Source organism: Alosa pseudoharengus, unplaced genomic scaffold, assembly GCF_046254945.1.
Source record: "Alosa pseudoharengus isolate Yale_2024_CS ecotype anadromous, Long Island Sound unplaced genomic scaffold, YU_APseudo_1.1 YU_APseudo_1.1_scf_1, whole genome shotgun sequence".
In the NCBI taxonomy this organism is placed as follows: Eukaryota; Metazoa; Chordata; class Actinopteri; order Clupeiformes; family Clupeidae; genus Alosa; species Alosa pseudoharengus.
Window position 1 is genome coordinate 16,847,869 of NW_027468564.1, and position 67,315 is coordinate 16,915,183.

Here is a 67,315-nt window from a genome sequence, read left to right on the forward strand (position 1 = left end):
ATTAAACATTAGGCCTAGGCCTACAATCTTCTATTTCTTGAATTTACTCTTGGGGATCAATAAAGTATCTATCTATCTATCTATCTATCTATCTATCTACAACTAGGCTCCATCCATCCATCTTAATATTATACATACATACATATACATAGCCTAAACACGCACGTTAAACATTATGATGCTCTGGACCTTTGCTTGAGGAAATTTTCCGTAACTGGACCTCGCTGAAGATTAATTGAATACCCCTGCTCTAGGGTAATAAACCAGTCCAACCACAGCTCCAATAGTGTGAGTGAATGTGCTAATCGTACTGCTATCTGACCTATGAGATCACAATGAAAGCCTCTAGGATTATAAACCAGTCCAATCATGTAGGCTTGTTACTGTAATTGGGTCTGTTATTTGAAGTTTTACAGTTTTTTAACTTTTTTGTCTTTCTCATGAATTAACAGACAAACCATAATGTCCATCAGTCTTGTTTCTTCAGAAATATGTATACCGTTTCTGAGAACCATATATGAGCCAAAATAAATATGTATACCGTTTTGAAGAACTCAAAGGAGTCTCACCATATATGAACCGAAAGCAAAAGTGGATACTGGGGTATATTAAGTGTTGGTTAAGTTATTTTAAACTGATATTCAATATTCATAAGCACTCATATGAACCAAAACCAAAAGTGGATACTGAGATATATTAAGTGTTGGTTAAGTTCTTTTAGATTGATATTGTTAATACCGCTTGGCTCCAGGCAGACTCAACATAGGGGAGACCACACTTTAGCGTAACGTTTTAAATGATTTATTAACATAAAAGTAGAAAATGTCAGTTTAGGTACAAAAGTAAAATGTGGTGCAATGTGTTTCTAGGGGTTAGTGAATAAACAAAACATAAAGCGACAGAGAGACAGAAGGAGGCGAGATCCCCAGAAGGGGGGAGTGGGAGTGATTACTAGGGCCCCATTGGGTCCTCAAGGGCCCCATTACATATTATTTTCACATTAGGTCGCGGGCCGGAATTGGAATTAGTTTGAGACCCCTGTCCTACAACAAATGAAAAGCTACTGGACCGATGGACATTATGGTTTGTCTGTTTATTGTATGATAGCCTACAACAAATGAAAAGATACAGGACCGATGGACATTATGGTTTGTCTGTTTATTGTATGATAGCCTACAACAAAATGAAAAGCTACTGGACCGATACAGGGGCGTCAGACTGGGGGGGAATGATTACTAGAGCCCCATGGGGGATAAGAGGGCCCTTGGGAAATCTGGAATATATTTTATATTTAAATTGTCATTTCCAAATGAAATGGCACAATGAATGTACGACAAGATGTAAAGTTTATTTCTAAAGTATATTTGCTGAATTTGAACTTGTATATACAAAATAGTGAAGACTGTCTAAGGCCATACTCACCCACAAGCGCAACATGGTTTAGTCCGCCTGTAGGATGATAGATAGGCTATGCACTTTTTGTTGCTGTCAAATTGCTGTTATAAATTGCAGGTCGTTTGCACCCATCGGCCACGGTACTGAGTTGCTCTGATGAGAATGGCTCTTGTACATAGTCTACATAGTACATAGACTACATGCACATAGTCTACATAGTACATAGACTACATGCACATAGTCTACATAGTACATAGACTACATGCACATAGTACATAGACTACATGCACATAGTCTCTGCTGTGATGAGAATGGCCCTTGTACATAGTCTACATAGTACATAGACTACATGCACATAGTCTACATAGTACATAAACTACATGCACACAGTCTACATAGTACATAGACTACATGCACATAGTCTACATAGTACATAGACTACATGCACATAGTCTACATAGTACATAGACTACATGCACATAGTCTCTGCATACGGTCACATAGTCTGTGCATACGGTCACATAGTCTCTGCATACGGTCACATAGTCTCTGCATGTAGTCACGTAGCTGTAAGTCAGATGAGTAAGAGGAATAGTGACAAGATATACAAGGGTCTTTTTCAATCAAGGCGTACATCCCCAAACGCCCACTGCGGTCTTCTGATGAGCATATGTTATGTCGACCAGTCATAAACACTAGGTCTAATTCAAGAGTCTTTTCCTCAGTGGTTCCATGTTGGTGGAATGAGTTGCCCAGTGCTCTCCGTTCCTGTGGTAGTTTTGGGTCGTTTACTAGGTGTCTAAAGATATTGTTTTATTTCCATTAGGCTGTTGATTAATTTGACATTATTGTTTATCATTGATATTCTCCTTAATATAATCTTATCATGTCATTGTTTTTTATATTATTGACTGAATGGACATTATTGTTTATTATTGTTTTTTCCCTTTTTCATTGCTTATTTTATTAGGCTATTGATTGAATTGACATTGTTGTTTATTATTGCTATTCTCCTTATTATAGTTTGACCAACATTCTAATCTGTTCCCTGTTAAATTTTAAATATTATGTTGGTTTTGTATTTGTGTGTCGCTTTGGACAAGGGCAAAATCCCATAACCATAACCCACAAACACACACACACACACACAAATAGGAACGTTGTGTTTTATGGCGGCTTTCATTTTGTGCATGCGGTCACATAGTCTCTGCATGTAGTCACGTAGCTGTAAGTTAAGATGAGTTAGAGGAATAGTGACAAGATATACAAGGGTCTCTTTCACACCCACAAACACACACACACCCACACACACATACACAAATTGGAAGGCTGTGGTTTTATGATTGCTTTCAGTTTGTGCATACATAGTCTATGCATGTAGTCACGTAGCTTTGACCGATAGTTTATTGCCCCCTCCTGTCAAGGGTTGTCAGCTTTGGGTGAATTTTAATGTTTCCACCCTTAGTCAATGTCATGCTGAGGTGAGTTGAACTGGTGTCACCTTTACATTATTCAAAAATGCTACAGTTGCTCAGGAGTTACTCTATTGATGTTGTCTATGTGAAGAGATCAAGCGCCCAATAGACTTGCTTAAAATTGTGTTAGGGAAACAATGTTGAAAACCAGTGTAGGTTTTTGTAGGCTGTATTGTAATATGGCATAATCAATTAATGTAATATATTTTAAGTCTCACTTCATCAATTGTCCTTTGACCCCATAGGGCATATACTCAAAACTATGTAACACCACCACAGTATCATCAATGTAACATATTGTGTCATCTGTGTACACAATGTGTGTATGTTACAGGTTGATTATTAGAGAATGTTTGGGTATAGGGGATGTTCTCTCTTTTATGCACCTTTCTGTGTGATTTTGGCACATAAGTCTCTAATAATACAAAATGTGAAATTGTATACGTACATATTTTGTTTTTCTCATAATATTTTCACATTCTTACGAACATTAGTTTAAAAGAACTTAACCGACACTTAATATACCCCAGTATCCCCTTTTTGCTTTCGGCTCATATATGAGTTCTTATGAACATTAGTTTAAAAGACCTTAACCGACACTTAATATACCCCACTATCCCCTTTTTGCTTTCGGCTCATATATGAGTTCTTATGAACATTAGTTTAAAAGAACTTAACCGACACTTAATATACCCCACTATCCCCTTTTTGCTTTCGGCTCATATATGGTGAGACTCTTTTGAGTTCTTATTAATATCAGTTTAAAATAACTAAACCGATACTTAATATATTTTCAGTATCCCCTTTTGCTTTCCAAATGAGATGACATAATGAATGTAAGACGTGTCTTTGTCAGCTAAGAAAAAAACAACAAAAAAACATCAACAAAAACAACAAAAAGAAAAAAAATACTAACATTGTCTCGTCTTGTGTCGTCATCTCACTCCTGATCTGTGCCTTGCCGTGGCAAGTGAGCTTTTGAACTAAACAGGTGTCTACTTGTGTTTGTGTGTCATCTGAATAATATATATGTGCCCCATACATGGAATCAGAGTGCCTACTGTATGTAGTAAATGGAAAATCTCTACAGGAAAAGGCGCCTACCGCTACATGCATTTGGTTTGTTTCTGCCATTTATTAGTAATGATTTACACAGTTTGTTTACTACTTAGTATTTACCTGAGCATTCAGTATTGTGCAATATAGCATACAGAAGGTGAGGGACATTTTGGGGGGAAAGAAGTGGTGTATTTTATCATCAAACATGCGACTTTTCATGAAAATTCTATAATCCAAGATGGCCGCCACCATATGACGTCATAATATGCAAATTAGATATAAACATTTAATCCCTACATAAACTTTGGGTCATCCTTAATATTTCTCTAATTTACAGAAAGTCTCCATCTCTTATCACTTTTAAGATATAGCCTTTTGAAATGAAGATGTCAAAATCGAACGTTTCGGAAAAAAAACCTCTGGCGCCTAAAGGGTTAAGTTCCTTGTGTTTGGTCTATTTGCAAGTGTTATGTTGATTTGCAAGTGTTGTCATAAATTGCAGGTCGTTTGCACCCGTCGACCACTGTACGATGAGAATGGCCCTTGTAAGTTGCTGTGATGAGAATGGCCCTTGTAAGTTGCTCTGATGAGAATGATACACTTTTGATACATGCTTTCATTTTGTGCATGTGGTCACATAGTCTCTGCATGTAGTCACGTAGCTGTAAGTTAGATGAGTTAGAGGAATAGTCACAAGATATACAAGGGTCTCTTTCACACCCACAAACACACACACCCACACAAATTGGAGGGCTGTGGTTTTATGATTGCTTTCAGTTTGTGCATACTGTCACATAGTCTGTGCATGTAGTCACATTAGGGATGCACGATATATCGGCGGCCGATATATTATTGGCCGATAAGTGAAAAAATTAAAATATTATTATCGGTCCGATAACAGAATTATGGCCGATAATTTGCGCCGATATTTTTTAAAGTCCTAATTTAGGCCTACGTAAGGTCCGTCTGGCTACACTTACTTGAGCTTGGTTGGCTATACTTTTTCCTCAATATAATGTCAGCGGTGTGAATGTATTTCACCACTCTAACAAAATCTGTGGATATGCGTTCATTTGGGAATCTGTGCATCTCAAAATCCTCTCGTGAATTATCCGCCATTTAACCTTACCAGAGCAGAGTCTTCTTGTGCTGATGTGTTTGCACTTTACCGCGCTGGTCGGGAAAACAAATAAACAAACTCGTTAGTGGGACGAGTACATAAGTAGGCCTAGTTCTAAGTTGTGTTTTAGTATTATATTTGCATTACTTTAGCTTGGGTTTTGTATTATTACCTAGAAATATGCTAACCATTCCTGCTTCAGTTCCAGACAGGTCATCATAATAAGTTATTAAAACCTTCGGGGCTAACCCCTTTCATTTCTGCTGCAGCAGAGTAGACGGACATAAGATACAGTCTGAGGAGTTGCAGCTTTATTCAGTTACCCGCAGTTGAAACTAAACCTAAGTTTCCCTCACAAACTCTGATTTGGTCGCTATACTGTAGCTTATTCCCAGCTGAGCCGTTTATGAGTGTTTAGTCCTAAATGAAAACGATTCATACTCTCTAGCCACTCACTCGCAATTCACTGACGTCAGGTTCACTTAAAGGAGCCACACATACTGTAGGGCTAGGCTACTGTTATGTTGACTGCTGTACTATTGAGGACTATTATGAGTTCTGTCCATCATTTGGTGGTAGGTAAAATTACTGCAATAAAATTATGCTTATTAAATGCTTTCCCCAAATCACTTTTCACAATTTTTTTTCAAGAGTAATATTATCGGTTATCGTATCGGTATCGGCCACAACAAACCAATAAATATCGGTTATCGTTATCGGCCCTAAAATTCCATATCGGTGCATCTCTAAGTCACATAGCTTTGACCGATAGTTTATTGCCCCCTCCTGTCAAGGGTTGTCAGCTTTGGGTGAGTTTTAATGTTTCCACCCTTAGTCAATGTCATGCTGAGGTGAGTTGAACTGGTGTCACCTTTACATTATTCAAAAATGCTACAGTTGCTCAGGAGTTACTCTATTGATGTTGTCTATGTGAAGAGATCAAGCGCCCAATAGACTTGCTTAAAATTGTGTTAGGGAAACAATGTTGAAAACCAGTGTAGGTTTTTGTAGGCTGTATTGTAATATGGCATAATCAATTAATGTAATATATTTTAAGTCTCACTTCATCAATTGTCCTTTGACCCCATAGGGCATATACTCAAAACTATGTAACACCACCACAGTATCATCAATGTAACATATTGTGTCATCTGTGTACACAATGCATGTATGTTACAGGTTGATTATTAGAGAATGTTTGGGCAAAGGGGATGTTCTCTCTTTTATGCACCTTTCTGTGTGATTTTGGCACATATTCTCTAATACAGGGATGCCAGGCTGAAATTGGACAGGGGGCCAGATTTCTTTCAAGTGAGACCTCCGGGGGCCGGATTATACTTTCGGACTGAAAATGCCAAACACTGACTCAACACATGGATAGGTAGGCTATTTGAAATTATTCACGAAGGCCTACACATCAAAAAGAAATTCCATTGGCATCAAAATAGCCTCCCAATGAGCCCTACAATTCCAAAAAAGCAGGAGACAGTTACCCTTTACCCTCCTATCCACGCAAGTAGCCTACATCTATACATTAGAAATGCAACAAAATAGACTAGGTGCCAACAAAACACATCTCCTATAAATAACACCTATAAATATAATACAAGTAACCTATAAATAAGTGTTACTTGTATTATATTTATTGAAGGCTTGCACATGAAAACACATCAATGCATAATTAGGCCAATTAAAAGAAGGCCTGCCAAGTAGGCCTAAACGAGTCACAGAAAGTAAGCGCCAGAATAAAGTAGTCCAACAATAGGCCATGTGATTGAATATCCAGTAGGAATTAGTCAAACAAAAAGACATCTTTTAACTTTCACCAGCTTGCCCCTACATAACATCATTCAGATGTCCGTGCGTCAGGCGATTTCGCACTTTCGATTTATTCATATTCTTCATGGAAAAGGCCTGCTCACATAAATATGTTGCCCCAAAACATACATCTACAAAAGTATTTTACCTGCAAAGGCCGTGAGCATTGGGTACTGTGGTGGCAAGGATTGATCAAATGATTCGATTGCAACAGATAGTAGGCTAATCCTTCAACGGTGCACAGTGCAGTTTTATCAGTTCCATTTGGATCGCCTCTGGGACCTCGGAAGCGTCAATCGTGAATGGAGAGCAAAAAAGCGCAGTGTCCTTTTCCAGTTCAGCAAAAAACGTGAATCGATTGTCAAACTCATGCCTGAGTCCAGAAAGCAAGTTTGCGTAGCCTACTTGTCCATACTCGATTAACAGGCTGAGATTTTAGACAGGGGAAGTGGGCTGCATTGCGCTTGGAGAGCTGCGTCTTCCATAATGCCAGTTTACTTTGAAAAGCACGAACACTATCATAATACTTTGTAACGAGTTTGATAACATTTTAATAGCGACTAGTCTACCGTCAGCACGCTGCTACAGCTGAGGCGAGCAGCAGCAACAGACCAACTGACGGATTCCACCGTAAATTAAATAAAAATAAAATTAAAAATATATTCTCCCCTTATCACCCGCGGGCCGGATGTGACATACAGTCGGGCAGGGTCCGGCCTGCGGGCCTTAACCCTGGCATCACTGCTCTAATAATACAAAATGTGAAATTTTATACGTACATTTTTTTCTTTTTCTCATAATATTTTCAAATTCTTATGAATATCAGTTTAAAATAACTTAACCAACACTTAATATATCCCAGTATCCTTAATATATCCAGCAGCCTTCGACACAGATCATAGGATCCTGCTGGCTTGGCTCGAGCATCATGTGGGCATCAAAGACTCAGCCCTGGAGTTCTTCCGATAGAGTCTCCTAGCTGGACAGAGAAGCTCCTATCTCCTCTCCTGCCCCCCTCACCTGCGGGGTCCCTCAAGGCTCAATTTTGGGTCCCATCCTCTTTTTACTGTACATTTTACCCCTAGGGGATATCCTGGCAAAACACAACATCTCCTTCCACTGCTTTGCAGATGACGTCCAGCTGTATATCCCTCTTAAGGCTGATGGGCAGGCTGCACTCCATCTACTGCGTGACTGTCTTGCTGACATCAAGTCACGGATAGGTGCAAACTTCCTCAACCTTAACGAGAGCAAGACTGAGTTAATTGTCTTTGGCAAGACCTCTCCGGCCTTCTCCACCAATGCCCTGGGCCCCATTGCCTCTAACATCAGGCCCTCTGTCAGAAATCTGGGTGTGATTTTTGAAAACAAATTCAATTTCGAACAGCAGGTCAGTGCAGTAGTTAGGAAGAGCTTTTTCCACCTCAGAACCCTAGCTAAGACCAAAGCCTACCTGCCCCAGAGCGATCTTGAGAGTCATCCATGCCTTCATCACTTCACAACTGGACTACTGTAATGCTCTCTACACTGGCATTGATCAATCCCAGCTCCGCCGCCTGCAGTTGGTTCAGAACTCAGACGCCCGACTCCTCACCTGCACTAAAAAACGTGAACATATCACCCCAGTTCTGGCTTCACTCCACTGGCTCCCCATCCGCTACCGCATCAATTTCAAACTCCTCTTGACTGTATACAAATCTCTCCATGGTCTGGCCCCCACCTACCTGTCTGATCTTCAACACCACCATTCCCCTTCCAGAGCACTACAGTCAGCAGACAAACTGCGGCTGGAAGAACCCAGGGCCAGGCTGAAAACTAGGGGGGACAGAGCCTTTTCAGTGGCGGCTTCTGGACTCTGGAACTGCCTCCCCCTCCACATCTGGCAGCTCAGTCTCTAAATGTTTTTAAGTCCCTTTTAAAGACCCACCTCTTTTCACTTTTCACTGCCCCAGTGTTTAGTTTTAAATTTTCTTTTTTCTGCTTTTCTTAATTCTGCTTTTCTTAATTTTCTTAATTAAACTGTAGCCCTTTTTTTTGTGCCTTCCTATTTTTATTTATTGCACTTTATTGTGAAGCACTTTGGTGCGGCTAAGCCGTCATTTGACATTGACATCCCCTTTTACTTTCGGTTCATGTATGAGTTCTTACAAATATTAGTTTAAAAGTACATATATATATATATATTCCAGTATCTACTTTTGCTTTCGGTTCATGTATGGTGAGACTCTTATGAATAGTGGTTTAATATAGCTGAACAGACACCTAATATATTTTTGCTTCCGGTTCATGTATGGTGAGACTCTTTTGAGTTCTTATGAATAGTGGTTTAATATAGCTGAACAGACACTTAATATATTTTCAGTATCCCCTTTTGCTTTCCAAATGAGATGACATAATGAATGTAAGACAAAATGTAAAGTGTAACTTGGTTGATTTACTAACTGAATTTGAATTTGTATACAAAAGAGTGAAGACTGTCTATGGTCACACTCTCCCACAAGCACAAAATAGTCTAGTCCTACTGCAGGACTGTTCTTAAGTTCCTTGTGTTTGGTCTATTTGCAAGTGTTATGTTGATTTGCAAGTGTTGTCATAAATTGCAGGTCGTTTGCACCCGTCGACCACTGTACGATGAGAATGGCCCTTGTAAGTTGCTCTGATGGGAATGGCCCTTGTAAGTTGTTTTGATGAGAATGGCCCTTGTAGGTTGTTGTGAATAAAAGTGTCTGATAAATGAATATATGTAAATATGGTGAGGATTATATATATATTGTACTTTGTACAGATTTGAACAGAGTTGAAAGATTTCAGTGGACTTGTCCAGCCTCTTTCCACACAGATAGGAAAGCTGTGGTTCTATGTCTACTTTTCATTTGAATGTGTGCATGCAGTCACATAGTCGCTGTGTGTTGTCACGTAGCTGTAAGTTAAGAGTTAGAGTTAGTGACAAGATATACAGCCTCTTTCACACCCACAAACACTCAAACACACAAATCGGAGGGCTGTGGTTCTATGATTGCTTTCGTTTATGCATACTGTCACATAGTCTGTGCATGTAGTCACGTAGCTCTGACCGAAAGTTTAATGTATTAGGGAAACAATGTTGAAAACCAGTGTAGGTTTTTGTAGGCTGTATTGTAATATGCTATAATCAATTAATATAATATATTTGGTAACACTTTATTTTAATGTGTCGCTGTTACAGTGTACCTACCTAATTAGGTACAGTGGTACAACCTGTGTAACAACATGTACCATCAGGTACTATCATTGTACTTGCATTATGTATTGGTGGGTACCTACATATAGTTGTTACATTGTAATACTGAGTGCTTTTACAAAACTTTGACAATTTGCCTAAATTTTCATCAGAGGCAAAGAGCTGACCTGAGACCTGCTGGATGGGGTAAATCTGGTCATGATAGATTTGTTATACAAAGCATTCTTAGCTCCAGTAAAGGCCTCATTGTCTTCAGTACATGTAACAGCTGTGCTGCTACAACCTTGTTACTCTTTGATACAGTGGAATAAACCTATTAACCCTCTAACCGCCCATGTCGCAATATTGCGACAAGCATCATTACTGAATAAAACAGACGATAGACGCGAGTACAGTGTAAAATCTCATTTGTACTCTTGACCACTAGTTGGCAGACACCCAGAGCTTCGATTCAAGCTCAACCTTTTTTTTCAAAGTTTTCAGGAAGCATGTGAAAAACACGCGAGAAACACACGAAGAAGACGTGCATTTCCTCCATAACGCGGAAGCGATGCGGGCCATAGTTTTGCACAAATTGAAGCAGAAATACACCAAATGTTGAAAAAATAATTCACGTGTGATGAAGTCTCGGGTCTTTTATTAATCTATTCTGATTCTAAAGGATAAAATCTGCATTTTGGAGGATATGATCGATCGTCTATTGGCAGTGATAGTCACGGAGCGTCTGTGAATGGAGGTGCGTCATTTGCGTCTTTCCGACAGTGTTCACTAAGCATACAATGCTTATTTCGACCCTCTGCCCAACATAGCTGTAGGTGGCAGTGGTAATAGTGATGATAGTGTCCGTAATGGACGTGGTATTACACGCGATTACACACGAGAAACACATAAGAAGACGTGCAATTCCTCCATAACACGGAAGCAATGCAGGCCATAGTTTTGCACAAATTGAAGCAGAAATACACCAAATGTTGAAGAAAAAGTTAACATGTGATGAAGTCTTGGGTCTGTTATTTACCTAGTCTGATTCTGAAGGAGAATATCTGCCTTTTGGAGAATATGAGCGATCGTCTAGTCACGCTGCGTCTGTGAATGGAGGTGCGTCATTTGCGTCTTTCCGACAGTGTTCACTAAGCATACCACGCTTATGTCGACCCTCTGCCCAACGTAGCTGAAGGTGCCAGTGGTAAAGGTGATGATAGTGTCCGTAATGGACGTAGTAAAGACAGCAGGGGTAGTAAAAATAGGGCTCTGAAGAACTACAAAGTCACCCGCGATAGGAACTGATTTGACCAGGCTACTTTATTGTATAGTAGAATAAGGTTTGTGGTAATAGTAATAGTTTACTATTGTTGGTTTACATGTGACTGTATTCCTGTTAATTTGTTATGTCGGTGAAATGACAAAAAAAGAAAGTAAAACTGCTCAAATATGTTCAACATCTAGTATTTACTGAAATGTGCATAATTCACGGTGGTTACCATCCAGTGAGGTCATAATATGCAAATTAGATGAGTAAATTCACCCCCTTCATAAACTTCTGTTCATACTAAATGATTTTTACATTTACAGTAGGACTTTGTCTCTGACCACTTGCAAGCCATGGCCTTTTGAAATTTTGATGTACAAATCCAATTTATTCTTTTTAAACCCTGGCGGCTAAAGGGTTAAGTGTACCAGTTAATTACTTACATGTACATATGACATGTATGTTATGTCTTCGATGTCTTGGAACAGGTCTACTAATTCACTACATAGTACATATATCAACTGTGTTGGTACACACTTATTGCTCTTTGATACAGTGGCATAAACCCATTAAAATGAAGTGTACCAGTTAAGTACTTACAATTACATATTACATGTATGTTGTGTCATTGGTGTCTTGGAACATGTCTGCCAATACCCTACATACTGTAGTACATGTATCAACTGTGTTGGTACACATTTATTACTCTTTTGATACAGTGGAATAAACCCATTAAAATAAAGTGTACCAGTTACATCTACATATATACATCCTGTCAATGATGTTATGCATCCTGTAATTGATGTGTTGAAACATGTCTGCTGTTACACCACACAGTACATGTGAATTAGTAGACCTGTTCCAAGACAAGACCTGTTCCAGTTTATTCCACTGTATCAAAGAGTAACAAGGTTGTAGCAGCACAGCTGTTACATGTACACTGAAGACAATGAGGCCTTGACTGGAGCTAAGCATGCTTTGTATATCAAATCTATCATGACCCGATTTACCCCATCCAACAGGTCTCAGGTCAGCTCTTTGCCTCTGATGAAAATTTAGGCAAATTGGCAAAGTTTTGTAAAAGCACTCAGTATTACAATGTAACAACTATATGTAGGTACCCACAAATACATTATGCAAGTACAATGATAGTACCTGATAGTACATGTTGTTACACAGGTTGTACCACTGTACCTAATTAGGTAAGTACACTGTAACAGCGACACATTAAAATAAAGTGTTATATTTTTAGTCTCAATTTATCTATTGCACCTGGACCACCTTTTGGGGGGCCCAGAATTATTTTCTGTCACAGGGCCCACATTTTGTGCATATACTCATCACTATGCAACACCACCACAACATCATCAATATACACAATAACATATTGTGTCATATGTGTACACAATGTGTATATGTTAGAGGTTGATTATTAGAGAGAATGTTTGGGTATAGGGGATGTTCTCTCTTTTATGCACCTTTCTGTTTGATTTTGGCACATAAGTCTCTAATAATAAAAAATGTGAAATTGTATACGTACATATTTTGTTTTTCTCATAACATTTTCACATTCTTATGAACATTAGTTTAAAAGAACTTAACCGACACTTAATATACCCCAGTATCCCCTTTTTGCTTTCGGCTCATATATAAGTTCTTATGAACATTAGTTTAAAAGAACTTAACCGACACTTAATATACCCCAGTATCCCCTTTTTGCTTTCGGCTCATATATGAGTTCTTATGAACATTAGTTTAAAAGAACTTAACCGACACTTAATATACCCCAGTATCCCCTTTTTGCTTTCGGCTCATATATGAGTTCTTATTAATATCAGTTTAAAAGAGCTTAACCGACACTTAATATTACATTACATTACATTACATTACATTTGGCTGACGCATTTTTAGCCAAAGCGACTAACAACATGGTAAACAGTTTAAGTTTAGAGCAATTCTCAACAATATTAGGACAATTTAAAAAAACATTAGAGTACAGTAAGAATAAGTGCATCAGTGAGTGCTGTTTTTAACAGTTACGTGTCAGTTTAAGACGGCTGGTGAGTGCTAGGATCAGCAAGACTTGTTGTAAGTGTTGCTATGAGAGGAGATGTTCTCTAAAGAGCTGGGTCTTCAGGAGTTTTTTGAAAATGGAGAGGGATGTCCCTGCCCTTGTAGGAACTGGCAGTGTGTTCCACCAGCGAGGAACAACAGATGAGAAAAGTTTTGATTGGCCTGAGCGTACCGGAGGTAGAGCTAGACGTCGTTCGTCTGAGGAGCGCAGCGGTCTGGAGGTAGCGTATGTCTGTATGAAGGCATTCAAGTAGGTGGGAGCAGAACCGGAGACTACTTTGTAGGCAAGCGTTAGAGCCTTGAATTTGATGCGGGCCGCCATAGGTAGCCAATGTAGCTGGATGAGTAGCGGGGTAACATGTGCCCTCTTGGGTTGGTTGTAGACCAGGCGCGCTGCCGCGTTCTGGATCATCTGAAGTGGTTTCACTGCGCAGGCTGGGAGACCTGTCAGGAGGGCGTTGCAGTAGTCGAGTCGTGAGATGACTATTGCCTGAACCAGAAGTTGGGTGGCATCTTGAGTTAAGTAAGTCCTGATTTTCCGTATATTGTAGAGTGCGAAACGGCATGACCGGGCGACTGAGGCAACATGATCTGAGAAGTTTAGTTGGTTGTCGAGAACAACTCCTAGATTTCTTGCAGTCCTGGTAGGTGAAACAGACAGAGAGTCAAATTTGATGTTGATGTCGTGGTGTATGGTAGGTTTAGCTGGGAGGACCAGCAGTTCAGTCTTTGAGAGGTTCAGCTGGAGGTGGTGTGCCTTCATCCATGTAGCTATGTCTGAGAGGCAATCCGAGATCCGTGCTGAAACCAAGGGGTCATCAGGTGGAAAGGACAGATAGAGCTGTGTGTCGTCTGCATAGCAGTGGTATGAGAAGCCATGCGAACGGATAATCTGTCCCAAGGAGGTGGTGTAGATAGCAAAGAGAAGGGGGCCCAGTACTGAGCCCTGGGGGACCCCTGTGGTGAGATGGTGAGGTGCAGATAGCTGACCAAGCCATGATACGTTAAACGAGCGTCCTGTGAGGTAGGATTCAAACCAGGAGAGAGCAGAACCGGAGATTCCCATGTTAGCGAGTATAGAGAGAAGGATGCGGTGATTAACCGTGTCAAAGGCAGCCGATAAGTCAAGCAGAATGAGTACTGATGACCGAGCGGTCGCCCTGGCTTCTTTTAAGGCTTCTGTTACAGACAGCAGAGCCGTTTCGGTAGAGTGGCCGCTTTTGAACCCAGACTGATTTGGATCCAGAAGGTTGTTCTGTGAAAGGAAGTCAGAGACCTGTTTGGAGACTGCTCGTTCAATGCCTTTGGATAAGAAAGGCAGGAGTGAGACAGGGCGGTAGTTCTCGACTTGAGCAGGGTTGAGAGAAGCTTTCTTAAGTAACGGTGTTACCCGGGCCGTTTTGAACGCTGTTGGAAATGTGCCGGAGGTTAGCGATGCATTGATCACGTGTGTGATAGCTGGTGCGATGGTCGGGCTGATGGACTGAAGTAGGCTTGTAGGTATAGGGTCCAGCGAGCATGTGGTAGGACGGCTGCATGTCAGGAGTCTAGATACTTCATTCTCGGAGAGAGGCGTGAATGCTGAAAAAGATGATCTAGCAGTCCCTAGAGGTTGTAGGAGTGCGGTATCTGAGTCCGATGCGTTGAGTGGGCATGTAGAGAATTGACCGCTGATTGCCGCCACTTTGTTTGTAAAAAATGAGGCGAGGGTATCTGCAGTAAGGCTGGATGGAGGAGGAGGCATCTGAGGGTTGAGTAGCGATTTGAAGGTTGAAAAAAGTTTTCGAGTGTCTGTAGCACTGTTGATTTTGTCATTGTAGAAAGCCGTCTTAGCAGCAGTGATGCTGGCTGAGAAGGAGGCCAGGAGTGTCTGGTAGTTTTTGAGGTCATCAGTTAGTTTGGATTTGTGCCATTTCCTCTCCGCGGCTCTGAGTCTGGTGCGCTGCGATCGGAGGGTATCATTTAGCCATGGATGAGAGTGTTTGGATCGAGCTGGCCTTGTGGTAAGAGGGCACAGCTCGTCTAGACACGAGCTCAGTGTGGAGCAGAGCGAGTCTGTGGCCTCATTAACCTCCAGAGAGGAGAAGGTGTTGAGTGGAGGTAGACCGGAGGCAACCACAGAGGAAAAGTGCGTTGGAGACAGGTTCCGGATGTTGCGGCGGAACGTGACCATCGGCTGAGGAGCCGGAGGCTGTTCTGTCAGGCTGACGTTGAACCGGATGAAGAAGTGGTCAGAAAGATGGAGAGGCGTCACCGTGAGGGTGTCTGTGCTGCAGTTCCGAGTGAAGATCAAGTCAAGCTCTTTGCCAGCTTTGTGTGTCGGTGGGCTTTGAACCAGTTTGAGGTCGAAGGAGTGGATCAGGGCCAGAAAGTCCGCTGAGCCTGGGGCATCTAAGTGGATGTTGATATCGCCGAGAAGAAGAAGCGGACAGTCATGCTCAGGGATGGAGGACAGCAGAGTGTCAAGTTCATCCAAAAAGTCGCCTAGTTGGCCTGGAGGGCGGTAGATGACCAGCACGTAGAGTTTTGCTGGGGCGATCACTGTGATGGCATGGAATTCGAATGAGACATATTTGTTTGAAGGTAGTAGCGGGGTGAATTTCCATTTGTTGGAGATCAGCAGGCCCGCCCCACCTCCTCGTCCAGATGGACGAGGGGTGTGGGATAGTGTAAGGTTAGTGGAGAGTGCAGCCGGGGTGGCTGTGTTCTCTGGTTTGATCCAAGTCTCAGTGAGAGCAAGGAGTTCCAACGAAAGATGGTTGGCATAGCCAGCTATGAAGTCCGTTTTGTTGACTGCGGATTGACAGTTCCACAAGCCCATGGAGAAAGAGGTTTCTGTAGGTGAGGACCGTTTAAGTTGCTGTAGGTTAAGGCGATTTCTGCCCCTTTTGGCATGATGCCGTTTTCTGCGATGGCCGGTGATAACAGATATGGTGGAATGGCACATTTTTGCCTTTGTCGGCGCCTGTGCTCGGTGAACTTGCACAGGTAAACTTGCTTGTCTTGACCGCGTCCGTCTTAACGAGGACGCCTGAAACGAGAGCTGACGCTTACGCTGACGCTTCAGCAACAGCCTCTATTGTTATGCTGACAGGAATTGCCTGCAGCTGTCCTCGCGTCTCACTAATGATGAATCAGCGTAGACCGCCCTCTGACGTTCGCACAGCTTAGATTGTTCAAAAGGGTGTTAATTACTGTCAACTGAAAGTCCGCTCGCTCACACCGACCGAAACTCGCAGTTTCAAGTAGCCTCTTCCCTCAGCTGTTTCCAAACGCCCAGAGTCCAATTGTAAACAATTGGAGAGGATTTGCCAGTAGTAGCCTATGTGTTCTTCCTTTCTCTCTCCCAACTCACTGGATCCCTTTTTTGCTTTCGGCTCATATATGGTGAGACTCTTTTGAGTTCTTATTAATATCAGTTTAAAATAACTAAACCGACACTTCATATATTTTCAGTATCCCCTTTTGCTTTCCAAATGAAATGACATAATGAATGTAAGACATGTCTTTGTCAGCTAAGAAAAAAAAAAAAAAACATCAACAAAAACAACAAAAAGAAAAAAAAATACTAACATTGTCTCTTGTCTTGTATCATCATCTCACTCCTGATCTGTGCCTTGCCGTGGCAAGTGAGCTTTTGAACTAAACAGGTCTTGTCTACTTGTGTTTGTGTGTCATCTGAATAATATATATGTGCCCCATACATGGAATCAGAGTGCCTACTGTATGTATTAAATGGAAAATCTCTACAGCAAAAGGCCAGCCTACCGCTACATGCATTTGGTTTGTTTCTGCCATTTATTAGTAATGATTTACAGAGTTTGTTTACTACTTAGGGCTGTATTTTGGGTCACCAGCGCATGGCGTAATACTCGTTAATCACCCGCGCAAAGTTGAATTCGGTATTTTGCACGTTTATTTTTTAAGCATTGCGCCCAGGGGTGTGGCAATTAACAACCTAGGGAGGGGCCTAGCACGTTGTCTAAAAATCGCTATCATACACCACTTAAACCTGGTCAGAAGTCAATGGCGAGTTGTTCATATGCTATTTTAAGAGCGCATGTCAACAGTCATATTGGCAGGTGCACGCACGATCCTTCTATCATTCATGAACGCACACCAGTGCACGTCCATGCAAAGCATTACAAATTGCACGATTACAATGGGAAACATAATTAGAACAAAGATATTACGAAATACTGTACATCTCATAATGAGTAGTTATTCACCATAATTTGCAAATTGGTAATGACGGTTAAAAGTGATTAGGGGAGAGGCGAGAGACACGTATGGAGCACAGCTGAAGACGCACTGTCACGAGATATAAGCAACTCCTCTGCAGGATAAATGTTGTTTTATTCAGTCATTTGAGCAATATTAGGGTAAGTGTTGCTTTTTCCAGCCTATGTTTTCGGTGGTAACCCATTGTCGGTCAATAGTGAAAATAACTGCATATAATGTCTTGTCGTTGACTGACTCCTTGGTGAAGTTAGTTTCACTTTGCCAATGAGTTCAAATAGACGAGTGCAAATGCGTGAAGGCTATGCTAGGTTTTAGTAAAGCATGGTTTAAGAATGACTATTCTATATGGTCTCGCAAGCAGCCTCCTTCAAATGCGCCTTTGAATGCCAAAATACCGATGTATTTATTTGACATATCGCGCATTGCGCCGTTAAAGGGAATGACAGATGTCATTCTCATTGGTTTAAAATGATGTTACGCCCCAAACACACCCATATGACTGATTAAAAGACCTAGGAACACCTTGTTACGCCATGCGCTCCACTTTTGATAGCGAAACCCCTCCCAATGTGAACTGGACATCCTACTAAATTTGAATAGACTTTTGACGAGTGACGATGCACTTTAGAATGTCATGATAGGGCCCTTAGTATTTACCTGAGCATTCAGTATTGTGCAATATAGCATACAGAAGGTGAGGGACATTATGGGGGGAAAGAAGTGGTGCATTTTATCATTCAAACATGCGACTTTTAATGAAAATTCTATAATCCAAGATGGCCGCCACCATATGACGTCATAATATGCAAATTAGATATAAACATTTAATCCCTACATAAACTTTGGGTCATCCTTAATATTTCTCTAATTTACAGAAAGTCTCCATCTCTTATCACTTTTAAGATATAGCCTTTTGAAATGAAGATGTCAAAATCGAACGTTTCGAAAAAAAACCTCTGGCGCCTAAAGGGTTAAGTTCCTTGTGTTTGGTCTATTTGCAAGTGTTATGTTGATTTGCAAGTGTTGTCATAAATTGCAGGTCGTTTGCACCCGTCGACCACTGTACGATGAGAATGGCCCTTGTAAGTTGCTGTGATGAGAATGGCCCTTGTAAGTTGCTGTGATGAGAATGGCCCTTGTAAGTTGCTGTGATGAGAATGGCCCTTGTAAGTTGTTGTGAATAAAAGTGTCTGCTAAATGAATACATGTAAATGTGGTGAAGATTATATTTGCTGAACTCTGTACAGATTTGAACAGAGTTGAAAGATTTCAGTGGACTTGTCCAGCATATTTCCACACTGATAGGAAGGCTGTGGCTCTATGTCTTCTTTTCATTTGAAGTTGTGCATACGGTCACATAGTCTGTGCATGTAGTCACGTAGCTGTAAGTCAGATGAGTAAGAGGAATAGTGACAAGATATACAACGGTCTTTTTCACACACACACACACACACTCACACACACACACACACACACACACACACTCACACAAATTGGAGTGCTGTGTTTTTTATGACTGCTTTAATTGTGTGCATACTGTCACATAGTCTGTGCATGTAGTCACGTAGCTTTGACCGATAGTTTCATGCCCCCTCCTGGGTTTTCAGATTTGGGTATATTTTAATGTTTCCACCCTTACTCAATTTCATGATGAGATGAATTTAACTGGTGTCACCTTTACAGTATACAAAACTGCTAGACTATAGTTGTTCAGGAGCTATTCTACTGAGGTTGTCTATGTCAAGAGATCAAACCCCCAATAGACTTGCTTAAAATTGTGTTACCAAAATAATTTTTGAATAGCAGTGTAGATTTGTATAGGCTGTATTGTAAAATGCTATAATCAATGGGACCAGAATGATTTACTGTTAAAGGGCCACCCTTTTGTCCATGTACACAATATCCTCACTGAGCAACACCACAACATCATCAATACACTCATCATCACTGAACACCACCACATCTTCATCAATCAGAAACAGTATACATATTTCTGAAGAAACAGGACTGATGTCTGGAAGTCATGTGACTGGTCCCATAATTATGCATTTCCTGTTGTACAAATTGAATAAAAGGAACCACAGCAGCCAACACAGAGCATGACCAAAGTCAACTTCTTCAGAGTGTCACCAAACGACGACTTCACACATCCATCAAATACTACACAGCACTTGACACAGATCAGTTCATAAGTCCACAGGTAAGTTCATATAAAATAATAACTTTGACACGGACTACAACCAAATTGGATGTTTGTGTAAAGATACAATAGTGATCGTGTGATAAGGATGAGTTGGTGTCTGTTTTCATGTGTAAGATAGTGATGGTGTGATAAGGATGAGTTTGGTGTCTGTGATCATGCGTGAGATAGTGACTGTGTGATGATTCTGACGATTTATAGTGATTTTAAGAGGTTAAGGTTACAGTGCATACAGAAAGTAGTCACAGCGCTTCTCATCTTAAAATGGATTCAGTTATTTTCATTTTCTCAAAGTTCTACAGAGATGATCTGCAACAAATAAAGGCTGTGGTTGTGTTTCTACAACATGTTGCCACAAAACATCATTTCTGTCAACTATGAGGATGTCCATGTTCAGTATGTTTTTCATTTAGTTATGCAGTAACATGTGGTTTAATGCATGGGGTAACATGTCATGACGTGAGACAGACAGAAGATGAGCCTGTCTTTAGTAGCCTATCCCTGAATCCTGTCCCTCTCAAATCGCTTTATGGTGTGATTAGCAACCAGAATTAAAAACAAAAATCCCAGAGAGACACCCCCGGACCCCCGTGTTATTGTGATTAGGCTATAGGCCTAGATCCAAATCTAAATGTTTGGGTTCAGTTTATGAAGTGTTGCTACAGCATAATACTGTATGTTATTTATGAGGGGCAATTTTGCTATCGGTGGGCTTGTGTGTGTGTGTGTGGGGTCGTCGGTCCAGTGGTGGGCCAGTCCAGGAGAAAATTGCCAGGGCTGAATTTTGTTCCCAGTCTGACCCTGTCCACCTGTACCTAAATGAATTCACTGGACATTATTAGGATGGTGTATGTCAGAGTGAAAACCAGAGCCACAAGGTCGAGAGAATTTTCCGTAGACCTGCGAGACAGGGTTGTGTGAAGAAGGACAAAACAAAGACTGAACTATTTGGCCACAATTCCCAATAGAAGAAACCAGCACTGATCTGCACTGATGTGTGTGTGTGTGTAGAAGAAACCAGCACTGAGCTGCACTGATGTGTGTGTGTGTGGAAGAAACCAGGCACTGAGCTGCACTGATGATTCTCCTTCTTTACGCTTCTCTCATTCTCTCAAAGGAACTCTGGGTCTCATTCATAGTGACCGTTGGGTCCTTGGTTCCCTGTCTGACCAAGGCCCTTTGTCCCAGATTACTCAGTTTGGCTGAGCGGCCAGATCTAGGAAGACTGTTAGTTGTTCCAAACTTTTCCATTTGAGAATGATGGAGGCTACTGTGCTCTTAGAGTAATGCCACCAACAGTCAAAAAGCCCCAGTCAGCATCTGGCCTGCGATCAGGCAGGCACCAAACGGAGGGCATCTGGCCTGCGATCAGGCAGGCACCAAACGGAGGGCATCTGGCCTGCGATCAGGCAGGCACCAAACGGAGGGCCAGCATTAGGGTTGAGACAGAGAGAGAACACTGGCAGCTACATAGATTCTAGAAGGTTTAGAAGGTTTAGCCATCTGGCCCTTGGTGTAAGCCAATCAGCAGCTAGCTCTGTTTCCTCTCCAAACTCGGCCTGAGACACCTGGTGGAGCTCTGGGCCCCCATGAGGGAGTAGCGACACGGTAACCGTAGCGACACGGTAACCCCACTGGGCCCCCATGAGGGAGTAGCGACACGGTAACCGTAGCGACACGGTAACCCCACTGGGGCTGTGACAGCAGACATAAAATGTCACAACTTTGCAACAGGTCAGCTACAGCACAGCGGCCTTTGTCTCCTGCATTGTTGCCCAGGCATGGCCCACGGCAGTTATAAGATCCAACCCACATAAAGTTTACTTTTATCTTGACCTCGTTGCTTGGTTTTCACTCTGACATACACCATCAATTGTAAGACCTTATATAAAGAGATGTGTGCCTCTCCTAATAATGTCCAGTGAATTCATTTAGGTACCGGTGGACTTGAATCAAGTTGTAGAGGCATCTCAAGGACCATTGACAGAAGTAGGATGCACCAGAGCTCAATTGCAAGCCTCATAACAAAAGGTGTGAATACTTATGTAGATGTAATATTTCAGTCTTTTTTTTAATACATTTTCAACACTCCAAACACCTGCTTTTCCGTGGGGTGCTGGAGTATTGTGTGTAGATTGATGAGAAAAAAGAAATAATTGAATCCATTCTGAGATGAGTCTGAAACATAATAAAAATAAAGTATTTTCCGTATCCACTGAAAGAAAGTGTGTATGCTGTAGATTTTACTTCAGGTGGGGTCCATCATTAAGTATATATACTCTTTTGATCCTGTGAGGGAAATTTGTTCTCTGCATTTATCCCAATCCGTGATTTAGTGAAACACACTCAGCACACAGTGAACACACAGTGAGGTGAAGCACACACTAATCCCGGCGCAGTGAGCTGCCTGTATCAACAGCGGCGCTCGGGGAGCAGTGAGGGGTTAGGTGCCTTGCTCAAGTGCATCTCAACTCTAGCCCTGTTGTTAAAAACCTTGGCATTCAGCTTGACTCCACCCTTAGCTTTGATCCTCATATCAAATCACTCACTAAGATTGCTTTTTTTCACCTCTGTAACGTTGCACGCCTCCGACCCTTCCTCTCTGCTAGTGATGCACAGACTTTGGTTCACTCTTTCATTATGTCCCGTTTAGATTACTGCAACTCACTTTTCCTTGGTCTCCCCACTAAAACCCTTCAAAGACTACAATATATTCAAAACTCTGCAGCCAGGCTCCTCACCCATACCAGACGATCAGCACACATCCCCCCCATTCTCCATCAACTCCATTGGCTACCAGTTCCATCCCGGATCAAATACAAAGTACTACTACTCACCTTCAAAGCCATCCACAACCTTGCGTCTGCGACCTCCTGACCCCTTACACTCCTTCCCGCTCACTCAGATCCTCTGACCAAAACCTCTTGGCTATCCCCCGCTCCAGACTCTCCACCCTGGGTGGCAGGTCCTTCAGTGCCTTGGCCCCCAAACTCTGGAACTCCCTCCCCCAACCCCTTCGTGCCTGTCCTTCTCTTCCTTTCTTCAAAGCACATCTCAAGACCTTTCTGCTTAATGATCACTTCTCCTCCACACCCAACACATAGCTCCATACAGATAACTTGTCTCTGTTGTATTGTTTTGTTTGTTTGTTATTATATTTCCCTGCCTTTGTCTCTGTTGTATTGTTTTGTTTGTTTGTTATTGTGTTTCCCTGCCTTCCTACTATGTAAAGCGACCTTGGGTTTGAGAAAGGCGCTATATAAAATAAACATATTATTAAACTTATTATTATTAATTACCACCTACCTGGATTGTAGCTCGAATGTTATTCCCAATCGATTTGGATATTTTTGATCAAATGTTCATACAGCATATTTTATTTTAATTAACAGAATAAAAATACAGCAGGAAGTTATTTTGTTATTATATATTTTATAGCACTTAATCTCATTCTGTAGACCCCTGTGCATAGGTCTTGGACCCCCATTTTGAGAACCACTGTGCTAACATGACTCTACCACACAATACATCTGTTACAGTGATCCCAGCTGTCTGAACAACTAGCAAGAGAACGACTGCTCTACACACACACACACACACACACACACACACACACACACACACACACACACACACAGAACTACACGAAAGGATTCAACATGTCAGGTATACATTTACAAGCAGATGCTTCTTGTTTTATGGCAAATATAATTATATGATCTAAATGAGCGATGATCATGAATAGTATAATAAGTAATAATATAATGTTGTATACTATGCATTATTATACTATGCATTATATGCACTATAATGTTATATACTATGCATATAATGTAATGTAAGTAATAATAGCATATAATGTATAGTATAGTAATAATAAGTATTAATAGTATATAATGTATAGTGTAAGTAATAATAGTATATAATGTATAGTATAGTAATATTAGTAATAATAGTAATGTATAATAAACATAATAATAGTATGTATAGTATCAGTAATAGTAGTGTATAATGTATAGTATCAGTAATAATAAGCAATAATAGTGTATAATGCATAGTATAAACAATAATAGTATATAATGTGTAGTATAACTAATAATTGTTGTTCCAGGTCCACAAGATAGATGTCATGAAAATTGAATGATCTTGTTGTGTTGTTGTTCCAGGTCCAAAAGATAGCTGTAAAGGAAAAAGCTGCCACCTGGAAATCAGTGCCCTTAGCAGACCACTGGACCTGGGCACTCTCTATGATGCCCGCAATGACCGACTCATACCAGGTGATCACCATGGGCCTTACAGTCCTGCTTTCAAATCCACATTCGGTGGTCTAGCGCATATATCCTTCTTCTTGATTCTTACCACTCTCTCTACTGCACCCTGGTGGGCAGCTATCAAACTACAAGAAATAACATCCATCTATTCAGTTGAGCATCTTAAAACCTGGACAAACACAATGGTGACTCACAAATGAGTAAATATGGGTCAAAGCATTAAACATTACATTTGCTGTTGCTCAATAGCTCAACTCTGTGCATCCGTGTGAACTCTCACTTAACCCTTTAGCTGAGCTTTATGTTCACTAGTTTTGTGTTCCCGGTCAAAAATAACCACTGCATTATGACTTGAAAGGTTCCAGTGGTGGCTGGCATAGAAGCAAAGAGGGGGAGTGAGGGTGCACAACACTTCATCACCAACCTTCACTCCCACCGTCAAACACACCCCTCTCACTAGACACCACAAATGCAGTTTACATTATCACATGCCATACATGTCACCTACAATATATAGGAGAAACAGGAAATTAAATAAGAACCAGACTCAAACAACATCTGTACACCATTCTAGAAATTCCCGCACCACTCGCCTAATTGAGCACTTTCAGCATATCGTTTGAGTCAGATCTTAATGGAGATTAAGAGAGAACCAGAAAAGTATCATTCTTATGTAGCATGCTGTTGGTGCATATTGCAATTGTAAACATTCTCTAAGAAGATTAAAAATCAGTTTACAGTAAAGCTATTTAGTTGGCTGACTTGTGGTCCCTCCTCTGTCTCTTGGTGCCCTATGCACAGTGTGTGATGCGCGTGGGGGTAGCATGGTACTGCATATCTAAGTAAGTCACAGTGACTATACTACCCAAAAGAGATGGGGTTTTAATTTATTTTTTAAATATAAGTATAAGTAAATATACTCTTTTGATCCCGTGAAGGAAATTTGGTCTCTGCATTTATCCCAATCCGTGAATTAGTGAAACACACTCAGCACACAGTGTACACACAGTGAGGTGAAGCACACACTAATCCCGGCGCAGTGAGCTGCCTGCATCAACAGCGGCGCTCGGGGAGCAGTGAAAGGTTAGGTGCCTTGCTCAAGGGCACCTCAGCCGTGCCTACTGGTCAGGGTTCGAACCAGTTACAGGTCCGAAGTGCTAACCAGTAGGCCACGGCTGCCCCATGGATTCACAATGCCTGATGTGTGAAATTAATTCCAGAGCTTAGAGGAAATTACTGATTAGTGTATTAGTACCATGGTCATGCCAATTACTGTATTAGTTTTCTTCAAAGTAGTTGTATGCACATCCCACCTCACTAAGGCCAGGTGCAGGACAAAAAAGGGCTTATCAAAGAAAAGAAGAATAGTTGTAATACGTGACTTAAATACGTTTTTACATGATACATGATCATATAAATTAAAATGCACTTTTGGCTCTGCAGGGGCATATACAGCATACATGTTTTTGTTTAGGCTTGGAGTGGTGTGGCTATGATGAAAATGCCTTTTGTATGCTGTATATGCCCCTGCAGAGCCAAAAGTGTAGTCTAATGCAGGGGTCCCCAACCTTTTATGTCCCATGGACCGGTTTGATTCCCATTTTTTTTTCACGGACCGGGGGGGTAGTGGGTTGGGGGTTAAATGTTCCATATGCGTTGTGCATGCATCACTTGAAAAGAACTAGCTCCAGTTATGTATGAACAGTGAAGGTAACGAACTCTTAAAAATGTGAAAAACGTGAACTTGAAGAAGTAAAAATTTAACAATATGAACTATGAAAATTGAACAACTTGAAGCTACATCTATCAAGTGTGAACATGCTTCACAAAATATGGGAACAAAACATGGGAACTAAACGTGCATTACGAATATAATCAGTGGGAGCCCTGTGCTTGTTTCCCTGCAACAACAAGGTTCCATCTGGGGGTGATGGAAGGTAGTGACACCCTCAGTGTGTTTGAAATGTCCAGTCAATTGCGCAATTTGGTCTTAGTTGCAGTCATTGCAGAAAACCCGTTTTTTGTTGCTCATTCTAGCAGTTTAGCTAACTTCGTGTGACACTACCGTTCGCCAAGAACTGATCAAGTGAAGTGAGCTGACCTGAGGCTGCGCAGCGCTGAAGGCAATATGTAAAGTGTTGAAGGCGGGACAGACAGACGTAAGAAAATAGACCTTGCAAAATGCAAACATGCGTGCAATCAAACAACTGCATATAGGCCTATGCCATGTAAAAACGTGACATTATTGCGAATTAAATTTAGTTTAGTTTGCATGCATTTTTTTTAAAACTCATGTCGTAGGCTACGGCCCGGTTAGGAATGTCCCACGGCCCGGTGGTTGGGGACCGGTGGTCTAATGTATATGATCATGTACATGTATCATGTAAGACCTCGTTTACACGAGCATGTGTATTTTTATAAACGAAGACATTTCCCTACGTTTGAGCCTTTCATTTAGACGCAAACGGAGAATTCGCCCCGTAAAACGGTTATCCAAAAAAACTCCGGCCAAAGTGTTTTTTTTGGAAAACTCCGTTTATGCGTTTGGTTCTAAACTGTGGTAAACGGAGTTTTGGGCAGCCAACGTCACAGTATGCGACAGAAGTACACCAAATGTGCGACCAATGTTTACATTTACATGTTCTCACGTGCGACTTTTCAGGGTTCTGATTGGTTAATGTGAGCTTGAGCTTATCGTTAGACTGCCACTGTGGTTTGGCGTGCTCATGACAGCATGTATGTACACGGGTTCGTGTAAACACATTTTAAAAATAAGCGGTCTCGTGTACATGCAGTTTTATTTGCAAACGTAGATGGCCAGATATTCGTTTAGGAAAATACCCTGCTTCGTGTAAACATAGTCTAAAAATGTATTGAAGTCCACACCTAATTAATTGAGTAGGTGTGTCTTCTCTCGTTGGGTGTAGCTGATTGCCTACCTGTGTGATGTCAGCTCACCTGAGCCTATAAATATATCCTGTGGTGATTACCATTCTCATGCCTGATGAAGACCCTGCTGGGTCGAAACGTTGCGTTATGTTTTTAACTCAATAAATGTAGATCTACTGGGAGATTACTGGGAGTGAGCAACAGCGCCTCATCCATCACGTCATCTGAGCATGCTTAGGTTGATTATGTTTGCAACAAAAACGCTGTGGCTAGAAGGAGACAGATGGCTTCTAAGACCCCATATGGAAAATGCATTATTATTATGATTATTTCTGAAAACTTTGGCCAAAGTTGAGATGTGGGAAAACTCATGTTTCACTTTCACCAAGGGAAAACAGTGTGTTGCATTGTGACATGTTGTTCCCTCGTTCATTTAAAATCTCTTAGATTATCTCTTAGATTTCGCTAATGAGTGTTGTAGGAGATATTGACGGCACAATAACTTTTACAAAAGACCAGAAAACAATGTTAAGGTATTTGTGGAGAAGAAGAATGGTTCTTGTGTTCTTCCAATGGATCTCACGGTAAGTTATTTCATTGCTCTGATAGGTTAGGTCTATCCAATTGAGTGCAGACACCCCCCCCTCCCATATCGGTTGAAACACGCCCCATAATTACGTCCCAATGGAGCAGTATCAGACTCATATTCTGACTGGAATTGAGTATGGCTACGTAAGGCTAAATTACTGTATCAGTGCCAGTTACTGTACCAGTGTCAGTTACTGTATTAGTGTCAGTTACTGTATCAGTGCCAGTTACTGTATCAGTGTCAGTTACTGTATTAGTGTCAGTTACTGTATCAGTGCCAGTTACTGTATCAGTGTCAGTTACTGTACCAGTGTCAGTTACTGTATTAGTGGTCGGGTCATCAGGGTTGGTCATGCAGCTGCTGTCTTTCCTCTCATTTCAGGAAGCAGCCTCTGGAAAGCCAAAGACATGAAGAGAGGAACCCAGGTCACTCCACAGCCCTTCATAGATTACAAGGTGGAAACATCTGAGTCCTTCAGTAAGAAGTCCGGTCTGCTAGACGTGAACGCCTCACTGAGGCTCAGCATCCTCTGTGGACTGATAGCGGGTGAAGGATCTGCCAAGTACCTTGAGAAGAAGACCTCCTCCACTCGTGAGTGCAGAGTCACTCTGAAATGTCATATGACAACAGAAGTTAGAGAGCTCATGATAAATGATCTTGCTGCTCCAAATCCTGAGGTCCTTCACAAGACAGATGCTACTCATGTTGTGAGTCAGGTGCTCTATGGGGCTGATGCACTCATGGAATTCCAGGCAACAGCCAGCGATGCTTCAAAAAAGCAGGTGATCGAGGGAGACCTGAATGTGATGATCAACAAAATCCAAGGAGTTGAGATCGATGGTGATGGAAGCCTGAAGATGAACGATGAAGACAAGGAGATGGTGAAGAGCATGAGCTGTAAGTTCTATGGTGACTTTCATCCGAAAGGCCTCGCATCTACCTACAAGGAGGCTGTGAAGGTGTACAAAGAACTGCCCAGCCTGCTGGGGGAGAAAGGAGAGAAGGCCGTGCCTGTGAAGGTCTGGTTGTATCCACTGAGCGAGCTTGGTAACACTGAGTCCAAACTGAAGAAAATTATCTCAGACCACCTAGTTTCTGAAGTAGAGGAGGTGATGGATGATTTCCACCAGGCTGAGATAAGAACCAATGACCTGCTGGAGAGAAGTGGACAGATCAAGGCTGAAGACATCGTCCACAAACTGGAGCAGTTCCAAAGCAGCCTGAGTGAATCCGCAACTCAGTTCCTGCGGAAAATGGGAGAACTGATCCCAGCCATCAGAGGAGGTGAGAAGGAGGAAGCGGCCCTGAGAGACCTCCTGAAGTCCCTGGATGCATCTGGCTTCAGTGAGAAGGAAATGAAACAGTGGCTGGATGGAAAGGAGACTGAGATCAACCTTGTCACAATGTACATAAAAGAACTGGCGTGTGAGATTAAGCCTCCTGGCCCTGAGCTCCACGCTTTCCTGATGGACCCAAATGTGACTGATGCGTTCGTGTTCAGCTTCACCTCACTGACGTACGAGGAACCGTACCTGAACAAAATCTCACAGGCAGCTGAGAACTTCAAGAGTGGTTCCACCACCTGCAGCACACCTGAACTGGACCCAAGAGAGGAAGAGGATGTTCCCTGGACCAGGAGACCAGGAGTGAAGGAGGCCCTACATTCTGCCCGTGATGTCTTTAACCAAGCAGCCCTCAAGAACAAAGTTATCAGTTTCATTTCTGACCCAAATTACCTAGGAGCATCCGTCCAGTGGTATCACAACGGCAACGTGAAAGATCCACATGTAACAGCCATCCCAGGAGATCTATGTAAGTTTCTATGATATTATTCTGTAGGGTAACAAATGTGTTCTTTACTATTGTTCGTCTTTATAGTAGTCTTACTTTTCATTTTTCATGTCAGATTTGAACTGAGCACTTGTAGCTAGCTAGTTTGAGAAAACAACACACACACACACACGCACGCATGCACGCCGCACACACACAAGCACATTTCTGACACAAAGTATCTAGGAGCTTCGCTCAGCTGGTATTGCAGCCCTTAGGAATCCACATACAACAAAACCATTTGAACCATGTAAGTGTCTTACAATTATAAGATTCCAAATATATATTTTTCTTATACGTATACCTTGAGAATGAATGCACTTTTCTTGCTCTCAGTATGCAAAAAAAACAGTCTGAATATGTGTTTGTATACAATGATAATGGTTTCTGTAACAAAGAGTTTGTGCAACAGAAGCACACAAATACAGAAATGGAAAATGCCCCACTTCATGCCCCTTTTTATTCTGATAGGATAATTATAAAGGATTAGTCAGCGAATTAGGATTGAAGGATAATTATAAAGCATTAGCAAAGTCCTTTTAGGCAAGTATCTCCACTCGGCGGCCATATTGCAACGCTTTTTGGGCACTTATCAGGCATCTATTTCGGCAGAAATGCACATGCGCAACGACACCAACCTTGCTCCAGCGGCGAGATCACAACACTGTTGTCACAATACCAACATTATTGGGTTACACTTTACTTGACAGTATCAACATAAGAGTGACATGACAGTCTCATGAATGTGTCATAAACAAGTCATAAATGTTGACATAACCCTTCTGTTATTAAGTGATATTCGGTTTTTGTCATAATAAGTTAGGATTAGGGTTAGGGTTAAGGTTAGAGTTGGGGTTAGAGGTTAGGGTTAGGGTTCATGTGTCAGGACAGTTTTATGTCACTCTTATGTCAATACTGTCAAGTAAATTGTTATCCATTATTGTTTCAAGACCAATACCAAGTGAAGAATCTCGAATATGTGATATTTCGATGCTTTTGCAATTTTTTCAAATTTGATTTGGTTTCGTTTGATGAAAAAGTCATTTTTATCACCTTTCTGACATTGCCCTTTTCATCTCGCGTACCCCCTAGTGGAAGCTTGCGTACCACCGCAACAGTTTCCCTAGTGTACAACATCTCCACAGAGTAGTTCAGCTTTGTCACAAACACTGTCTTATTTTTTTACAATATCTTTACAACATCTCATCTGTGTGTGTGTGTGTGTGTGTGTGTGTGTGTGTGTGCTGCACCATTGTGATGCATGTTGTCATGTGTGTGTTGCGTGTGCAGATTCAAACAGTGTTGATGGGCCTGAGGTGATGAGCAGAGCACATCTGACTGGACGCTTCGGGAAACCAGCCCCTGGTCAGTAAAAAATGTAAACTGTATGTGTGTTTGTGTGTTGTGCGCCATTGTGATGCATGTTGTCATCTCCGTGTTGTGTGTACAGATGCCTGCAAGCTCACACTGGACCCAAACACGGCCCACCGATGTCTCCTTCTGCACGAGGGGAACAGGAAGGTGACACGTGTGAATAAGGAGCAGCCGTATCCTGACCACCCAGACAGATTTGATGGACACCAGGTGCTGAGCAGAGAGCCTCTGACTGGCCGCTGCTACTGGGAGTGTGAGTGGGATGGGAAAATGGCTGATATAGGAGTGGCCTATAAGAGCATCAGCAGGAAAGGGTTAAATCAAAAAGAACTTGACGGGCTGTGGATTGGAACCTCTGACAAGGCTTGGTGTCTGAAGTGCACGAGTGAGAGTTACTCTGTCTGGCATAATAAATCCAAAACAGTCATACCTGCTCAGGGCTCCAGGAGGGTAGGAGTGCATGTGGACCGTGAGGCCGGCACTGTGTCCTTCTACAGCGTCTCCTCTGCTTCTCACGCACTCCTGCACACGTTCAGCATCACACCCAGTAACGAGGCCCTCTATGCAGCATTTTGGGTGGACACTGATACCACAGTGTCCCTGGTCTAGGTCACTATGTCCGGTTTAGACTTGAAATGGGACTGAAAAAATGATAACTTGGAAAGTCTCATAGTTACAAATAAAATGTTTTGTTAGTCGTATAACTGCTTAAATCCAGCTTGCTCTAAAACAAATAAAAATGTGCAAATGCTGCAAGAATAGATAACATAAGTGTTGTTGCTTAAAAGTTAAAGTATTTTTGCTTAGACTTAAGGAGTGTTGTTGCTTCAACTTAAACTGTTTTTGCTTAGATATAAAATGTGTTGTTTTAGATTTAGATTTTTTTATGTTAACTGAAATGTGTTTCGAACATGATGTAAGAACATAATGTACTAGCAGTAAAAATCGGAAATGTGTTTCGAACATCATGTAAGAACATAATGTAAGAACATAATATACTAGCAGTAAACATCTGAAATGTGTTTTGAGCATAATGTAAGAACATAATGTACTAGCAGTAAACATCTGAAATGTGTTTTGAGCATAATGTAAGAACATAATGTACTAGCAGTAAACATCTGAAATGTGTTTTGAGCATAATGTAAGAACATAGCAGTAAGACACTGTAGGCCACAATGAGAACAAGCCAGGGCATACAGCTCACTCATGGCAAGACCCAATGAGAACAGGGCATACAGCTCACTCATGGCAAGACCCAATGAGAACAGGGCATACAGCTCACTCATGGCAAGACCCAATGAGAACAGGGCATACAGCTCACTCATGGCAAGACCCAATGAGAACAGGGCATACAGCTCACTCCAAAATGTATAAAAGAGGATAGCCCCCCTTGATCGCTCTCTTCTCTTGTCTTTCCTTCGGACTTCACAGATCGAGAAGCAGAGATTTGTTTTATTTTTATTTTCTGTGTACCTAATAAAGTCAAAACCCTAACCTTTGGTTAGAGGTTTGTTAAAAAGACAGTCTGGAGTTCTCTTCATGTTCCATTGCCTCCCCTGTGTCATTAAGAACACTGAACTCTTCATGTTCCATTGCCTCCCCTGTGTCATTAAGAACACTGAACTCTTCATGTTCCATTGCCTCCCCTGTGTCATTAAGAACACTGAACTCTTCATGTTCCATTGCCTCCCCTGTGTCATTAAGAACACTGAACTCTTCATGTTCCGTTGCCTCCCCTGTGTCATTAAGAACACTGAACTCTTCATGTTCCGTTGCCTCCCCTGTGTCATTAAGAACACTGAACTCTTCATGTTCCGTTGCCTCCCCTGTGTCATTAAGAACACTGAACTCTTCATGTTCCATTGCCTCCCCTGTGTCATTAAGAACACTGAACTCCTAGCAACAGAGGCGTCAGCCTACAGAGGTGACAGTGCTTAAGCGGGTAAGTTGTATGTTTGAGGGCTTACTCTAAGACACTGTTTATGGGCAAAACACACTTCACAATGCACTGGTACATACAGGAGTAGTGCTCTCAGAGCTGTGCATTTAGGAAGGAAAGTCTGACTCTGTCAGCAGATGTATTGTCTTTCAACGGATTGTAAATGATTGTAAATGAATTTAGGTCCGTGGCTCTCTAAAAGAGCCTCTTGTGCTGTAACTTTTACAGTCTTAACAGCTACTGTACCATTGAATTTCTAGACAACTCCATTCTGAGTTTGATGGGCGTAGTAACAATAACTAGGGGGCGTGGCTTTTGCAAACGGTCAATTAGGTGTTAATTAATATTACCACGCTAGGTCAAAGTACTCCCAGGTGCTATTGCGCCACACATTGTAGTTCTCCTGTTTATTCGCTTGGAAAATCGTCACATTTCATGTTGTGTGACCTTACACATTTTTATCAACTACTCGTGCAACTGTATTTAAGTAGGGAAAACGTGGATGTTTTTTATTACTGCTATCTTCCTCCCTCCATGGCTACGTCTGAGCCCGCTAGCATAGCAACATGCTAACACATTTGCGCCGCACATCAGAGCGTTTGAGTGCACGTACCGACACGGGAGCGGTATGACTCAACTCGTGAAAGTTAAGGTAAGAACATATATTACTACTGACATTGGGTGGCGTGTTCCTTTAATCTGTTCCAATAGGGGTTCTGACCAGGAATCAATGGAGAAAACTTTGACCAAAAAATAGGCCTAATGTTTCCAGCAGAAGTCTGACTCTTGTAGCAGATGTATTGTCTGTGAGGGAATATTTTAGGGTCCTTTTGTGCTCCAGATGCACTTCATACAAGCAAGGATATGGAAATCTTTTCATAGATACAAATGTGTTTAGAGACTGACCCTAAATTCTAACTGCTAAACACACCAGTTTAATGCAGTTTGGGAGGGACAGGAATATCTTAAAAGAGCAAGCAGCACCTCTTTTCTGTCTGTGTCATGTGACGTGAACATTGGCTACCTGCATGACACTACCCTACTATGTCTTGAATAAGTCAAGAGTCAAAATCTTCTTCTATTAATTAAAATGATTATACCATAAAGTGCTATGTAAGTCTCTTTATACTGAAAGCAATACCAACTACGGTAAACCTGAACAGTACAAGTTTGATTAAAAAAAAGGTCAAAATGACTCCCAAGACAGCAGACTGCAGCGAGACTGCAGCTTTATTTACGATACCGGGGGCAAGTGTCACATGTCTTTTTTCCCCAATTGGAATCACTATTTCTCTAATAGGCTACTCTAATGGAGAAACACTAAGATAATAAAATAAACCACATCCAACATGAATTTGAACTTTTAATCAAAAATGAACCATTTAAATGAACTTATTACAGCTCACCCTGATCATCAACAGTTTCTTCACAGTAACGATAGGCTGCTGTCCGTCAGGAACGCTGAATCAGCTGATATTCCGAACACAGGCAGGCCCCCCCTGTCCATGTGTGGTGCACAGGGCCGGTTCTAGCCCTTTGGTTGCCCTAGGCGAGATTGAGTTTTGCGTCACTAACCACAGCTACTGCACAATCTCGTATTCACTCTGTTGGATATCTGAAGCCAGTTTGTCTACTACTGTAAATCCTCAAATTATGGACGGAGTCTTAAGACAAAGTACAGGCCTTTAGGGGCAGGATTGTATTCGAGACAGCCCTTTATTTCTTATGCGAGTTTTATTTTGAGACATGCGTTTCTTGGAGGGCATACTAGTCGCCCTATTGTTTTTGAAGTTCATTTGCTGCGCCCTCGCGGCACTTCAGCAGCCTACAATATTTTAAAGATGTTTTAATTCGCTTGTTTTTCTAATTCTATGATTAATGGGAAGTAGGCCTAAGGGCGATGCTAGAGAGCGCCACCAACACATTTGTCGCCCTAGGCAATTGCCTAGCTCGCCTATAGCAATCGCCGGCCCTGGTGGTGCAAAGCTAAGGTGCCCTGCATACTGTCGTTTGCTCAGCCCAGACGCTTCCTACTAACTGACAGGCTGTCTGTTCCTCAACAAATCTCACCCTGTACTAACTGACAGGCTGTCTGTTCCTCAACAAACCTCACCCTGTACTAACTGACAGGCTGTTTGTTCCTCAACAAACCCTGTACTCTGTGCGTGAACAGAGTTGAAAGATTTCAGTGGACTAGTCCAGCCTCTTTCCACACAGAAAGGAAGGCTGTGGTGTTATGTCTACTTTTCATTTGAATTTGTGTATGTGGTCACATAGTCTCTGCATGTAGTCACCTAGCTGTAAGTTAGATGAGTTAGAGGAATAGTGACAAGATATGCAAGGGTCTCTGTCACACCCACAAACACACACACCCACACACACACACACATACACAAATAGGAACGTGGTGTTTTATGGCTGCTTTCAATTTGTGCATGCGGTCACATAGTCTCTGCATGTAGTCACGTAGCTGTAAGTTAGAGGAGTTAGAGGAATAGTGACAAGATATAGTCTCTTTCACACCCACAAACACACATACACATGACTGCTGTCATTTTGTGCATACTGTCACATAGTCTGTGCATGCAGTCACGTAGCTTTGACAGATAGTTTTATATCCCCTCTTGTCAAGGGTTTCCAGATTTGACTGAGGGTAGAACAATTAAAATGCACCCAATGTCATGCTGAGGTGAGTTTAACTGGTGTCACTTTTACATTATTCAAAACTGCTAGACTTTAGTTGCTCTATTGATGTTGTCTATGTGAAGAGATCAAACACCCAATAGACTTGCTTAAAATTGTGTTAGGACAAAAAATGTTGAAAACCAGTGTAGGTTTTTGTAGGCTGTATTGTAATATGCTATAATCAATGAATATAACATATTTTAAGTCTCAATTTATCAATTAATCAATGGACCCTTAGCATTTTTGGGAACCCAGAATTATTTGCTGTCATAGGGCCCACATTTTGTGCATTTACTCAATTCCATCCCTATGTAACACCACCACAACATCATCAATGCACACAATATCATCACTAGGGCTGGGACAATGCGTCGACGTAATCGATTACTTCGACGAAAAAAATACGTCGACGCAAAATATGCGCGTCGATTTGTCAGACCCAAAACGCGTGTTTGAATTGTATACCTTCAGTGTTTCCCATACGTACTGTAGACTAATCTGTGGTGGGGCGCCACGAACTCAAAACCGGTCGTCACACATTGATGTTCTATGTTGTACTATTTAAATTAAAGATAAGATAAAATCCTTTCATTGAGCTGCACTTTTTACGCACGCAGCCTTTCCCTGCTCCGCCCGCTCTCTCTCGTAACGAGCCCGCTGCCCCTCCTCTGCATGTGCATTTAAATATTTACGATTGTTGAAGGATTGTTGTTGCCACGTAGAAGCATTGCATAGAACACGGCTGGCTAAATTGCTATTAAATCCGCTTAGCATCATGACCATGCTGTGCAAATTTGTTCAAAACTGCTGCAGTCAAGTTAACTCTGCTAAGGTCTCATCACAACATAGTAGCCTAGAGGAGACCAAACTAAGTTAAGTTATGCAATCAAGCAGTATCTCAAAGCTAACGTTAGAATACTGTTCGGCTGTCAAGTTTAGCATGCTTACTTACATCTGCTTGTCGTTACTCATGTAGGGCTCATTTTATTGACTCTGAATGTTTGCAAAATCCCAATGTAAATGGAAAAGTGTTTTCCAAGACTCAAAAGTGCTTGTCCCAAGGAGAAGTAGGCTACGAACCGTTATTTGAACTAACTACGTTATGAATTGCATTCACACATCAGCAACGTTTTAACAGTGTTAATGTTAATTGCAGGGATTTCCTCACGAACGTCGTCTTAAAGTGACAGGCACTCAATTAGACCTACTGAACTGAACTGAATGCTACCTCTGACTAAGAATGCATTACTTTGCACTTGTATAGTCTTTTATTTTGGAATCTTAAGAGCAATAAACATATATTCCAATGTTAAGGAATTCATGTTTTTTTCTTTTTTTTTTTATAATTTGTATTTTTATTAGTGTTCAGAATCTCACATACATCTATTCATCTTTTTCATATTCTGTGCATATGGTACATACAGTAATCACATCCTCTTATTTTTCCAAGTGAAATGAAAATAAAATAAACAAACACGCATATAAACAAACAGAAATAATAAGTAAAACTGGGAGAAATCATTTTCAGAACAGTAAGGAAATACAATCAGGCCATTTATCTGTGACATAGATGCACCACTTTTGCCAGTACTCAAGAAATGTTTCCATTCTTTGGTTAACATGAGCTGTAATCTGCTCCATTCTGTAGATTTCCGTTACAATGTCTCTCCATGTACTAATTGTTGGACACTCTGGTAATAGCCATTTTCTGGTAATAGACTTTTTACCCGCCACCAGCATTGCATTTATCAGGAGTTTGTCCCCCTTCAGCCAACCTTGAGGTATATGTCCAAGATATAGGATCTTAAAGTCCAAAGGAATGTCTTCACAAAAGATTTCCTGTAAAGCAGTGTATATTGCCTTCCAAAAGTTTTTAATGCTAGGACAGTCCCAGAAGATGTGGTAGTGGTTTGCGCTTTGATGTCCACACTTTCTCCAACAAGCAGGGATGTTATCGCTATAGTGAGATGTCTGACATGGTGTAATGAAATATCTTATGCAATTTTTCCAGTTGAACTCTCGCCAGCTCATTGAGCTGGTACATTTCCATTGGTTCTCACATATTAATGACCATTCTTCCTCAGAAATATCTATCTCAGATTCCTTTTCCCATTTTGCTTTAATGTATGTGGTTGAATGATTTTTAAGGTCTAGGAATTCATGTTTTTTTCATTCAGATATGTAAATCAACATGTATAAGTTGCTATTAGTCAATTAATGGGGAGATAATCGAATCGAAATCGAATCGGACTGAAAAAATGAATCGTTAGATTAATCGATGCATCGGAAAAATAATCGCTAGATTAATCGTTTAAAAAATAATCGTTTATCCCAGCCCTAATCATCACTGAACACCACAACATCATCAATGTACACAATATCATCACTGAGCACCACAACATCATCAATGTCACTGAGCAACACCACAACATCATCAATACACACAATATCATCACTGAACACCACAACATCATCAATGTACACAATAACATCACTGAGCACCACAACATCCTCTATGTACACTATAGCATCACTATGTAACACCACCACAACATCATCAATGTACACAGTAACATATTGTGTCATATGTGTACACAATGTGTATATGTTAGAGGTTGATTATTAGAGAGAATGTTTGGGTATAGGGGATGTTCTCTCTTTTATGCACCTTTCTGTGTGATTTTGGCACATAAGTCTCTAATAATACAAAATGTAAAAATTGTATGAGTACATATTTTGTTTTTCTCATAATAATTTCACATTTTTATGAACATTAGTTTAAAATAACTTAACCGACACTTAATATACCCCAGTATCCCCTTTTTGCTTTCGGCTCATATATGAGTTCTTATGAACATTAGTTTAAAAGAACTTAACCGACACTTAATATACCCCAGTATCCCCTTTTTGCTTTCGGTTCATGTATGGTGAGACTCTTTTGAGTTCTTATTAATATCAGTTTAAAATAACTAAACCGACACTTCATATATTTTCAGTATCCCCTTTTGCTTTCGAAATGAGATGACATAATGAATTTAAGACGAAATGTAAAGTGTAACTTGGTTGATTTACTAACTGAATTTGAATTTGTATACAAAAGAGTGAAGACTGTCTATGGTCACACTCTCCCACAAGCACAAAATAGTCTAGTCCTACTGCAGGACTGTTCTTAAGGCGAGACACGGCAGGTGAAAACATAGTTTTTTCATGCACTGGTCAATTTCGAGATTTTGAGCTAGTATGTTACCCTAGCATGTATTCTATCACACTATGTCGGAAAGGCTCCTTCCGGGTCCAGTAAACGTTCCAAAAAGTGATGGCTCAACCACAATAGCACTTAAGTGCAAAGGTTTTTTTATTTTAGCCCGTGCAAAACAGTGCCACCGTTAAGGTGAGAATAGTTCACAATATCCACGTGCAGAATAATATTCAAATTGACAAAAACAAAAAAACTATAATACAAAAATTAGCTGCAGTATTTTCCCTTCACAGTCACCAACTCAGTTGTACCTACTTCTCTTAGGTCTCAACGTCCATTCATCCATCAGGCCTACCCAGCCTGCTTTTAACCCTGTAACCCTGCCCCCATGGTCCCAACCAAAACATGCAGGGTTGTCACATAATTCATAACATTCAGTTACAGGATAAAATAAAACATATGATTTGAAATAACAATCACACAACATGAAAAGTAGGTTCTTTAGCAAATGCATCATAAATAAATACAGTTCACATCTTCCTGTTTAACATATGCTTTGAGTCGGCTTATCAACCCTGTTATCTCCCCATGAGCTCACCCCACTTCCCTATTTCGCGGGACAAATTCTTTAAAAAAGTCTCTGTGCCTCCAGTCTGGTTTGTCCCAGAGCAGCACCCATACCTGGAAGTGAAAACACGTAAGTACAAACAAACACAGAGGACAATACCAGTGCCTGCCAAGCTACGATACAACGCTAAGTACCGACATAACACCTGTATGTATTTCATGCATCTATGTATGCCAGAACGCAATAAAGTACCGCTTGATTAAACTACTTATTGCCTTATTTCACGGAGGGAGGAAGACATTAGGGGGTATTGTGTGGCATGGTTATGTGTGCGTGTTTGATGAGGGGGCACGGTTAGCCGCTAACGGTGCGTGCACTCACTGCCGCAGCTACCAACAGAGGGCAAGTGTATTGTTTTGTTATGAGGGAAGGCTGCCATTTTCCACGACAGAGCCCACTGTCTCAGACTACTACAACAAAAAAGTCAGATTTACACATTTAGGTGTTTATTTCATTATATTGTGTCTACTCGCGCCTGTATATTTATCACAACAACTAAATAAAAGTGTCTGCTAAATGAATACATGTAAATGTGGTGAGGATTATATTTGCTGAACTCTGTACAGATTTGAACAGAGTTGAAAGATTTCAGTGGACATGTCCAGCATATTTCCACACAGATAGGAAGGCTGTGGCTCTATGTCTTCTTTTCATTTGAAGTTGTGCATACGGTCACATAGTCTGTGCATGTAGTCACGTAGCTGTAAGTTAAGATGAGTTAGATGAATAGTGACAAGATATACAACGGTCTTTTTCACACCCACAAACAAACTCACACACAAATTGGAGGGCTGTGGTTTTATGACTGCTTTCATTTTGTGCATACTGTCACATAGTCAATGAATTTCATATATGTTAAGTCTAAACTTATCAATTGCACCTGGATACCCTAGCATTTTTGGGGGCCAGAATTAGTTTCTGTCATAGGGCCCACATTTTGTGCATATACTCAATAACATCACTGAGCTCCACCACACCATCATTAGTCATAAACGGTATACATATTTCTAAAGAAACAGGACTGATGTCTGGAAGTCATGTGACTGGTCCCGTATTGATACATTTCCTGCTATAGTTGAGGACAAAATGTATAAAAGGCAGCCAACAGAGAGCATGACCAAAGTCAACTTCTTCAGAGTGTCACTAAAGGACGACTTTACACATCCATCAAATACTACACAGCACTTAACGCAGATCAGTTCATAAGTCTACAGGTAAGTTCATATAAAATAATAACTTTGACACTGACTACAACCAAATTGGATGTTTGTGTAAAGATACAATCATGATCATGTGATAAGGATGAGTTTGGTGTCTGTTTTCATGTGTGAGATAGTGATCGTGTGATAAGGATGAGTTTGGTGTCTGTGATCACATGTGAGATAGTGATCGTGTGATAAGGATGAGTTTGGTGTCTTATCACATGTGAGATAGTGATTGTGTGATAAGGATGAGTTTGGTGTCTGTTTTCATGTGTGAGATGATGATTCTGATGATTTATAGTGATTTTGAGTTGTAAGCATATTTGCTCATATGATTGTGTGAAAAGAAAGATAGAAATAGAGTAAGATTTTTTTTTTCATATTTTGTTGCGTCTTCATTATGCTTTTAAACGAACGTTTGATTTGAGTACATTCACAAAAAGACCCTAGCTTGTATTTTGGCCAGAGTTACGCTTTAAAAAATAAGGTGCTGTAGATTTGACTTCACGTGGGGTGAGGGGCAGACGGGCATTTTCCCAATGGGCCGATACACCTTTTGGGCCGATAGAGTAGCCTATTATATCTTTTAAATTGTTTGGCCAACGGTAGGCCCAAAGCAATGACAGTCAGTGCCCCATTGGTTCATTTTCAATGCTGACACTGAACTGATCCAATAATATCTCGTCAGGCCCCACCCCTCCCACCTTGGCTCAGAGCCAGGAATCTGTGAGTGTATCAAAATAGTTAATCAAAGTAGCCACACGTTGAAATTGTGGCGGGTGCCGGTAGTTCCAATTGTGCAAAAATAACACCAATGTAGAAGCTTCAAAAATATACAATATTGCAAGTAGGTTAGCCTTTGTCAGCAACATGTTGAATTTGAACGAGGAGATGTAGGCCTAAGCAAGCATACAGAGCAAAGGGACAGTAAGCAGGTGATGATAACAAGAACTCAGTGATGGAGCACGTAGGCTATGTGTGACATGTCATGCTGATGATGATGATTATGATGACTTAATAATTGTGAAAATGTAATGATATGGTAATGATAACATAGCAAGTTTTCTAAATGAATGATTTGCAAATGCGGATAGGAAATGAGTGTCAAGTCATGATTGATTTGATTGATTGATTTGATTGATTGATTTGACATTATTGTTTTATTATTGATATTCTCCATAATGTAGTTTTAGCATGTTATTGTTTTTATATTATTGATTGAATGGACATTATTGTTTATCATTGCTTTTTCCCCTCATTTTCATTGTTTATTTCATTAGACTATTGATTGAATTGACATTGTTGTTTATTATTGCTACTCTCCTTATTATTGTCTGACCAACATTTTAATTTGTTCACTGTTAAATTTAAGTATTATATTGTTTTGTATTTGTATGTCGCTTTGGACAAAAGCGTATTCATAACCATAACCATCAATAACTATAACTATACGATAGGCTACTGAAAGACATTAAAGGAAATTTGTTAACCCTTAGAACCCGATTGACGCAAAGTGCGTCAAAAAACACACCCTTTTCTTCTCTGTTACATTGCTCCGGAACTGTTCATCGCAGCGAGATGTTCCGTGACAGAGGAAAAGTGGGGCTTTCCAACGAGACTACACACTTGTCTGTACGATCAAGTATGAAAATAAAACAAAATCATGAAATTAAATCAAATTGCATCATATTTACAGTCTATACTTCTCTGCAATCACCTGCACACCCATTACTCTCATTTGAATTACTCGCGAACCCGTGATCGCATAGATATGGCAAGCATATCAGATGAAAGAGGAGACACAGGGCTATCCATTGGTATCATGTATATCGATCCTTCTGGCTTATAAAAACAGACGAAGTGACTGCAAAATAATAACCTCATGTACACAAACCAACGCTGCACAGCACACCCATTACTCTCGTTTAAATTACTCGCGGACCTGTGATCTGATAGATATTCCATGCATGTCAGATGAAAGAGGAGACTCAAAGCTATCATTTGATACCAAGTACATCCTTCTGGGTTATAAAACAGTTAATTTCTGTGAATTGCTCAGCTTCAGAGTATCCCTCCAACATGACAATTGTATTGCCCGATTCAGGACAGTCTGCCCTACACACACATGAAATGCATGTAGAGCTATGAGCTTGCTGTGCAGAGAGTCTGGCCATTTTCCATTGTCAAGCGTTAACTTCCTTGAAGGCGAGTACTCTGTTGAAGTTTAAAACTATTGGATCTGCCCAGAGCCACTCTGGATCTGCCATAACCAATCGCTAACGTTTGGTCGTGACGCATGTCTGATATAATATAGAGGGAGAGCACCAACGGTGGCCTTTCTCCATAGCATCAGTAGAACTGCTATAGATGAATGTTGGTACTTTCTCCATAGCATCAGTAGAACTGCTATAGATGAATGTTGGTACTTTCTCCATAGCATCAGTAGAACTGCTATAGATGAATGTTGGTACTTTTTTTACATTTACAGAATAAAAATACAGCGAAAAGTTATTATTATATATTTTCAGACATCCCAACCTGCAAAAAGCCATTTCAGGGAGGTACATATATGTATAAATAAATAAATAAATAAATAAAAATTACTTTAGCCTTCTTAGATACCGAAATAGTGATGAATAGCCTATGTTTGTTAATTAATTGTCTCTACTCAGCACACCAAATAAGGAAGGCCTATAGTTAGAAATTGTGATATGTAGATTTTGGTAGTTTGGTCTTTATGTAGCCTTGGCAAATAGCCTTCTAGTAGGCTAGTCCTGAATAATATGCACATGAAATGACACTTGTTAAACTCACCTCGACATGTATTTTGCAATCATTTAACCCGCCATGGGCAATGCTAAAGTCACTGTTACAAACAGTGCAGCATGCAAGACTATCGTTATTTTGAACTCTTATGAGACACGGGTACACTTTCGTGTAGTCTGATGTGAAATGACTCTGCCTCTGCCATGACGCTCCTGTTCCTACTGAACTGAACTGAACTGAAACAGGCCAATCAGGATGCTCTCTGTCTTGAACAGCCACACACGCACTACCTCTCTCTCTCTCCATCCCCGTCGTGTGCGCGCTACACTCAGATGCACACACGATTTGAAGTTTCGCTCTCGTGTGCGCGCTCTTGCTCGCTCGCTCTGGATTCCGGGAGATTTGATCTAATTTGCGGGCATCAGGAAGCGGTTATCAATATGTGGGAAACTCCCGGAACTTCCGGGGGACTTGGGATGTCTGTATTTTATAGCACTTAATCTCATTCTGTGCATAGGTCTTGGACCCCCATTTTGAGAACCACTGTGCTAACATGATTCTAACACACATTACATATGTTACAGTGATCCCAGCTGTCTGAACAACTAGCAAGAGAACGACTGCTCTACACACACACACACTCACTCACACACAGAAGTACACAAAAGGATTCAACATGGAAGGAGTACCTGGTGAATATTTTGAAATCAATGTTTTTTTATAAGGTTCACATTTACAAGCAGATGCTTCTTGTTTTATAGCAGATGCAAATATAAGTTTATGACCTAAATGAGCGATAGATGATCATGAATAGTTATAATAAGTAATAATAGTATATAAAGTATAGTATAGTAATAATTGTTGAAATGGAGACGAAATGTAAAGTGAATGATCTTGTTTGTGTTGTTGTTCCAGGTCCAAAAGATAAATGTCATGGAAAGTGAATGATCTTGTTGTGTTGTTGTTCTAGGTCCAAAAGATAGACAAAATGGAAACTGAATGACCTTGTTTGTGTTGTAGGAAAAGGCTGCACCCTGCTAATCAGTGCCCTTAGCAGACCCCTGGATCTGGGCACTCTCTATGACGCCCGCAATGACCGACTCATACCAGGTGATCACCATGGGCCTTACAGTCCTGCTTTCAAATCCACATTCGGTGGTCTAATATGTCGAGCATATCGTTTCTTGGTGTTTTATGCCCCCAACGTTGTCTTCAAGGCAGCGCTGCCTGGAAGGTGCTATGGTTAGGCATGGGTTAAGGTTAGGGTTAAGGTTTAGGATTAGGTGCTTTTAAGTCGGCGGTGGTAGCACTGCCTGGAAGACAACGTTGGTGATGAAATGAAGGATAGCCTTGCAAGCCTTTACCTTTTATGTTCACTAGTTTTATGTTCACTAGTTTTGTGTTCCCTGTCAAAAATAACCGCTGCATTATGACTTGTTTTAAATCCATAGTAACACATATTATCATCTAATGTTGGCAGGGGCGCAGCAACACATTTTTTGAAGGGTATGCAACAACAATATAGGTGCCCCCCCCCCAAAAAAAAAAACAAAAAAAAAAACACAAACACAAACAACTAACTTGATGAAGTATTGATAAATCCACTTATTCAACTGCTGTCGCATCCCTTGACATGCCATCTATGTTTCCCTGCTTTCTTTTTCAATATCCATTTTTTTTGCTGTATCCATCTTTTTGACATTGTCACTTTAAGAGAGTCTAAACGGTTCTCATAACATCATTTTGCCATTTGTTCACTAAGGATAACATTGACAACACAATATTAAGTTATTACAAGGAGCCTTCATTGTTAGGATATGGAAACATGTAATGAGTTGTTGCTAGCGTGACATTTCTGTTTGCAGTTGCCCATTAAAAGTGCAGTATGAGCATGGTAGCCACCTAGCTATCTGAATGGAATAGGCTATGCAAACGACAGTTAGTCTGTTAACATGAATATTTGCAAGCCTCCAAGCACAGACATCATCACTTTAAATTAGGGCTGTCAATCGATTAACAAAAATAATCTAATTAATTACATAATCTGTGATGAATTAATCTAAATTAATCACATATATGATTTTTGCTGTGAAAGTATTTTAAATATTTAAATTCAAATGAATCATTGAATAATCAGCATTAGTGAGATTAAAGTTCAAAAACTCTTTTATTATTATTTTAATAATGGCCATAATAATCTATGATATGACCTAATATGCTGAGGAGATAAATTCAAAAGTGCTTCGGGAAGAAGTTTTTTTTTATCACATACAAGGTATTTCAGGCCACAGATATAACCTAGGGGACACAATGAAAATAAAGTATCACTCCCCTCAATGTCAACACTATTTCTTTGCAATGATGTGTGACTTTAGAGTTGATGAACTCCGGTGATATACAAATTCTTTGCTGCAGACATTGCAGAGGACTTTATTTTAATCAACACTTTATTTTTATCAACACCATCAAGCCGTTTTTGAAAAGTAAATGTTCCAATCAATGATCTAGGCAGCACATTTTTTTTCTCTCTCCTTCATTTTACAGTCTAATGGTTACTGACTACAACGGTTCGGGGTCAAAGGTCATACGGAATTAATCTGCGTTATTTTTTTTTAATCAGTTATTTTTTTCTCAAATTAATTAATCGAAATTAATCAGTTATTTTGACAGCCCTACTTTAAATCCTACCTGTTGCCTTTCACCGTCCAATTATTTAACTGCTGTTGCATCCCTCGACATGCCATCTCCTTTTCCCTCTTTCTTTTTCTATTTTTAGCCGCCTACAGCTTTTTTGCTGTATCCATCTTTTTCCATAGACGGCAACTCACTACTCGTAGGCCTACCTGCTCGCTCAGTGCTCACGGCGCCCCCACTCCCTCTTCTATGTCAAAATTCTATGATAGAATCTTATGAGATAGGGCGCCTACTCTAGCCTGCAATCCACTAAAATGTTATATAAAATTGAGAAAACAATAGCTACATATAGAAAATACCAAATACAGTTATGAACAAAATTATTCATACCCCTGGCAAATATTGATTTAATGTTGATTTAATGTTGACTGAAAATGTCACTGCCACAAAAGTGAGATATTCGTTTTTCGTCAGCAGAAAGTGAAGAATTCTGAATAATTTCGGCACTATATCTATTCAGATTAAGTTTTAGATTAAAAAGTTGTGTTTTATTTTCATAATCTTGGTTCAGTGAACACATACAACCGTCAGTTTGTTAGTTAACAGAACAGAACAGAAATTGCGTGAATATGACGTGCTCTATACTACACTATAAGTTTACCTGCAAACACTATTTCCTTGTGGAAGTAGATAGTACAGTGGTCACAGACAAGGGCTGACATGTGGGAGACTGGGGTTTGATTCCCGTGTGATGCGTTTTGGCAGAGTGAGTGTGCATGTGTACCAACATCTCTGGAGAGAAGGCGCGCAATTTGAACAAGAAATAGGTTCTCAAACGGAAGTTTTGATTGCAACAATTAGCTAGTTCATGCACCAGGGTGTAAATAGCATGCAATACTATAAACACCAGGGTACGAATAGCATCCACTTCTACCTGTTCATTGATGCAAACAGCATACCTTATTCAGAGTGTCTATTACACAGCTGAGCTATTCACACCCTGTTACATAACAACAACAAAAACATGTTGCTTGTTTTTAAAAAAAAAAAAATATTATTACATTGTGTGATCAATATGCCAGAATAAATGCATAGGGGTGCAAATAGCATACATTGATATTTGTACCAGACGGGGTACTAATAGAACACATTGCTGTGTGCACCGGGGTACGAATAGCATACATTGATATTTGTACCAGATAGGGTACTAATAGGACACATTGCTGTGTGCACCGGGGTACGAATAGAATTCACTTCTTATTGCACCAGGGTACGAATAGCATACCAGGGGTGCAAATAGCCTTACCCTTTTTGATTCCATGTTTCTACCACATTGTCTTACAACCTTTTGACATGTGGTAGTGTCATTTTCAGTCACAACAAACATATCAATAAAGAGAAAATCAACATTGAATCAATATTTGCCAGGGGTATGAATATTTTTTTTACCATCACTTTGGCGCCCCCCCTGGTGCTGCGCCCCTATGCGCTGCATATAGCGCATACCCACTTTTTGTGTTTGGCTCGGGGTCATGGTGCAAAGGACCCTAGGGTGAAATTACTCCGAACCATCGCTTTAATACACAGGAAAAGCAGGAAATACAAAAGAGCACCCTAACCACCAATCTGCCAACCAATGGTCACAAACACAAGATAAATGGCCCATCCAACAGCAGTATGCAGCATGTCATTGGGCAGCGTGCCAGTCACTGTATCAGTGCCAGTTACTGTATCAGTGTCAGTTACTGCATCAATGCCAGTTACCGTATCAGTGCCAAGTTACTGTATCAGTGCCAGTTACGGTATCAGTTCCACAGTGCCATTCCTCTCATTTCAGGAATCAGCCTCTGGAACGCCGAAGACATGAAGAGCAAAACCCAGGTCACTGCACAGCCCCACACAGAATTCCAGGTGTCAGCGTCAGAATCCTTCAGTGAGAAGACCAATCTGCTTGATGTGAGCGCCTCAGTGAAGCTCAGCTTCCTCGGTGGACTGATAGCGGGTGGAGGATCTGCCAAGTACCTTGAGAAGAAGACCTCCTCCACTCAGGAGTGCAGAGCCACTCTGAAATATCGTGTGACCACCATGAATAAAGAGCTCATGATATGTGATCTTGGTGATCCAAATCCTGAGGTCCTCAACAAGACAGATGCTACTCATGTTGTGAGTCAGGTGATCTATGGGGCTGATGCACTCATGGAATTCCAGGCAACAGCCACCGATGCTTCAAAAAAGCAGGTGATCGAGGGAAACCTGAATGTGATGATCAACAAGATCCCAGAAATTGGGATTAGTGGTGATGGAAGCCTGAAGATGAATGATGAAGACAAAGAGAAGGTGAAGGATTTCAGCTACAGGTTTTATGGTGACTTTCAGCTGAATAATCTCACCTCTACATTTGAAGAGGCTGTGAAGGTGTACAAAGAGCTGCCCAGCCTGCTGGGGGAGAATGGAGAGAAGACTGTGCCTGTGCAGGTCTGGATGTACCCACTGAGCAAGTTTAGAGATACTAACTCCAAGTTGAAGAAAATGATCTCAGACCACCAGGTGTTTGCAGTAGAGAAGGTGATGGATGATTTCCACCAGGCTGAGATAAGAACCAAGGACCTGCTGAAGATGACCAAGGTTGACGACATCGTCCACAAACTAAAGCAGTTCCAAAGAAGCCTGAGTGATTTCACAACTCAGTTCATGCGGGAAATAGGAGAACTGATCCCAGCCATCAGAGGAGGCGAGGAGGAGGAAGCGGCCCTGAGAGACCTCCTGAAGTCCCAGGATGCATCTGGCTTCAGTGAGAAGGAAATGAAACAGTGGCTGGATGGAAAGGAGACTGAGATCAATGTTGTCAAAATGTACATAGAAAAACTGAAGTGTGAGATTAAGCCTCCTGGCCCTGAGCTCCACTCTTTCCTGATGCATCCAGATGTGACTCATGCGTTCGTGTTCAGCTTCACCTCTCTAAGTTATGAAGAACAGTACCTGAAGAAAATCGCACAGACAGCTGAGAACTTCAGGAGTGGTTCCACCACCTGCAGCACACCTGAACAGGACCCAGGAGAGGAAGACGATGTTCCCTGGTACATTAGACCAGAAGTGAAAGAGGCTCTACATTCTGCACGTGATGTCTTTCACAAAGCACCCCCCGAGAACAAAGTTATCAGTTTTCTTTCTGACCCAAAGTACCCAGGAGCATCCGTCCAGTGGTATCACAACATGGTGTTGAAAGATCCACATGCAACAACCATCCCAGGACATCTATGTAAGTTTCTCTCACATTATTCTGTAGTGTAATGAATATGCTATTTTTTACTTTGTAGTAGTTTTACTTTTCATTTCTGATGTCAGACTTGAACTGGGCACTTGTAGCTAGCTAGTGTGAGTCAAAAACACACATACGCACACACACACACACATACACACACACACACACACACACACACACTTCTGACCCAAAGTATTCAGGGGCTTCGCAATTGGTATTTCAATGCAGCCTTTAAGAATACAGATGTAACCATGTAAGTTTGTCTTACTGTTTATAACATTTAATATACAATTCCCAAGGGGATTTCTTGATTTTAGTTGTAGTTGTCTGTTATATGAACCATTGTAGAAATGATCTCAGTTTTCAGCTTGGCCAATCTCTTAGGGTTGAAGGTGATAATTAAGTGTGCTTGCCAAGCAGCACACTTATTGTTCTTCTTAAGTTTTATTATTTTTCCCGTCTCCCTAATTTTTTGTCAGCTCTAGCGCCTAGGCCCTTAGACACCGTTCCAACTTTAAAACGTCCGGTCAGTACCGGTGTAAGTTGGTCGCGAAGATGACATCAGGTGGGCGTGTCGTTCGTCCGCCATATTGGATTGAACAGAAAGCGAAACTAAATTTTCACAGGTCACAAATTTGGTCAGAACGCCACGAAACTTGACGTACATTATCCTTGGACCAAGCCTCACAAAAGTTACCGGAAGGATTTTTGATTTTCGAAAGCGTTTGCCCGTCACAGCCAAACGAAATCGGCGGCGAAGCTCCGAAACAGGAAGTCGTCCATATTTCAGGAACACTGTCACATATCGATACCAAATTTTGTATATGAACTGGGGACTCCAATGTGAGGGTGCATAAGCTAAAAAAAAAAGAAATATTCCAAAAGTTTCCATCATTTTGCAAACCACCCACAGGTATTTGGTAACTCTCACCATTCACCTTTACACCATTCACCTTCTATCTCAATGCCTTCCAAGTATGCTCAATGCCTCTGGGCAGCCACAATGTCTCGGGGCAACCTTGCCCAATCATGAAATCCTTGCTCTGCCATGGGATAGTATGGACTTACGAACTGAAATAGCAAGGAGAACAGTAGCTATATATAGCTTACATAATAGAGTTGTTTTCACATTGACGGTATTCAAATAAAATTTTTCATTATTGTTAAATATCATGATGGGAGAGTATTATTAAAAATGTTACAAGTATGCAAATTCATATGTTTACGGGAAATTAGGTTTTACTCGGTTGTTTTGTTGTAAAGACATGCAAGGCATTCTGGGCCGTAATGAACAGTGGTCGGCAGCAGCGTTTCTCAAACTAGGGGCCGCGGACCGGCACCGGTCCGCAACGTGGAGACTGCTGGTCCGCGGAGCCGTGGAGTGAAATTAGGCCCGGTGCTTCGTGTGATAATTTGCTGCGCAATTGATCAAGGAACCGCGGACCAACAGAAAAAGAAAACAAACGTTTCTGCATTCAGGAGGAAATACAATTAAGTAGTGGTATGAGCGTTCATTCAATGCATGTGTGCGCGCGACAGAAACCGAAACTACCCGATAACGTTGGTAGCAAAGCTCCGCTTCAACCTGTCGGAAGGCTGTTTATTTATTTAACGGCATTTAATAGAACTACGTGGATTCTTGCAATTTTCATATAAACAGAGCAGAGACTATATAATACACTGTCTAGCATTGAGTAGGCCTCTGAGTATAGTCAAATTTGAATATAACGTGGCCAAAAGATATTGTAGCCTTATTAGTCTTCCTATGAAAGATCTCCAGAGATTTACGCTTATCTGCTCCGCCGTTTACCATTGAAGGTTCTAAAATTCTATGTTGAATTCAATGAACCCAGATATTCTTTATTTGCCTACCAGTGTATGATGCATTGCTTACATGAGGGAAACATTCCAAAACAATAGCACCCATATACAGTGGGTCCCAGTTAAAAATTGACACTTCATTCACGATCATGGTGAATGGTGAAATGTAAGTACAACTGCAGCCGCTTGGGGGCAGCATAGTCCGCTGTGGAGTTCCATGGTCGAACCAGGCGGCGCATTCGACAGCAAGGGCTGTGATTGGCCGAGTTTTCAGTGCGTTTCTCTGTGTTTTTAGCAGCCCCTGCAACATGCTAGTCTACTGTAGCCTAAGCCTTGTACATAATGTTAAACATAGTTTTGGATTCAGTGGCAAGATTTCTTGATTGTACAGTGTCTGTCTCTCAGTAATGTTTTAAAATGAGAGCTTCGTCAGCTGGCAGTAGGCTACTTTGTCGGTAGTCATGAGAAGTTCGCTTGCTAACAGAACATAAATATGCTGCCCAGAAACCTTGTGAATAGTTCTGATTTTTTTTACTACACTAACGAGGTTGAAATATAGACTTTGCCTACAGCATCTCCTTAACAGTAATGTTAACAAAATGACAGCATTCATATGACAAAGGAAAACAAATTCGGTCACTCAAGACTGTGCCACAGTAACCAGTGTAGGCTACAGTCCTACCCAATAGGCCTACTCGAAGCAGATAGCGTTGTCTGACGGTCGAGTGGGTTAATGCACGTATTTCCAGAACAGGTCTGCAACTTTCAGGCAGTTCTGAGTTCGAATCTAGGCAGGAGCAGAGCCATATAAAGGCCTAGGCCTATTGTTATCATTTTTGCAAGGTGTTGCTCCTGGCAATACTTGTTTATAAGACGTTTGGTGATTAATTGATAGCTGTTTTTGGGACACGTTAAACGTTCTTTATATTGAGCGCATCCGGGGAGTAAAACGACTGTTACGCGCTGTTACAACTGTAGGCTACAATGATTGCAATACAAAAATATGCGCGTGTTAGTTTAGTTAGTTTTGTGATGTTTTGCACTTTTGCCTCATGTGTTTTCAGGTTTGAGGGCTTTTTTGGCAAGATTGACCTTGGTTAGACTCTGCATATGTTATTTCTCCGTATGGAAAATAAAGTCAATTTTCGACACACGTCTGTTATTAGTTCAATAACAAGTGTTGCTTGTTAAAACATGTGACTAGTGAAACTCAAATGATTTTAGAAATATTTAGCCAAAGCCAAAAAGTGTTAGAGAAGGAGAGACGCCGGTACAGCTCAGATGTCTTCTTAATTTTCTTTATTCTTTAGTAAAAGGTGCAGAACATTATTCAACTTTGACTAACGTTTCGATGTTCGTTAGTCAAAAACATCGACACATCGAAATGTTAGTCAAAGTTTAATAATGTTCTGCACCTTTTACTAAAGAATAAAGAAAATTAAGAAGACATCTGAGCTGCACCGGCGTCTCTCCTTCTCTCTAAAATATCTGTCCTGGCCTGGTTGCAACGGATTGTGGCCAAACGACAGAAGCGCGGAGAACCCTCCTTTGTCTACCAAAAAGTGTTACTTTGTGCCCCACGCTCCCCCACTGCTTGTGAAAGAAGGGGATGGGGGAGGGGGGCTTAACGTGAAAAAGCTTAATGTCACAAAACGGCAACTAGTCGTTTTAGGCTACAGGCCTTCATAATGGTAGGCTACAGGAAGTGGGGGGAGGGTATGGGATGACCAGAGCCGTCATCTATCGTCTTTCCAGGCACACAGCTCGTTATATAGCCTATCGACTGCCTTAACAGATAGGCTTTGCTCTTGGGTTTGGCCTTACAGCGAACTCAATGCTCTTGTTGCTTGCAGTTTGTTAAATAAAGCGATGCTATATGAATTAAGGGGCTACCGGAGGAGTTTTGGGAGCGTTAGTCAAAAAAGACGTGACCCTCCCTCGCCAGCAAGAATTTTTTCTATGACCCTCCAAAGTGATTGAGAAAAAACGCATGACCCTCCCCAGTCCCAACAATTTATTGATGCCTTAGGCTACTGGGTCAATTTGGGAGCTTGCATGCTACGACTCCTTCCTTGAAATGCCTTGAAAAGGCTGTCGTTTGCACAATTTCACAAATAATCACCGGGACCGAAACAAACCTGTCCACTTTTCCCGGGTTTATCGCGTATTTTAACTTTTTCCTCGCTGTCTTAGGAGGAGCTGCAGGGCCGTCGCAAGGGGATGTGAGGCCCTGTACGAACTTGACAGATGCAAGGCCCTTTTCACTTACGTGCATGAAATCATGCGATAGCTTAGGCCTACTTTACACATAGCCAAGGCTACCTTCGGTGTATTTTAATAGTAGCCTAGTCTAATAAGCTACACCAGCTTGCCTTTAAGAGGGGGAATTCAATTGTATAGCCTATAACATTAGCTGAGTCACATATTTGGCCATATGGTGTTTATCATAGGCTACATCACGAAACCAAATAGTGTAACAAAGGCGAACACTTTAACAGGGGGAATTAATTGGGCATGAATCATTGTGCTGAACGGTATTTGTCAATGAGCAGAAACACACACGACATTCAAACTATTGATAAGATGTACTGGTCTGTATCTATAGGCTAACATTGGACAAATAAATGACACTGACTCACCATATCCTGACTCAGGAAAAAAAACATTTTCTTGCTTTGCCGCAAACTCAGCAATGAAATCACAGGCCAGTTTGCAGGTAGCCTAACGTCTTTTTCATAGAAGGGAGAGCCCAGTCTCTCCTGTGACATGGAGGTGCGCAAATAGTTTTTAATAGCCTGTTCAACTTCGAAAAGCTTCGTTCACCCGATGCCAGTCACTGATCGCAATTTCAAAGTTCGGAAAGCTTAATCTTTTTAAGTTTTAAGTGCAGTGGCCCCTATCTGCCCCCTTTGGAATTATATCTCGAGCCTATTATAAGGTCCAGTGCGTTATGTCCTGGGATTCGGATGTGCTCAAAAAGAAAAGAAAAAACACTTTTTTATAGATGGTTATGAGGAGCAATGTGAGAGAGAAATTTGATGATCATTGATCGTTGTTTTGGGACTTTAAGCCTTTTCCATAGGCGTCAGTGAAGGAGATTGAAGAATGACCATTTTTTTATACGAAAATATTTCTTAACTACAAAAACTCAGTGTCTAAAAACTCAGTGTCATTCAGACTCAACCCTCTTGTTGTTTTATTATCTTTTTCGTTGTCGTTTGAACGTTGGCAAGCAGGCATGTTGCGGTTGCAATTTAAGTGAAATTTCTACAGTAGGCCTACAACATGCTGTTAGGCTGGGCTACTGTCAATGTACTTAATTGTACAGGTAAATGTTCAACAATTGCTGGTGTACAGGTTATATAATCAATTAGCTAAATCATTTGTCCAGCTGTTTAAACATTTTTTCGTTCTACATTCAAACGCAAAAGGTGCTTTGATATATTTTTCGTTAGAACGTCGGCAAGCAGGCATGCTTTGGTTGCAATGAATGAGGATAATTGCTTTTTTTTGCATTATTTTGAATATGACTCGCTCCAGTCTCAACAGCACGTACTTTTTCCACACGCTAAGTTCTAACACACATAGGCCTATCCCCTCTCGCTTTCTCTCTCTCCATCCCTGCACACGGTGCTTTCTTAAAGGAGCTGCACCATTTTACAACAATTGCATCTACATTTTCATATTAGAATGTTTTGTCAAGTGTAAGCTTAAACTACCGTGATCAATTTAAGTTCCCGTGCCCCCGCTGCATCATGGAAAGCAGTAAGTCAGTCGCATCAAAAATAGTAGTGGCACCCAAGTGACACCTTGTGGTTTTTTGTGTCAACTGCAGCTTGTGCCATTTCTGCTGAGAAAATGGGGTGCGTGATTCATGAAGGAACCCGTCCAAACTTAACGGGGACCCACTGTAGTTGCTGTTGTTTTTGTTTCCTGAATCCTTACATTCAGGCATTCAAATTAAATTTCTTTAAAAAGCATGTACATTTTTTCTCCATTTGCCTACCAGTGTATGATGCATTGCTTACATGAGGGAAACATTCCAAAACAATAGCACCCATATAGTTGCTGTTGTTTTGAGAAGTATTTATCATGCTAGCATCATGCAACCATGCAAAAGCAATTAACTTAACTATTATAATTATTATATCTTACATTAGTAAAGCAGTCCTCTGATGTGCATGTTTTCACAAACGTTTTGTGAACAATGTTAGCACTTTAAACATTGACTGCTTTGAAGTGAAAGTGCATGTATAACAATATAGCATAATAATAATTGTGATAATGATAATCATCATGATCATTTTATGTGTATGTGTGTGTGTGTGTGGGGGGGGGGAGCGATACGTGTAGGCGGGCCCTATGACCCCAAAGTCTGCCATGACCGGGCCTCAGGTCAAAGAAGTTTGAGAAAGGCTGGTCGGCAGCACTCCATAGGCTACGTATTAATATGAATAGGTGTTTCTGTAAACCTAGGGACAATAAACAGCTATCTCTGTTACAAAAACAAGCTGGTAATCGCTCATTGAAGAGGGAACTATGATAAAAATATTGTTTTCCTAAAAGCATGGAGTTGACGAAAGAATAAGCATGCAATGTCACGTTAATGTTAAATAGCCTACATCTGAACACTAGGTGGAAACGTTGTATTACATTTCACTGAATACGTGTGAGCTTCACAAAACTGTCATTTCGTTTATTTGATGTTGCTTAGCAACGGGGACAGACTTCAGAGCAAAGATTCTAGAACAGGGCTTCAGAGAGACGCGTTTTGAGTTCGTGGCCAAGTACCTAAAATATCGGTTTCCATGTGTATGTGCTGGATGGTGTGCTTCCTTTATGAAAGTAAGTGTTTTATACAGTTAACGTTACAGACATAATGAGTCATGTTGTAGTGGTCCACATAAATGTGCCCCTTCTGTTATTAGAATGCTAAGCGGAGATTTTAACATCATTCATTTCTTGTGTGGCTAGAAGCTAGCTAGCTAGGTCATAGGGAGGAGATGTTGCTGTAACGTTATGGGATTTATGTTGCTTAGCGTAATGCCATGGTCATTTGATATGAGATGCTTGTACTCGTAACTTCGTCACTCGTAACTTTAGGACTCCTATTTTTTTTTACTAAGAGTAATTCAGGAAGCATTTTAGCCCTAAAAGTAGCGCCTGAGTCTGTGACAGCTTAAGCGAGGACTCCTAATAAGACCGATTCACAAACAATGTTTTGTGGTGGCATTTCACGTCGCAATGTTTTGAAATGCGTCTAACAATCACGAGGGAACAATTTTGCATTGTAGGCATAATAACTAAGGGATGCAGTAACACCACCAGCAACAACCTAAACTAGCCTACTCATTGTTTACATGTACATTAAATGTAACGTTTCATTGTGAATCAAATTAAAAGATTCTCCTCTTTGCAAACGTTGGCATAGGCATATGGTGACAGATTAATTTAATAATGTTGCTGCGTGAATCACGGTAAGTGCGAATTAAGTTGCCACTTCTTAATAGGAGTCACTGTATGGAAGTAGGCTAAGTAAAATAAAGATGTTTAAAATAAGATAAAGTTAGGATATGCCCGCTTGACAACGGCAGAGATAACTGGCCTTTGGCCATAGCAACCATCCATTTAGAACGACTGGCCTTCATAGCAACCGAGGATCTTAGCTGTGATTCATGTAGCTACAGTATGCATACAATGTGATGCAAAGTATAGAAAGGTGATGAAATATACAGAGACAGGTCAAGAAATATAGTGCAATGTAGACAGTAGTATACAGTTGATTTACAGAAGGTGGTTTAGAGTAATATGAATTAAATATAAATATGTGCAGTGTATTAGCAGTTATCTCATACAATAACTAGAATAATGTATGTAGATGTAGCAGTAACATTATAATAGTAGAAATAATAATATAGATATATGCAGTGTATTAACAGAATATAATAAAACAGAATAAATATGGATATTCAATATGACAAATATATTACAGATATGTACATAACATACAGCTATGTGCAGTGTGGAAACAGTGTCATTGTAGTGCAGAAACAACATTATAAGAGTAGTAAGAATAAGTTAATGTGCAGGATGAATAGTATAAAGATCAGTAGAATAACTGTATAAATGTAATTACAGTAGGCCTTTGTACATTTGTAAATAAATAGAAAACTATGGGTGAGAGGGATAAATTAATTTTATTTAATCGTAAAAGTAAATTGCATTCAATTAAATTGCCATTAAAAATCTTTCCAGTAGGCTTTAATGTCACACAAAAAGTACAACCAAAGCTGAGCTTGATCAACTAGAACGTCTAAAGAACCAGAACTTGAATGTTTATGACATAACCCTTCTGTTATTAAGTGATATTCGGTTTTTGTCATAATAAGTTAGGATTAGGGTTAGGGTTAAGGTTAGAGTTGGGGTTAGAGGTTAGGGTTAGGGTTCATGTGTCAGGACAGTTTTATGTCACTCTTATGTCAATACTGTCAAGTAAAGTGTTATCCATTATTGTTTCAAGACCAATACCAAGTGAAGAATCTCGAATATGTGATATTTCGGGACTTTTGCAATTTTTTCAAATTTGATTTGGTTTCGTTTGATGAAAAAGTCATTTTTATCACCTTTCTGACATTGCCCTTTTCATCTCGCGTACCCCCTAGTGGAAGCTTGCGTACCACCGCAACAGTTTCCCTAGTGTACAACATCTCCACAGAGTAGTTCAGCTTTGTCACAAACACTGTCTTATTTTTTTACAATATCTTTACAACATCTCATCTGTGTGTGTGTGTGTGTGTGTGTGTGTGTGTGTGTGCTGCACCATTGTGATGCATGTTGTCATGTGTGTGTTGCGTGTGCAGATTCAAACAGTGTTGATGGGCCTGAGGTGATGAGCAGAGCACATCTGACTGGACGCTTCGGGAAACCAGCCCCTGGTCAGTAAAAAAATGTAAACTGTGTGTGTGTTTGTGTGTTGTGCGCCATTGTGATGCATGTTGTCATGTGTGTGTTGTGTGTACAGATGCCTGCAAGCTCACACTGGACCCAAACACGGCCCACCGATGTCTCCTTCTGCACGAGGGGAACAGGAAGGTGACACGTGTGAATAAGGAGCAGCCGTATCCTGACCACCCAGACAGATTTGATGGACACCAGGTGCTGAGCAGAGAGCCTCTGACTGGACGCTGCTACTGGGAGTGTGAGTGGGATGGGAAAATGGCTGATATAGGAGTGGCCTATAAGAGCATCAGCAGGAAAGGGTTAAATCAAAAAGAACTTGACGGGCTGTGGATTGGAACCTCTGACAAGGCTTGGTGTCTGAAGTGCACGAGTGAGAGTTACTCTGTCTGGCATAAAAAATCCAAAACAGTCATACCTGCTCAGGGCTCCAGGAGGGTAGGAGTGCATGTGGACCGTGAGGCCGGCACTGTGTCCTTCTACAGCGTCTCCTCTGGCTCTCACACACTCCTGCATACGTTCACCATCACACCCAGTAACGAGGCCCTCTATGCAGCATTTTGGGTTGACACTGATACCTCAGTGTCCCTGGTCTAGGTCACAAGACCTCCTGTGTCCTGCTGCATCTTTCTCTCTCTCTCTCTCTCTCTCTCTCTCAAACACACACACACGCACACACATACACATGTTCACTGTCGAGCCCCTCTATGCAGCATTTTGGATTGCACCAGATGCCACAGTGTCCCTGGTCTAGGTCACAAGACTTCATGTGCATCTCTCTCTCTATATATCTCTCTTTCACACACACACACACACACACACACAAATGGGCACCTTAGTGTGTCATTGTGGTTTTTTTTGGCCTGTCTCACATACATGCTTACTGTAAACTCCCCTCTATTAACATAGTAATGTAACCACCAGTGCCTAATCCGTAATTGCCCCTCTATTAACATAGTAATGTAACCACCAGTGCCTAATCCGTAATTGCCCCTCTATTAACATAGGAATGTAACCACCAGTGCCTAATCCGTAATTGCCCCTCTATTAACATAGGAATTGATTTATCCACCAATGCCTACTCTGTCATTTCCCCTCTATTAACATAGAAATGAATTTATCCACCAATGCCTAATCCGTAATTGCCCCTTTATTAACATAGGAATGTATCCACCAATGCCTACTCTGTCATTTTCCCTTTATCAACATAGGAATGTAACCACCAGTGCCTAACCGTAATTGCCCCTTTATTAACATAGGAATGTAGAATGGGACTGAAGAAATGAAAATGTGAAAAGTCTACAAAAAAATCTAGTTTACAAATACAATATTTTTAGTCAACTGCTTAAATCCAGCTTGCTCTAAAACAAATAAAAATGTGCGAATGCTGCAAGAAGAGATTACATAACATAATTAAAGTTAAGTGTTTTTGCTAAGACTTAAGGAATGTTTGCTTAAAACTTAAAGTGTTGTTGTTTAAAAACATAAAATGTTTTTGTTTAGACTTAAGGAATGTTTGCTTAAAACTTAAAGCGTTTTTCTTAGACTTAAGGAGCGTTGTTGCTTCAACTTAAACTGTTTTTTTCTTAGATATAAAATGTGTGGTTTTAGATTTAGATTTTTCTTTATGTTAACTGAAATGTGTTTCAAACATAATGTAAGAACATAATGTACTATCAGTAAAAATCTGAAATGTGTTTTAAACATCATGTAAGAACATAATGTAAGAACATAATGTACTAGCAGTAAACATCGGAAATGTGTTGAATATAATGTAAGAACTATGACAAGAAGAAGTAGAGAACCATTTGCTCATGGCAAGACCCAATGAGAACAAGCCAGGGCATACAGCTTGCTCGAAAAGGTATAAAAGAAGATGATCTCTCTTGTCTTTTCTTTGGACTTCGCAGATCAAGAAGCAGAGATTTGTTTTATTTTTATTTTGTGTACCTAATAAAGTCAAAACCCTAACCTTTGGTTACATGTTTGTTAAAAAGACAGTCTGGAGTTCTCTTCATGTTCCATTGCCTCCCCTGTGTCATTAAGAACACTGAACTCTTCATGTTCCATTGCCTCCCCTGTGTCATTGAGAACACTGAACTCTTCATGTTCCATTGCCTCCCCTGTGTCATTAAGAACACTGAACTCTTCATGTTCCATTGCCTCCCCTGTGTCATTAAGAACACTGAACTCTTCATGTTCCATTGCCTCCCCTGTGTCATTAAGAACACTGAACTCTTCATGTTCCATTGCCTCCCCTGTGTCATTAAGAACACTGAACTCTTCATGTTCCATTGCCTCCCCTGTGTCATTAAGAACACTGAACTCTTCATGTTCCATTGCCTCCCCTGTGTCATTAAGAACACTGAACTCTTCATGTTCCATTGCCTCCCCTGTGTCATTAAGAACACTGAACTCTTCATGTTCCATTGCCTCCCCTGTGTCATTAAGAACACTGAACTCTTCATGTTCCATTGCCTCCCCTGTGTCACTGAACTCTTAGTAACAGAGGCGTCAGCCTACAGAGGTGACCATGCGTAAGCGGGTAAGTTGTCTGTTTGAGGGCTTACTCTAAGACTCCTCTGTGTCATTAAGTCATTAGTATACTGTATATACTCTTTTGATCCCGTGAGGGAAATTCAATCCATGAATTAGTGAAACACACACCAGGGTAGGAATTTCACGGCGGCCACGATGGCCATGGCCGTCGTAGCCCCTTGCGTCGGCCGTGAGGCCCCTTTGAAAATCAGAGGTTTACAGGCCACGGTGGCCTTGGTGCCCCTTCTTTCAATATTCTGCTTTGCGTCCTACTAATAGCGATTTTTTTTTTATTTAGCCTATGGCCTGTCAAAATAATCTTAGCATTCACAGCGCAAATTAATTTAGTCTTTTACGCAGTAGAGAAAGTGACAGCGCAAGAAAGAAAGTGCGTCCAAATTCACTCATTCTTCTCAGTTGAACTACTTGCGAAGTAGCCTACTCATCATCACACAGACATCACAAGTATCACATGAAAGAGCTTTTTCTCAGATTTTAAACAATGTTAGCCGATAATTGCTGTGTTGAACGGTTGACGAGAAAAGTAAATAATATAATTCAATTTAATTTAAAGGTTTTGCGTCCATGATCTCCCACTTATACTTCACGAACCCTTCTTTTAACACATATCAGAATAAACAGCAGCCCCCCCAACCCCCCAAATAAAATAAACACATACACATGTAAGACTGTTTCTTACATTTCCTTGGTCCTGCTTTAAGAAAGCATTGTGAATTGGGATGAACCCTGTAGGTGGGAACAAAACAACATAAATTAACAGATGAGCACATTCAGTTCCATGACTTGTGACATGTCTTTATCCAATAATGTGGTTTGTATATTTTGGAACATCACCTACTGTATTTCCTTGTCACTTAATATTCATTTCTGTACAAACCAAGATGCCGGATTCCTAAAGAAATGCAAGCTCCTACCCGATAAGTGTATCTAAATTAGCTATGTGCCAAAAATGACATTGTACAGTGACTCAAAGACAACAGTGTTGTAAGGCTGCATGTACAAATCTGCTTGGAGCTCCAGTGGAATTTTGTTTTTGCGACGAGAATTCTTGGTCTAACTGTTGATGTGCCGAGTGAGTGGCTAAAAATAGGGCACCCACCATCCCAGCACCAAACTCGAGCATGGTAAGCAAAAAATCTGATTTTTCAGGCAGTAAATGCTCCTGTTCAAAACCAAACCAGATTTTGTTTAAATCTAAACACTTATCCCTACTGAAAAATGTGAGGTTCATTTATCATATGTTATTTTTAAGTAGGCCTATTAAAGCATCTTTGCTTTAGAATTTTTTAACAAAAGGGGCGGAAGTTGGTGCTTTTACGATTAAATGCACATATCTGAAGTGTGTGCTACATTTCATTCATTTTGGAAGAATTATTTTTCTCTATGTTCCTGATGGTGGCAACTGTAACAAGCTCAGCTCGAGTTGTCACCAAATTAATGTCACTGGTCCATTAAAACGCACATTAACAGATAATCTCTGCCATGCTTAGATTTATTGAAGTGCTTTCGTGAGTGTGAGAAAGTGAAAGAAAGAGAAAGATATGCCCACAGGCCAGAGTCTATAGTTGTCCAAACACCGCTTACGCGACACAACAAAAAAGGCGTCCCAAAATGAAAATAATCCACACAATAATAATCCAAAATAGTCCGAGGGTATGACAAGACAGTTTTTTAAACTGCAAGCAAAAAAGGGAAAAAGGATAAATCTCACCTCCTCAAAATCATCTGGTAGATACATGGAAAAACCAGTCATATATTCCCTTATGTCGGGTATAAAGAAGAGGATAAATCCACTATGTGCAGCGTTCAGTAGGTTATCAGAAGCACAGATCGTGGCCCCAGCAGTGGCGCAACTGGCTGGGGCACCTGCACCGTGCGCCGGCGGCCCGGGTTCGATTCCCGCCCCGTGGTCCTTTCCGGGTCCCGCCTCGACTCTCTCTCCCACTCACTTCCTGTCACTCTCCACTGTCCTATCCAATTAAAGGCATAAAAAGCACAAAAAAAATACTTAAAAAAAAAAAAAAAAAGAAGCACAGATCGTTTCTCCCCTCGTTCATTCATTTATTCTTCCTCCTTGACTTTCTTCCCGCGTCCCGTTTAAAACATGTGATTCCCAGAGAGCCAGAACAGGAAAAGTGGGTGCGAGTGAGCGTGAAAAGGTGAGTGACAGTTCTGGACTCGATCATCTGTCTCGGCTAATACTTGCCCTGGATCACCGATTTACGCCCATAATAATCAAGATAGCTAGCTAACCATAAAGATGGTTAGAGAAAACAGAGTTAAAAGAGCTCAATACTACCTGGCCAGGTTTTTAAACAGTATGTTATAAAGAGAAGGCAACTTTTATAGTGAGAGAATTAGCTGGTGCTTGTGAATCAAACAAAAAATCCTCTAGTTTTCGCTTACACTTATTTATCCGTTTTATTTCTAGTAGAAAACAATAGGTACAATCCGTTTTGAGTGGAGAGGTCCTCTAGGCACTAGCAAAGATCTGACTAGTCAAAGGCGATTCAAAACGAGTCAGAAAAGTCGAGACAGGACCAATCGTCAAAATTTCGGTGTCCACCATTCTAGTTCATCCAAAACAAACCAGAAAAGGGACTCACAGTGCCAAATACCTAACCTGACCCTAGCCAGATGAATTTTGTTCCGCTTAGCTCCGCCTAGCTTCACTCACATCCATCTGGGACCTCTTCCATTGAGAGTGATTTCTGCAACCAATTTTATGGTACAGCCAATCAGGACGCAGGGCGGGAGTTTCATAGATGTGACAGCGTAGAAGCGACTGTGAGACTGTTATCAGCGTCACGGGTTGGCTTCGATGTGAGTGGTTGAAGTAGCACGTCAATAGATGACGGACAAGTGGCTTATTCAATCATATGCAAGCATTTTTTGATTAGGCCCAGCCTTCTGAAGCAACACTTCAATGGATCGGTTCCAGATGGATGAGTGGAGCTAAGCGGAGCGAAATTCATCTGGCTAGGGTCAGGTTACCAAATACCAGCGTTTTCCTTTAAAAGATTTTGGTCCCCAGCCTAGTTGCAACATATATTTTCATGTGGAAATGCAACTCTGATTCTTTCAGCAACACCACAGATTGATATTCATAATGGCAAACGTTATCAGAACTAGATGTACCGCAGAGCGGTACAAAATATGACCGCCGCCCAGTCAAGCACATTTTTTCCACAAAAATAAGTCACGCTTGTCAAATTGTGTTCCTTTCCTACTTTGTTCCTTTTTTGTGTGTTTGTAATTGAGTGTGTGCAGAGTGTGTGGTTGTTTTTGTGTATATGTGTTTTGTGTGTGTGTGTGTGTGTGCTTGTGTTTGTGTATGTAGGTGTGTTTGTATGGGTGCATGTGTGTGTGTGTATATGTGTTTGTGTGCGTGTTTGTGCGTGTCGTGTGTGTGTGTATGTATGTGTGTGCATGTGTAGTGTGTGTGTGTTTACGTGTCTTTGTGTGTGTGTGTGTGTGTTTATGTGTGTGTGTCTTTATGTATGTGTACATAAATAAAGCAAATCAGGGAACTACTCTTTGTGATAAGTGCCATGGGATCTTTAACAACCATGGTGAGTCAGGACCTCAATTTAACATTCATGCAAAGTAAAACATCTCCTGCAGTACAGTGTCCCTGTCACTGCATTAGGACATTGGGATTGATATTTGTTTGGTGGCTTTTGGCCACAGGGAAGAGTGCCACCTACTGGCCAGCCACTTCCAGCAGGAACCTACTCTTCGAAGGATGTTTCTTATCCAAGTACTAACTAAGCCTGCTTAGCTTCAGTAATTCAGCAAAGGGTATCAGCAAAGGGCATCTGCTGGTCTGGCTGCTGGCTAAAAACCTGAAAGGCATATATGATTCTAACCATCACACTGAATTGCATTATGCACACTCAATTCTCACTGGTATCTGCTAGACAACTAGACAACAAGTACCAAAACGACCCCACACTCATCTTGCCTGTTCATAATTCTGAGAAATTCTTGAATTGTGTGCATGTGTGTGTGTACGTGTTTATGTGTGTGTGTGTGTGTGCATGTGCTTGTGGGTGTGCCTCTGTGTGTGCCTGTGTGTGCATGTGCATGCATGCGTACATATGTCTACTGTGTGTGTACGTATGATTACTGTGAGGCAAACATACGCAAAAAATTGGTCATCCTAGGCCCTACGATTACACTATCTCGGTGCCCAAGACAAATTTCTCTATGAAAAATGAAAGGCTCATCTTATCTCATCTTATCTAAGATATTTACAGAAAACTCGGTTGGTGTACGGTCACAAAATGTACACATAAATGTATTTATTGTATGGCCCCCCATGAACAAAAGTCCATGAAACTTGACATGCATTCAGAGGGTGTCATCATGATCCTACACATTCAATTTTGTGCAGTTTTGACCATGTCAGCCAGAGATATTGTGATTACAACACCTCATTTTTTGCTTTTTATTTTTAACTAGGTGACGCTATACATGAAATGAGTGGTAATGGGATGGGTTGACATGGCCCCTTACCAGATCAGGATCAAAAGAGTATATATACTTACTTACTTACTTATACTTAAGACCAACATGAACAAAGGTCCACGAAACTAGGCGTGCATTCAGAGGGTGTCATAATGTTCCTACACTTCCAATTTCGTGCAGTTTTGACCTTGTTAGGTCACAGATACCTGCGATTACAACACCTCATTTTTACTTTTTCATTTTTAACTAGGTGGCGCTATACATGAAATGAGTGGTTATGGAATGGGTTGACATGGCCCCTTAAGATCAACATACAAAAAAACAGTGGTTCTCCTAAACCCTATGGTTCTCGAGATATTCACAGAAAACTGTGTCCGCCCTACCCTCCTTTCGGGGGGTCCAGTCCAGCGGGGGGGAAATAATGGTTCTATCAGGAAGACTCGGGAAGCAAGAATAAGGAATACTATATTTAATTGAATGATGCAGAAGGTTTACATAGATACTCCTTAGCGGATTATTGATATATACAAGACAGTATTAGTATAATAAAGAGTCTTTGGCGTAGGCCCCGTCCTCGGTCCAGGGCTTGGAGCGTTGAGACCCTCACAGATCCTGCCGGATGGATACGGCAGGGGCGGAGGCTACCCCCAAAGTGTAGGATGCGATGTAGACCTACCCGTCGGAAGAAGTTACGCTGAGCAGCTTCCTAGAATTAAGCATAGTCGTGAAAAAACATGAATATTAGACATTGACCATGGGTAATACGTTCTTTAGAATAGGGATCGAGGAATAAGAACAGCTCATGGAGATGAGTGCTCTCTCAAGTGTAAAGATGAGCATAACCAGCATTGGAAATGCAGAGATCGATTCGAATTGCAGGAGCTTGCATAAGCTCGGAGCTTGCATAAGCTCAGTTCTTGCGATGCAAGAATGTGGTGCAAATGTGGTGCACGCACCAGTGGATTGTGCTGATTCGACGAACGATGCGAACGATGCGATTCGAGACGACTGCCGAGTCGTCAATGAGCCTATATGTCGAGGTCGATTGTGAAGTGTTGTGCTTACTAAGAAGTGAAAAGGAAAGCATGAAATGTTGTGACTAAACGTGCCATGGTTTGAGCTTGCAGAAGCGGTGCGTATGTGACTATTATGTATGAATATAACTCCGTGCCTAAGTGCCGGCGGTGCGAAGTGACTGAATTCAGAATGGATTGAGACAAACGAGAAAAGGCTTTAGCTGGGCCTTTGAACCACCACCAGACCTTTGCAAGGAAGCTTACCTTAGATTTTTGACAGCGCTACTTGAGCGTCCAGAATGACTCGATCCTGAGGTCTTATGTATAATTCATAAGCAGACGAGGCCCATCTCCCGAGTGACTTGATGGAGGTGGCAGGTAAACCTAATGAGGCTGCTGCCGTGGCAGCTCCGATACGAAACGAATGGCCAGTATAGCGTGATGCTTAAAGACCACAACTCCCGACCACAGCAGACAAGTGAATTCTGAACCATTGTTTAGACATTGGCAAGCCAGCAGGTAGAAGAAATAGGGGTGCATTAGAAGAAGTGTGAGGGCGAAGTTTAAGATAGTCGATCATAGAGGAATAAGGACAGAAGGAGTTATGAACTTTAGAAATTCTAATAGTAATACCAGCTCCTGAGGTATCAGTTTTAGAATGTTTCAGAAATACACTAAAGTAGTGAGAAGAAAAGTGGACAGCGGAATAAGCCAGGTCTCGAGACGGGTTAAAAACCTGACTATTGGAACAAAATTCCCCTGAGCGCATAAAGCCATAGAAAGCCATGAGAAACACCGCTTCGAGAAGTGCATTAATATAGGGGGTGAAAAGTGAGCCCTCGCGAAGTTTGGAAACCAACAGACGCAGAATGTGAGGAGTGATTGGCAAGCGTTTGTCGGTGACTGTGGGGGCAGATCTAGCCAGGCCTTTAAGAAGCCAGCGAATGGACGGCACAGTAAACAGACTAGAAAAATTTGGATCATGGAATTTAGCGAAGAACTGGACGCCTGCCAACATTCTTCTCATTGAAGAGATTTTGAGATGCCGAGACTCGAAACTGTAAACGATGAAAGCACATACAGTAGAAACCATTACGGGAAATAAGGGTAAATGTAGAGAAACACAAAATAATGAAAACCAAGACCAAGCCGATTTATAGGCTTTGAGTGTATTTGGGGCTACGCCCAAAGCCATGTACGACCTAGCTGAATTTAAGAGCGAATTCAGATCTTGATTCAGTCCAGAATTACTTCTGCTAACTGCGGGCATGGTGTCGGGTCCGGGTTGGCTGATGGGCATAGCTGCTTGAACTCCTGAAAACGAAAACGAGACAGTGCGTCAGCGAGAACATTGCAGTGGCCGGGAATGTGTT

The 67,315-nt window shown here is 41.1% G+C and overlaps 2 protein-coding genes across 2 annotated transcripts; both read left to right on the top strand.

Moving 5' to 3' along the window:
* Window positions 1–23,510: 23,510 nt before the first annotated feature.
* On the top strand, window positions 23,511–31,939 carry LOC143117204 (stonustoxin subunit beta-like). Its single transcript, XM_076278777.1, has 5 exons — window positions 23,511–23,517; window positions 24,018–24,128; window positions 27,982–29,412; window positions 30,694–30,795; window positions 30,881–31,939. The coding sequence occupies exons 1-5, from the start codon at window positions 23,511–23,513 to the stop codon at window positions 31,411–31,413; spliced, it is 2,184 nt and encodes a 727-aa protein (XP_076134892.1). The 3' UTR covers window positions 31,414–31,939.
* An 11,960-nt stretch (window positions 31,940–43,899) lies between these two features.
* On the top strand, window positions 43,900–59,897 carry LOC143117211 (stonustoxin subunit beta-like). The gene is made up of 5 exons (XM_076278790.1): window positions 43,900–43,915; window positions 44,244–44,333; window positions 47,695–49,116; window positions 57,774–57,875; window positions 57,962–59,897. Exons 1-5 carry the CDS (start codon window positions 43,900–43,902, stop codon window positions 58,492–58,494), a joined length of 2,163 nt encoding a protein of 720 aa, XP_076134905.1. The 3' UTR covers window positions 58,495–59,897.
* The last annotated feature ends 7,418 nt before the right edge of the window (window positions 59,898–67,315 follow it).

Bases quoted from the DNA above. Each gene is read 5' to 3' on its own strand.
- LOC143117204 (XM_076278777.1), top strand. The intron at 29,413-30,693 runs GTAAGTTTCTAT...ATTGTGATGCAT, and splicing joins AGCCATCCCAGGAGATCTAT to GTTGTCATGTGTGTGTTGCG. The intron at 30,796-30,880 runs GTCAGTAAAAAA...TTGTGTGTACAG, and splicing joins CTTCGGGAAACCAGCCCCTG to ATGCCTGCAAGCTCACACTG.
- LOC143117211 (XM_076278790.1), top strand. The intron at 44,334-47,694 runs GTGATCACCATG...CTCTCATTTCAG, and splicing joins CAATGACCGACTCATACCAG to GAATCAGCCTCTGGAACGCC. The intron at 49,117-57,773 runs GTAAGTTTCTCT...ATTGTGATGCAT, and splicing joins AACCATCCCAGGACATCTAT to GTTGTCATGTGTGTGTTGCG.